Here is a 72,089-nt window from a genome sequence, read left to right on the forward strand (position 1 = left end):
TAAATATATTTCCCTAATTTTACTTTGGTTTAGAAAAATCAATCAACACATATCAGGATGTGACATTTTAATTGATCCTTAATTGACTGCAGGTTTAACCTCTATATGTAGAGATGCTGTCCAAAGCAGGAGTCCAAAACCCCTGACCTTTCACATTGATTTCATGAGCAACAGCTGCACCCTCTCCTAGTTCATGGTGTTAAGTGTTCTTATATTCTGGGGAGAGTGGAGAGAATTGAGAGGCCCCTATATGAGGACGAGAGACTTCATGAAACAGATTTTCTGTGTTTCCCACAGAGGAGACAAGTGCTCTACTAGAAACCCATGCTGCCATGGTGATGAACCAGCCCAAAAGTAAGACTTCAAGGGATCACCTGTAACTAATATGCAACTCTTAACAGATACCTGTCAGTGGTCCTTAAAAAGAGCTAATGGAAATGCTTTCTCCACCATAGGTGGTTTCCCTGAATAGTGTATTTCTGGGAAGGGGGAGCATCCTACTTACCATCTTCCTTGGTTCCTTTGTAGGGATGGAAACTTCCCTAGGGATGGAGGCTTCCTTGGGAGTGCAACCTCCAAGTCAGACATTTTGTCTGCCACAGCCTCCAGAATTCCCACACATCTGCAATAAGAGAAAAAGCCAAATAATTGAGAAAAACTCACAAACTGAACTTGGGGACATTACCACAATAACTCCAGTCCAGAGTTCTACAGATTTATTGGCATTGCCTCCAAATCAAAGCCAGGAACAGACAGAGATTAAGAATTTGTGTGAGATTAACACCATGCTCTCAGAGCCACTGGATGCCTACCAGATTGCCATGGAGAGCCAGGATCCTCTACTACTCCCTTTAGACATCCCTGAAATCCACCAGCTTCTGGCCTCCATTGGTCCTCTGGACCAAGAGGAGAAGCCACATTCTGAAAATACCCATCTAGAAAGGAGTAGCCTGAGTCTTGAGGACCAAGGCACACTTGGAAATGGGACTGAATTTAGCAGTGGTTTTGCACACCTCACTGCACTGGTGGGGGATATTCACCTTCCTGAGCTTTTCAGTTCCTTAAAAGACTTTGAACAACCTGAAAGTCCCACAATAACAAAATCCAATGATACCGGAACCATCATGGAAAAGAAGGGGCAGGAAATCACAAGTGCCTTAAAGGGTCCTAGTGAGCCAATGAGGAAGAACAAACATAAAGCCTCGGAGTGTCCTGATGGAACTCCTCAGGCCAAAATGCAGCCAAGGGATCTGGAATGCACATTAAGAGGAGAAATTTCTCACAAGGATGCAGACAGTAGCAGGGCTCCTATGCACACTGCCGAGCACTCTATCAGCAAAGCTCAGAAAGCTGCATCCAGCAGGAACAGCAAGGCTAAGGGCCATGGGCAGGAAAAGACCAAGAGGACCAGAGAAAACAACTCCAGGAAAGCCCAGGAGAGGAAGCAGCCAGGCAATAAAGTCAAGGCAGAAGAGAAGCCAACTCTGCCCAAACCGAAGGGGAAGAGGAACCAACCTGACCTTTGCCAAGAGGCCTTTAAGAAGCCTCGGAGCTGTCTCGGCATGCACATGCTGGAGTCGGTGCAGGTTTTCCACGCACTGGGGAAGAAGAATGATAAGAAAACTGGGCTCTCTTCCTCCCGGGCCCCGGGAAACTCAGGCCGTAACCAAGACCCCTGTCCATGCCCAGCTATGAAACCATGGCTGGCAGTTAAGGGTCCTGAGAAATCACAAGTCAAAGCCCAGAATCCAGATATTAGTGCTGAAGGAAAGGGTCCCTCTCCATCCATTTATGAGCCTCCACCACCTGGGAAGGTTAAATTAGTACCTTTGCCTTTTCTGACCCTGGAGAAACCTCCACATCGAGCAGTAATCAATCGGAGGCCACAATCTCTGGCCTCACGCAGACCCACTGGGGCTTACCCTGCCCAGCCTGGCCCTGCTAGCTCAGCTCAACCCATGGCAGTCAACCAATCCCAACCAGCTACTGCCAACCCATCTTGGATGCGTCCTGCCAAGCCAGCTCACCCCGTTTTGACTCATGCCATTCATTCAGGTGTGAGTGCTTCTACCCAGCCTAGTGTCCCTCGGTCTGCTGCTTCTGGGCCTGCACCCTACAAAACATCATCTTGCACTTCTCTCCATTGGCAACCAGTTCCCAATGTTGGGACCAAGCCCCAGTCACAACCACCCAAGCCTCAAAACCAATATCTACTCCAAGACTTTGCCTTACAACCAATTCCATGGAGGAAACCCAATGTTTCTGGGCAAGTAGTATCAACTTTCATCACCAAACAGCAGAGGCCAGAGCGGGAAGCCATGAAGAATAAGGCTCAACAAGAGCGTGAGAATGCTGCCAAGTACACTGCTTTGGGGAGAGTGCAGTGTTTCATTGAGAGGGAAAGAGAGATGGAGATTTCTCGCTACTATGGCTACATAATGTAAGAGCTGCTGAGATCAGTGGTGCCACTTAGGGACCAAATAGTTTTCCACATGTATATAGATAGAGAGATACACATTTATTTATTCTCAGATGCTTTCAAAGTTTAATAAAATTATATAAAGAAATGGAATATAATTCACTAATACATAATAAAGAGGCCTTCTGGTACCACTGACAATTGTTAGAAAATAAAGAGGCCTTTGGGTACTACATGGGTACCAAATGGTGTTCTCATAGACACATAGATAGATAGATGAAAATTTATTCATTAGGCACAGTTGAAAAGGTAATATAGTTTAATAAAGAAATCCTATAGTATTGATTAGAGGGTAAGTAATAAAGAGGCTTTATGTTGCCATTTGAATACCAAATAGTTTTCCACATATATATACAGAGAGGTACATAGATACAAAGGTATTCACTTATAGATTTTTAAGACAATATAGTTGAATAAAGAAATGTAGTAGAATTGTTTGAGAGATAAGTAATCAAGATGCTTTCTGGTACTGCTTGGGCATCACATAGTTTTCCACATGTGTAGATACAAATTTTATAAATATGTAGATATAAAGATACAAATGTATTAATTCTAATATATTTTTAAAATTTAGTCAAATTGATTGAAGAAATTCAATAGAATTGGTTAATAGATAATAAAGAAGCCTTGTGTTACCACTTGGCTACCAAACATTTGTCCTCATAGATGTATGAATATGTACTCCTTCCAATATACTTTTAAAACTTAATAAAATTGAATAACGAAATGTAATGGAATTGATGAATAGATAATAAACAGGAGTTTTGAGTTTGAATGACTGTTAAGTGTGGTTTAGTTTGGTAGCGGTGGGGATCACAGCCTGCATGAGAAGAAAGGAACTCAATGTTGGCCAGGATAATAGAAGTAAACGCTAGGAATGGGGGAAAGAGGAAGGCATATGATCTAGCACTAGGAAGGCAAAAAGAAGAGGGATCTATGGGCTTACTGGAAGAATCAGGAATTGGCAAAATGGCTGACCAATAACACAATGTTGGAAACTAGGTTTAAAATGATAAAATGTCTATCAAGTTGAAAATGATAGGAGACGGGTTCAGGTTGACCAGAACAAATGCAGAAATCAAACAAAAAACTCTCATGGAGAATGGCCTATTTTTGGCCTACCTGAAAGATATTTTATAAAAGAAGATTCAGGGCACAGCTCCACCACGTTTGGGTCACTTAAGATCCTAGCTGGGAAAGGTGAATACAAAACACAGGGAATCTACCAGGGGTGTCAGAGGGTTCACAGTTACCCTGAGGGAAGCTGATCACCTGGGACTTGGCCAAGTGAACTGCAGCAGCATGAGGCCCACCCAGAACATGGCCTGGAATAAATCACCATTGACTCAACACCCATGCACCAGGACAGCAGAGATGCACTACTTGAATTAACCTTCACACACAAGGCCAGTATCACTCTGACACTTTACTAATGGTCAAGAAGCAAGGCCTCAATCTGAGGCTTGTGTCCTCAAGTCCTCAGTGTTGGCAAGGGCCCCCTGCAGGCAGCCAACCTGGCTTTCAGAGCATAGTATAGAGATGTTGGGGTAGGGGGTGAAGGAGAGAGATCACACAGGAAAGGGCGATAAATACTGAACTGAGAAGCCTGTCAGGTCCTCTTCCATTGATTCTGGCAAGCGCTGTCTTCAGGGACCATTGCCATGAACCGAACTCACAAGAAAAAAAATCACTCCTTGGCTTCCATCTCCACCCAACACAAGCAGAGTGCGCATGCACAAGGATCAACCTGCCAACAGCTGCAGGACCCAGCAGCCCCAACAGCTTTTACCCATTCCCTCCAAATTGCCAGTCACCATCTTCACCACTCTTCCCACAGGAGACATTGCCTTTTCCCACATTTTGGAAACTTCCAGAGATATTTAACCCCAAAACGTATGTATCACAATTTGTTAAATTATCTGTCCTACAGATTTGAAATGTAACCTTTATGACATATTAAATTCCTATCTGTATTTGCATTCTTCTTTGTAGAATTTGCCTGGCTTTCTTGCTTTTCCTGTTTACCAGGTCTCTGGGATATTTTTTATCATGTATTTAATTAAAAAAAAATCATTATTCTTTCTTTTTAGACATTATCTATTATGTTCATTCATGTGTTCCCTTTTAGATTGGTCTTCTTTTGATTTCTACCATCTCATCTAATTTCCATTTATGTTGTTCTTTTTTATTATGAATCATAAAACTCAACATTTCAACCATTTTTATGTGGATAACTACAGCATTAAGTAGATGCACAATGTTATTCAAGCATTATCCACTATCCAAATCCAAAACTTTTCACCATCCCAAAAAGAAAGCTATATCCATGATGTAATTTTCCATTCCCCTCTCAGGTTCTGTCCTATTTTGCATTGCTTGGCCTTCTGGTTTTTAGCTAGTTTGGAAAGAGTGGGCTACTATCTGATGTGCTTGGGGGGTTCTCTTCTGACTTGTTTTCATTGTCTTGAGACGATGCGATTCTCCTGTTTCTTAGAATACCTTTATTTGGGATTTGGTTTCCTTCTTTTCTTTCTTTCTATGCTCTTTTTATGCAAAATGCATTTTCTTTGTGAAAGTATGGTTGAGGACAGAGTTTCTTATGTGATGGAACAGAAACTTCCACCTCTCCTTCCTCCACCTCTTCTTCTCCCCTCCAGTTCTGTCCCTCCCCATTCTCCCTCTGCTCTCCTTCTCCTCCTCCTTCTTCTTGAAGTAGTAAAAACATATCTGCTTATTTTCTAAAATTTTCTGGCTGTTTCCACCTGGAGGTTTATCCTTTGTGTCTATTGTTCCTCCCAGCGATTTCTCCTCTGGGTGAGGCCATGTCCTGAAAAGGAGCATTGGCTGTTCATTTTTCAAGAGAGTAGAGGGGCTGGACACTGTCAGCCCTTCTGATTTGAATGTGTGACATTTGTACTTATAGCTGCCCCTCAGTATCCACAGAGAACTGCACCCGGGACACCTCACAGACACCAAATTCCACAGAGTTGAAGAGAGACTGCACACATTCAAATGATCTAAATCATCTCTAATTACTTATCATAACTACAATGTAAATGCTATGTAAATAGCTGTTGTACCATACTGATTATACATCCTATAGTACATATTGTAGGAGACCTACTGCACTCACTTTGGGGTTGGCCAGAACCCCTCTCAGTTTCAGCTGCTCTTCTCCTGCTGGCCCACAGTGCTTTGCAGAAATGCCTGCTGGAGCTTTGAAAGCCTCCTGTCTCCCATTTCCTCTGCTGCAAGTGCTGCTGCCAGGCAGGTCTTGTGCCTCCTGCTGGTGGTTGGCCCTATCCTCTTGTTCTGAGGTTCCTAGGGAACACAGTGTTCTCTACTTTTGTGGTAAATGCTACTCCAGGGTTTGGCTTTCTTTCGTCTATTTCCATGGCCTCTAGGCCAAATGTGTCTTTTTCTTCTCTTTGTTTTGGGAGACTCCAAACTGCACTACTGCCTGCTACTTTCTGAAATCTTGATGGATAACATGATTATTTTAAATTGAGAATGTTGCAGGTTTCTGTTCCCTGAAGCAGAGCTTCGTTTCCCCCAAATTAGTTAAGACTCTGAGACAGACTGTGAGTCTCCTGTAACGACTATGGCACCTGGTGTCTTTGCTTGCTATGTTGGTGTTTGAGTAAGAAGCAATCTCAAGGTTCATGGGGGAAGGACATCTGGCCACAGGAAGGGGGAGTAGTCTGCGGGACAGGTGGAGAATGGGGACATGGCCTCTAGTCCAAATGTGTCTTTTTCTTTTCTTTATATCTTCTTTCTGAACACATTTGAGAAGGAATCTCCTATTTGCTCTTCTTCCCCTGTGGGTGAGGGTGGGGTGTCGGGTCTATACACAGTTTCCTTGTCTTCCTTAGCATCATCTTTCCAGTTGTCCAAGCCAGAAACCTTTGACATCCTTTGACTCCTTTTTCTCTCTCCCAACCACACACTTGGAATTTTCCTAAATTTTTCTGCCCTCTCTTCACATGACATCTAGAATACTATCCACTTCTAACTCCATTCCTCCATTTCTGCTGTAACATAATCCCTAACCATTTACTGCCTTTCTCTATCAATGATCGGGGACACACACATTTTCCATAAAAAGACAGATAGATGGTAAATACATAACTGTCTGTGAGCCAGATTGTCTCTGTCTCCATAGCTCCACTCTGCACTTGTAGCATGAATGTGACCATGCAAAATAGAGAGAACACATGAACTTTAGCTTTGTTTGAATAAAACTTTATTCACAAAAACAGGCTGTACTGCTTCAAAGACTCTGGCTCTGCCTGATCCACTGCTATGCTCCCTTTCAATCACTCCACCCCAGAACCCCTGAGCTCACTTGGTTTTCCAAGCCTAAAAAATGCTCCTTACCTCCTTCAAGCCTCTTCTCAAATTGTACCTTTCAATGAGGCATTGTCTGACTACACTCTTTGAAACTGCAATCACCTCTCAGGGTTTCTCCGTTCCTTCCATCTGATTCCCTTCACCAGGGACCACATCTCCTGCAGTGTTGTGAACCTTTCAATACACTGTGTAATTGAATTCTTTGTTGTCTTTATGGTTTAGACTTTCCATCACTCCCTTGCCCTTCAATTCCTGAAATGTAAGACCCTTGAGGGCACAAAATTTTCTCATATGTTGTTCATTTCCATGTGTCCCATGTCTTAAACAGTGTCTCAAAAATAAGAGTTGATCAGTACATGTTTGTTGAATGGCATATACCCAAAGGGCTTAAAATCAGCATACTATACTAATGCCGACACATTCATGTTTGCAGCAGTTCAATTCATAATAGCTAAACGTAGGAAGAACAGAGCCCTTTAACAGATGAATAGATAAAGAAAATGTGGTATCTATATGCAATGGAATATTACTCAATGATAAAGAAGAATGAAATCGTGGCATTTGCCAGTCGATGGATGGAACTGGAGACTGTCATGCTAAGAGAAATAAGCCAGTCCCCCCCAAAACCAAAGACTGAATGTTCTTTCTGGTATGCAGATGCTAACAAAGAATGTTGGGGGATGGGGGAGGGAAGAGTAGAAGTTCACTGGATTAGAGAAAGAGGAATGAAGGGATGGAAGAAGGTGGAAATAGGAAAGGCAGTAGAATGAATGGGATGTAAGTTTTCTATGTTCATGTGTGAATATGTGACCAATGTAACTGCACCCGACAAAAAACCACAAGAATGGGAAGTTAGGGATACATGGGTTGGGCAGCTGAGCACTGGGACCAAGGGCTAAAGCTGAGAGACTTAAAAAATGCAGACCACCAGGACACTGCTTATTTCTCCAGCTCTGACCTGCTGTTCTACCAGGGGTCTAATCAGGCCTGTGTCTGTCTCCCTCCTGAGTAGACCACAGGACTCATCTAAAAGGCCTTCCTACACCAGCTCCTCTCCAGGTGGCCAGACAGAAGTCCCAGAACAGGACTGTCTCCTGGGACATTGACTCAGCACACAAGTTCATTGGTGGCAGGGCTGCCACTGTTGGTGTTACCAGATCAAACTATATAGCATGTGGTAAGATCATTATTGAGAGCAATATAATTTGTACATACTGAAATATGCAGATTTGAATGCTGTTTGCCACTCCTGTTCCCAAGCTTCATAACAATTTGTTTTCATTCACTTAATTCTATTTTGCAGTCTCAGCGTCATCATACACTCTGAAACTAGTCTAAAATGTGGTCTGAAGAACCTATAGAGCCTTGGTATAACATAGCATCACGTTCTCCCTGACCTAAATCCTCAGTTTTTATACTGAGATTATTGTCTCAAGCAAAACCCCATCCCTACATTTTGTACTGATCAGGAAGACTGAGACTTATTTTGGTTCACCCTACCATACTATCTGTCACTGAGGTCCTTCTATACTCTCTTCTCAGTTTTATTAACGATTGGAAACCCTCAAACCTACATATGGTACATAGGTCCTACCCAGAACAGTCACATTTTATTAGTGTCAACTAATTCTCAATTGCTCCAAATATCTCTTATTCCTGTCTCTATTTTCCTCTCCATGTATTAGGTATCTGGAAAAAATACCTAAAATTCTCCAATGATCTCCCGTGAGGCTTAGCATTAGAAGTCGTACTCTTTACCTGGATTGCAGAGTGATTCAGCCACTGTGGCCTCACTGACCTCATCTCCCACTTTCTTTCTTCCTTGCTACTCTCCAGCCACACCATCAGAACATCTGCAGTTCCACTCCAGACCTTTGCCCAGCTGATTACTCTCATGAGGTACTTTTGTAGTGCTCTTCACTTGGCTGGTTCCATCTTATCATTCATGTCACCTCCTCAGAGAGAACTTCCCTGTCCATCCATTCTAAGGAGCTACCCGGTTACCCTGTATCAGTTGGTCTTGTTTCAGTTTTCTTCATAGTCCTTACCCCTCTCTGATATGGTTTGGTTGGTTTATTGTCTTTCTTTGCCCACTAGAATATGATGTTCAGAAAGACAGCAGATTTCTGACTTGCTTCCAGCTCCCTTCTCAGTGCCGACATTGTTTTGTGACCCCAGTGGATATTCAATACATATTCCCAGTTGCTCACATATTACTGAGGTCAATGCTGTCTCCTTGTGCCCAAAATCAATTCCATGGATGGTATAGCCAATTATGGTGATAACCACGATGTGCAAAACTAAACCAACCATTATGTTCCTGGGACCAAGAATTCTTCACAAGGTAGTCTGAGGTAGAAGCATAAGGCCTCAAGATTAGATGCCTTCATTAGCTATCATGGTTGGGAATCTATGCTAGCCAATGGATCTAAATGAAAACGAACACATCCTGTTTTGATAGATTTCATAGATGTTGGCTTAGAGCCATCAGAAGGACAAATAACTTTAAAAGATGAGCATTGTGGCTCAATGTTAGAGTGCTCACTAGCATGCATGAGGCACTGGGTTTGATCCTCAGAACCACACAAAAATAAAATAAAGATACTGTGTCCACTTAAGCTCAAACATAAATATTTTTTTAAAAAATTCAGCAAGATCCTTCGGAGGATTTAGGTGGGTTGCATGCATTGAAACACTACAGCAGTCTATGTGGAACATTGCTAGGGAACAGAGGTTAACAGAAAGCAGAAAGGGAATGTGTATTAAAGACATTGTTCACACTGGTAAGATGTTTGCTGTGAACCCATTGGGAATATAAAAAGACAGAATTTGAAAACTAGATACTTGGGAAGACAAAGATGGGATGAACTGTTCAAATATAGGTAAATACACAAATGCATTGCAATTTTAAAATTGTACATTAGTATTGTAGGTAAATTATCTTCTTTTTCACATGGAATTGGGATTACCTGAAGATGTTGTCCCTTAAGAAGGGAGGTGATTTAGCTTTTGAAGAGGTGGGCATTAAGCCCACAAAATGTGGGCATTCAAGAAAAAGGTGGCCGTAAAACCATAACATGAAGAGTAATCTGTGGTTTGGAGCACCACCTATATTTTTTTTTAAGGACTGATATCTCCTGTCAGCAAGGAAATGTCAGGATTGGAAGACATTTTCTTCCTCATTTGTTTAAAGATCTTTAATATGTGTGTTTCTTAAAATTAGTGAGTAAATGTGTTCCTGATGGATTGGTTGTATTTTATAAATACTCTTTTCCTTATTTTCTGGCTAGTTAGCTATGCACTATATAATTTATATTAAGTAATTCAAAATCTTTGTTTCAGTTAAATGTTGAGAATTTCTAAGAGAGTTAAATGCCATAAGAAATTTTAGGGTCCTTTGGTGTACTGCAGGTCAGGGATTTTATCATTTTCTATTTGGTTTACACATTTACTTTATGTATTTATTTATATTTTATTAGTTGCTCAAGACAATACAATGATCTTGACATATCATACATTTGATTCAAATAGGGTATGAATTCTTATTTTTCCACATGTACAGATTGCAGGATCACATTGGTTATAAATCCATGTGTATACATACAGCAATCCTAGTGTCAGTTGTATTCTTCATGAAGTGAGTAGTAAGCAGACCCTGCAACTTTTTTGTATTTATAATTTTTAAAAGTTTTTTTAAAGACCCTGTCTCAAAATAAGATTTTAAAAGAGGAGCTGGTGACAGCTCATAATCCCTAGTACCAGAAAAAATGGGGGGTGCCTAGTAGGATATCTTCTGGTCATTGAGGCTTGAGGGTTTCCAGTATTGAAGGGGAAAATAGAGCCCAATACCTCCTCTTCCCCACCCTTCTCTCTCTTCCATTCAGGTCCTAATGTAAGCAGCCTGTTCCACCATGAACTCCCTTTCATCTTGTGCTGCCTTGCCAACTGACTATGGACTGAATCATCCAAAGCTGTGAAAAAAAGAAATCCTTTCTCTTTTATAGGGTGATTATCCCAGGTGTTTGTTACAGTAACAGAAAGCTAACAATACACCACATTCCTCCTGGTTTTAGGCCTACTGCTTTTCAATGATGTGGAATTGACAAACCTCCAAAACAGTATGGCCTTTGAAGAAGACGGGGGAAGAAGGAAGAACAGAAATAACATTGATCTTTCCCAATACATCCTGTCCTAGTGACAAGACAATCCCTGGGCAGGAAGCAAACATCACCCAATGATAGGACAATCCCTAAAAAGGGAAAACATTGATCCTCTCCCAAGATATCCTTTCCTGTGGCAGTGCAATAGACCCTCCACTATTGCCCTGTAAAAACACTGCTTAGTTTAAAAAAATTATAATTTTTGCATTGAGGACACTGGAAGGAGGGCTATCCCCAGGCAAGGACACCATTACCCTTGGTGCAGCTACCTCTTCCCATGTCCCATTCATTGAGTTTCTAGAATGAGGAGGCCTGGGCTCCACTGCCTCTACCTCCTCAGGTTGTCCATTTGAGGAGCCCCAGGTTACAGGGTGGGTGAACAGCCATGCGGTTTCATTTCTGATTGACACAGGGGCAAGCCATTCACTTTTGACACAATGGATTGGACCCACTTTTTTTGGCAGACACCCTCATTATAGGACTCTCAGGAACCACTACATATCCACTAAAGACACTCCCATTTTTTGCACAATTCAATGCTTCTCATTATCCATTCTTTATACTTATGCCACATTGCCCTTCTCCCTACTGGGACAGTATCTGGTCCACAAAGTAAAAGCCTCAATCATCATCACCCCTTTAAACTCTATTAATATCTTCTTAATACATTCTGGCCTAGATCTAGTCCCTGAGTTCCCTAAGCGTCTGATTGTTCTTTGCCCATTGGAATCAACCCCACAATATAGGATACTTCTCAACCTATAGCTAAACACCACTCTCCTCTTCATATCCAACTAAAAAATACCACTATGTTCCCTTCCCCAATATCCATTAACTCCCTGACTCTCAGAAGTTTAAAGCACATCAATCATCTCCCATTTATTATAGGTCCATCTCCTCATACCAACCACCTTTCCTCACAACTCCCCCATATTCAGAGTAAAGAAACCCAATGGCAAATTCTGGCAAATACAGAATGTCAGAAAAATCAATGAGGCAAGTGTTCCCACATATCCTGCAGTATCCAGTCCCTATACCCTTATCTCATATCCCAGCCTCCACCACACATTTCTCAGTGCTCCACCTGAAAGCTACCTTGTTCACTATTCCCCTCCATCCTGCCTCATGCTCACTTATGCCTTTAACTGGACTGACCCAGGCACTAATGTGTCTCAGCAGTGCACCTGGGCTGTTCTCTCAAGGGCATACGAGATAGCCCCCGCTAAATTGACCAGGCTTTCCAACAACACCTGTCCACCTTAAATTTATCTCCCAGCCATCTCATACAACATGTAGATGATGTCCTGCTCAGTAGCCCATCCCCCAAATTCTCCAAACATCACCAAAACCCTACTTAATGCCCTGGCCTCCTAGGGTACAAGGTCTCTCAATCTAAGACCCTGCTCTGCTCCCCTCAGCTGCAATAGTTAGGTATCCTACTGACCCCCCAACTCCCATACAATACCCTCAGAATGACTCCAGGCCTTAAAGAACCTTCCCCTACCTTCCACTAAAAGAGATAGGCTTTCCCTCTTAGGACTTTTTCAGTATTTTCCCATCTGGATACCCAAATTCCCTCTCATAGCCAAACTCTTTTATGAAGCCTCAAAAGGGAATCTTTTAGATCTTCTTCCATCTCCCCATTCCTTTTCTTCCACCATTTCTACTCTCCAGAATTCTCTTCTGGAATCACTAAATCTTTACTTACCTATCCCTAATAATCCTTTCTTCCTGTCACTCCACTCAGGCAAAGAAGACAAAGGAGTCCTTGAGACTTCTTGAGCAGAAATCAAGGAATATCCCACGCCCTAGGACATTCTCATCCCAACAATTAGAATTAGTTTATCAAGGTTGGCCCTAGGCCTCAGGGTTTTAGAGACTGTAGCCCTACTGATTGATCCCTGAGGCCAGAAAAATACATTTTTTGACATTTGTATTATGTCAACTTTTTACTATTCTTATCACACACTCTCTTTCAGAACTTCTCAGCTCCTGGTCATTTCTCTCCATTCCCCCAACAGTCCCCCATCCAGAGCCCAACGACTGCATGCACAACTCCTGGATCCCCTGAATAGGTAGCAGCAAGACTGCTATTAATCCCTGCCACTCTTCTCCCAACCAAAATCCCCTCTGCCCCTGTGATTCCTCACTCTTCTCTTGAACCCTTGATTTGAATTATTTTATTTTTTTAATATTTATTTTATAGTTGTAGTTGGACATAATACCTCTATTTCATTTATTTATTTTTATGTGGTGCTGGGGATTGAACCCAAGTCCCGGCCTGTGCAAGGAGAGCACTTTACCACTGAGCCAAAACCCCAACCCCTCCCTTGATTTCTTAATGAACCCCTTTTCACATATAACTGATCAGCCAATCCCTGACTCTCCAGACTGGTTCATAATTGAAAGCTCCCAGACAGAGTCCCTGTTGGATATAGAAAATGACAAACTCCAAAATACTGTGGCATGGGAAGAGGGGGTAAAGAAAAAACCAGCATATTGATGGCATCGATCATTGCCCACTGCATTCTATGCCAGTGACAGAAAAATCCCCATAAAGGAAGCCAGAGCATTGATACTTCCACAAATAAATCTTTTCCCAGTAACACTACAATGAGACTCCGAAGGGAAAGAGTTGAACACTGAATGCTGACCCCACACCCTCCATTCTACTCCAAGTAAAAACATTGTAGAGTAAAAACAAATTTTCAAATTCTCCCAAACCTGTTTCCCAAGTACTCATTAATTAAGTCACCTCTCTGTAACCTACATAAGCATTGATTCCCCATTGGGCCCGTGGCTCATTTTCCACCTTCTGAGAAGTGGGTTCATCGGAGGCAGCACTCTGTTCCTGCATAAAAGCTGTGGTGATCCATGAAGTTTGTATCCAGCCTGGTCCTTTTGTGCTAACAGTCCCCAAACCTTGCAGGCTATGGTATACTTCAAGGAAAGATTACAGCAGATTCTTCTTTTGTCCTCACCCATTTCATTGAGGCTCCTCCCCTCCCCTCAAGCACCACATCTTAACAAGCTGAACTTGCTGCTCTCACTCAAGTTGTATCATGAGCCAAAAACAAATCAGTCAATATTTTTACTGATACCAAATTCACTTATAACATAATTCATTCTAATATCCTAATCTGCAGGGAAAGAGGTTTTCTTCCTCAAGCAGGAATTCTTAATGCTAATTACATAAAAAATTTGTTTGAAGCTGCTCCTCTATTCCACAAGATGGCAGCATTGCACGATGAAGGACATCAGGCTGGCAAGGGATACATTTGCTTAGGAAATAATACAGGGGACTGGCTAGAGAAGCAGGCTATTCTCTCTTACCACCACCCTTAATTATCACAAGTCTCTATGTTCACAAATCTCCACTTTCTCCCTTAAAAAACTAAAGTCCTATTATCTTACCCTGATATGAGCTCCCTCCAATGATTCCTGAATAATTCACTAAACCTGTCCTCTTCAGATTTACAGTATCTCCAACAAGTTCCTCAATCCTGAACCACTTGTCTCAAGGATAACCTCAATCCCAATGTGAGACCACCCTCATTTCTGACACACCAAGCTAGGGAGACCTTCCTGGCTACAACTGGCAACTTGACTTCACCCACATGTCCCCTGTAAGAAAAACAAATAGCTCTTAGACTCTGTAGACACCTTTACTGGATGGGTCATATCCTTTCCAGCCAACAATAAGAAGGCTTTTACTATTGCAACATAATTTCCCAAGAAATAATTCCATGTTTTGATTTACCTTCCAGTCTCATATAGGCCCCCAAGTTACTTTCTTTATTACCCAGGAATTGGCTAAAGTTTAAATATAAAATGACGATAAATGACGATAGTCTGCAGTCCTCAGGAAAGGTTGAAAGGACAAATATGTCCTTAAAGGCAACTTTAACCAAATTATCTAGAGATATCCCTTGGATTTGATTAAGCTCCTCCCTTTGGCCCTTCATGGATCCAGGAACTGCCCCCAAATCCTCTTATGATCAGCCTCTTTGGACTTCTTTATGGGAGACCCCTTGTTCCCCCACCACCATTCAACCTCAACCACCTAGCATTCCCCAGGTGTCCCAAAACCCTCCTACATCACCTCAGGGATGCCCTCTGGATATATGCCCACATTCATCTTCTAACCCCCAATCTTCAGGATCCCCTCCTCCTATTTCCATGTGAGACTTAGTTTACCTCTCCCCTTTCCAACCTATAGTCCCATTATCAAAAAAAAAAAAATGAAAGGGCCATTTTGAGGTGATTCTGACCACACCCACCACAACCAAAATACAATGCCACCCATTCCAAATCCATTTAAGCAATTTCCAATTTGTTTCTCTAACGCCACTTACCATTCTGTTCTCACAGGCCTCACACTACTACACATGATCTACCTCCCAGACATTCCTGAGGAAAACTGCTGATCCTCATACCCAGAATTCTTAGTGTTACTGTCTTAAGTATCCTTTTACAATTAAAAAATATTTTGTCAATTATAGTAGGGTACGATACCTTTATTTTACTTCCTTATTTATATGTGGTACTGAGGATCAAACCCAGCGCCTCGCATTTGCTAGGTGAGTGCTCTACTGCTGAGCCAAAACCCCAGCCTCTACTACCTTTTCTTAATAGCACTCAAGAGTGAAATTAAATTCATCATATTTACTCCCCCTTCATCTTTCTCCTCTTCAAACATTGAAACTCATTTGAGATCCCTGGCTCACCTGCATGCCAGGAAGTTAATGTTAATTACTCATTAAGCAGACCCATATGCTCTTACCATTGGCACAGAAATCATTCACCAAAAGTTTTACAATGGTCTGAAGGTGATACACCTCATCCTTGGAATATTTCTGTGCAGGAAAACAAGTTATAGATTGTGGTTCTCCTGGGGAACTGACTGATGCTGAATCTAGAGCTTTAGGATGAAAATTACCTCATAGGGACAATTTATAGGACAGTTATAGAACTGTTTTACATTCCAACTCCACTAGATATTGGTCTTAGGGAGAATTATTACCTGCCATTAGAATGCATTTTGGACCAATTCAGGACCCGATATGGAAAATAGGTCTGACTGAGGAGATATTTGGGATCTGGAATGCTGATTCTCAATATAATAAGTTGAAAAATGTTATCTATAGAAACATTTCCTTCCATAAGGAATTGTATCTCCCAGTATGTGTATTAAATACCTATGTTTTAGGGTCCAGACCCATTCAAATACAATATGATGCCTCACAAAATCTATATTATGTTAAATGTGTATACAGTGTATGCTGCAACAACATTTCAACTCTATGGCAAAACTATTATTACTCTCAAAAGGCTCCTTGTAAAATTAAAAGGACCATGGCAGGAGGCCCCTTCAGTCATTCAATGCAGAAACTACTGAGGCACTGAAACACCACGCTGAATGGCTCATCTGGTGGCTGAGAGCTGGGACTGTTGTTTTGACTGGCATCATTACCTCTGCCTCTACTGCAGTGGAGACATTACATCAGAAGGTCCAAACACCCATTATCTTCAACAATTCCATAAGATTTTTGCCGAGTCTTGGCAAACTCAAGAGCATAGGGATCCAGATAATTCAAATAAAATTCAACAAATAAAAAATTCTATTCTTTGACTAGGAGAATAAGTACAAGATTTACAATGGGCTCAGAGACTTCAGTGCCATTGTATCATAACCCAATTTTGTGCTATCAGAGATTCATATGATGACACTGAGATTCAGTGGCAAAATATATGTAATCACCAAATGGGACTTGATTCTCTTTATATCAATACTTGTTTGGATTAAAATTACAATCTCCGGTTCTGCCATAGCTAATGCAAAAACATCAAGTTTTGATAAGAAATTTGGGGCAGATTAACTAAACGGATTTCTTCCCTCAACCCTTTGAAATACTTCTCTACTTATATAGCTGGGCTACGAGTTAGAACTATACTGTTAATTTCTCTTGTTGTTCTACACAGTCTGTCAAATAAGTTGGAAATGATTAAACCATGAGGGAAATATGGTTCCAAAGTTAGTCATGCCTGCAATGCTCCAAAGGACCCGAACTCCTGAGATCTTGGAAAGTGCACCCTTAGGTTGACAGGGATACAATGGTCTTGATTAAGGGAAATAGGTTCTCCAATGATAGGACCTGCTAAAATTGTTTTCCTAGCACTAGCAAATCAGTTAATCTTCACCTTTATTATAATAACCTTTCTTCTCCCTATTCTTAATGGTGTACAGAAAAAATTTCATAATGAGGTGACCCACATAGCTCAAGCCCCCTCCAAAACACAGTCTGACTTTTTGAAACCACAAAAGGAGGTTTGTGCCTGAGCCCCAAGTCTACTCCCACATATAGTCCTCTTAAGCCTCAACCACCAGAGAACCCATGTTCTTTTCCAGAACTCTGAAAGCAGGGCTCCTCCACTTCACACCTTCTCAGCAAGAAGCAGCCAGATCTGAAATCATTGCCCCTATTCATTATGCCTTTTCAGAGTCTGGAATCAAGGATATGCAAATGACAATCCCAAATAGTGTGGCCTGGGAAGAGGAATTGAAGACAAAGCACAACATTGATAACATTGATCCTTTCCCAATAATTCCATTCCCAGTGACATAAAAATCCCTGGGAAGGAAGCAAACATCACTCAGTGACAAGACATCCCTGGAAAAGAGCAAGCATTGGACCTGTCTCAATATATCCATTATCAGTGATAGGACAATGCACCCTCCATTCTTGCCCTATGAAAACACTGCCAGTAAAAACAAATTTCTAATTTTTGCAAACTTTTTCCTGAATGCCCACATCCTGTTAAAGTCTTCAATGGTTAAGTTACCTTCCAGTGTGTAACCTATATAAACCCACACCAGCAGCCATTTCTAACCAAAACGTCTGCCCATCTGATGCCTGACTCTACAGCTGAATAAAGGCTTTGCTGAATTCATGAGGTCTGCACCTGTCTCCATCATTTTGTGCTTATACCCTTAACCTACAGTAGCTGTGGATACCCTTGATTTCTCAGAGAACTTATGGAATGATCTGACTTACAGATACTCACTGTATGTTCTCAGTCTCATATTACACTCCAGTATTATAGAAGTAAGCTATCTGAGGTATGCAACTGAGATAAAAAGAAAAAAAAAATACCCTGAAAAAGTTGACAGAGATAGTTCAAGCCATATCTTTATACAGCCAAACATTCCACAATCCCTCTTAGCTAAGCATTATCTCACACACAACCAGCAAAAAAAATTATATTCCATAATTAGCAGTGTAAGAGATGAGAGCAATAGGCCTATAAATGCAATATTTATCTTTATTTCTTAGCAATTTTTTCAGTATATATGTGCTTCTCTTCCTGTGGATTCTTGACATCATGAATCACACTATCTACTCATTGTCTCTAAAGAAGTCCAAAAATTAAATAAAGGTCTACTGACAACTAACAGAATATTTTTTTAAAAATCAACTTACCACATTTCTGGGTGGTGACACACGCCTATAATCTCAGCAGCTTGGGAGACTGAGGCAGGAACATCACAAGTTCAAAGCATACATCAGCAATGGCAAGGTGCTAAGCAACTCAGTGAGACTCTGTCTCTAGTAAAACATAAAATAGGGCTGGTGATGTGGCTCAGTGGTAGTGTTCAATCCCTGGTTGAACTCTAGGTTGAATTCAACTCCTGGTTAAATCCTCCACCACCAAAAAAAAAAAAAAAAAAGCTTACCACCAAGGAAAATGATTAAATCCCACAGTTGTACTCCCCCAAACCAGCTCAGTACTCATATATATATTATTACCAATTCAGTCCTGACTGACTTCATTCCATTACAAGAGAAAGTGGTGAAACTAACACTCTACAGGGGATCAAAAGCAAAAGAAATTTAGATGAAGTTGGGCTGAACAGACACACCTCTCCATTGGGTCCACAGCATAACCATAATGCTTTTTCCACAAGCGTCTCTTTGCATGTCTACACAAATCCATCAGGCCCTAAGCAACATAGTGAGACCCTGTCTCTAAAGAAAAATAAAAGGGGTGCAGCTTGTGGTCCGCTCCTTACGCTCCTGCGCCCGCTCGGGTCCCCTTGGACTTGGGTCTCCTTCAGGAGTTTTGCGACTGCAATGTCTACAGGTTCTTGTAGGTTTCGGAAACTTAAAACTACAAAGCCGAACAAAGGGGCAAAGAACTGGGAGTTTCGAAGCCAGAGCAGAGGTTGAGACGCCAGATCGCGTCCCCTCCCAGACGCTGGGCCGAGAAATGTGAGGGCACCCCAGCCACTCCAAGCACCCACTGAGTCTCTCCCTCTTTTTCCCTAGCCATGGAAGGGATGGAGGATGCAGAGGCTGACTGCTCTGTAGCGTTCGCGGAGGCTCAGAGGTGGGTGGAGGAATCAATTTGGAATTGACCTTATTGACTGAAGAAAATCTTGACAGTCTATCAAAAGCACCAGACACATCGGCTGGTCATAACTTCCCTCTTAAAACATTCTCTCCGGATAGGAGAAGATGGGGGCGAAGGGAGTGCAGCACCCCCGTGTACCGCGTCACTGAGCAGGAAAATGACAAGGTAGAATGGCTAAAAGCTAGCTTGTTAGGAATTTCCAGCAAAATTGGGGTGCTCCGAAACCTAGAGGAAGGATCTCCATCGCATAAGGACCAGCTACTGGGGCTCAAACATGAGAGATTTGTCCGCACGGAGGGTCACACTGCTTATTCAGCAAAGCGCCCTGCGGCCAGAGTCTGCAGCGCTCGCTGGGAAATGATGACGAGATAACAACACAAAGATACAGTGCTACGGATTCTGCAGGCTCCCAACAGCTGTGCAAATACTGTACTCAGAGCTGAATTCTGGGCTTGAGACGGGGAAGGAAGCCATCCAATTCAGTTCTCCACATCGGTCAGACCACAGAGGAAGCCAGCGGCCACCATTTTGGAGAGCTGACATCATCATCTCTGTTTTTGACTGATCGTAGCTCTTTCAGCTATAGAACAGCGGGGGAAACTTAAGGGCCCCTCCCAGCTCTCCTGTGAGCGCAATAGCCAGACCCAGGGAATCAGGAGTGGCGTGGGAGCCTCGGTGGCGCGGGACTCCCAGCTACCGCTCCCACCAGTGCTGACAACTGAGGTCTCTTGGACCGACTCGCCGAGGCGCGGGACTCCGGGCTACCGCTCTCACCAGTGCTGACAACTGAGGTCTCTTGCACCAGATACCGGGGACGTGGCTACCAGAAGGTAAGCAAATTCACTGGGGGTTCTCAGCCCAAGCTCTACAAACTTAGGGTCTGAGGGAGGCAAACACAGAGAGTGTGCCCAGGCGCTAATGAAAACAGGGCTCCCAGGAGCAGCAGACCTGGCGTGTAGCCAGTATTGTGGTGAGCATCACAGGTGAGCAGGGCGTGGCTCGAGGAAACACAAGAGAAGGCCCTAGACACTCAGGATTGGAGACCCGCCCAGTCTGGGAGGAAGAGCTGCTGTACAGGGACTGGTTCCCACCTATTGAGAGGAGAAGCGTGACCCAGTGGGCACAGCTCCACCTACTGGAAGAGAAGGAAATCGAACTCTATGACTGCATTTATTATTACTATTATTATTATTATTGTTGTTATTTTTTTAATTTGGGTTTTTTTTTCTCTTTTCTTAAATTTTCATTTTCTTTTTGTGGTTGCTGTTCTTTAATTTTTTTATGTTTTTAATTTTTTTTAACCTTTTAAATTTTTATTGTTATTATTTTTTTTAATTTTAACTTTCTTTTTTTAATTATCATTATTATCTTTTTAAAAAAATTGTTTCTTCCCCTATTTTCTATTTTTTGTCTTTTCATCTCTTTACAATTTTCTTATTCACCCTTTCTTGAGTTCTACTTGCCTACCCTCATTCTCTTTGGTGACCTCTTCCCTTCCCTTCTAATATCTTTCCTCCCAAGCATCAAATAAATTTACAAGAGTCAACAGTAACTCAGCAATCGAACATAACAATAAGTAATATGAGCAGCATAAAAAAGCAAGGAAGAAAGGGAGTACAAACAATGAAGGACAGCCTAAATATTCAGGAGGACCTAGAGTCACCAGAAAAATGGTCATATAAAGAACTCAAGGAACACCTTAGACAGATGGAATGGAACCTTAAAGAGGATATGAGACAGCAAATTCAAACAGTGAAAGAACACATTGAAAATGAATTACATAAACAGATAAAAGAAGAAGCAAAGCATCTTTATCAGGAGTCAGAGATTATTAAAAAAAATCAAACAATAATTCTAGAAATGAAGGAAACGATAAACCAAATTAGAAACTCAATTGAGAGTATTACTAAGAGAGTGGAGCAAGTAGAAGCCAGAATGTCAGATAATGAAGACAAAATATATCATCTTGAAAAGAGTCTAGCCAACTCAGAAAGCCTGGTAGAAAATCACGAGAAAACATCCAAGAGATATGGGATAACATTAAAAAACCAAACATACGAGTCATCGGGATAGAGGAAGGTACAGAGAATCGAACCAAGGGAATGAATAACCTTCTAAATGAAATAATAACAGAAAACTTTCCAGAAATAAAAAAGGAAACAGATATACAAATTGTAGATGCATACAGAACACCGAGCACACAAAATCACAGTAGACCAACGCCAAGACACATTTTTATGAAGATAGCCAATATACAGAGCAAAGAGAAAATATTAAAAGCTACAAGAAAAAGGAGGCAGATTACATTCAGGTGTAAACCAATAAGGTTAAAAGCTGATTTTTCATCACAGACACTGAAAGCGAGAAGATCCTTGAACAACGTATTTCAAACACTGAAAGACAATGGATGCCAACCAAGAATTTTGTATGCAGCAAAATTAAGCTTCAGGTACGACAACGAAATAAAAATCTTTCATGATAAACAAAAGCTAAAAGAATTTGCAGCCAGAAACCCAGCATTGCAAAGCATCTTGAGCAAAACACTACATGAGAAAAAATGAAAAACAATAACCAAAGCCAACAGTGGGAAGTGCCTCAGTAAAGACTGACCGAGAAGGGAAAGCTAATCATGGAGAAACAAACTAAATTAAAAAAAAAAGAGAGAGAGAGAGACAAATAATCAAACATGGATGGAAGTACAAACCACATAGCAATAGTAACTCTAAACATCAATGGTTCAAACTCTCCAATAAAGCAACATAGACTGGTAACATGGATTAAAAAAATAAATCCAACACTATGCTGCCTCCAGGAGACACATCTGACTGGAAAAGACATACACATCTGAAGGGGAAAGGTTGGGAAAAATATACCACGCACATGGCCCTCGCAAACAGGCAGGGGTGGCCATCCTCATATTGAACAAAATCGACTTCAAGACTAAGTTAATCCAAAGGGATAAGGAAGGGCATTATATACTGTTAAAAGGAACCATTCACCAACAAGACATAACAATTATCAATATTTATTCACCAAATAATGGTGCTGCAACGTTCATTAAACAAATTCTCCTCAAGTTCAAGAATCAAATAGACCACAACACAATAATTATGGGTGACTTCAACACACCTCTCTCACCATTGGACAAGTCCTCCAAGCAAAAGTTGAATAAAGAAACTATAGATCTAAATAACACAATCAATAACCTAGACTTAACTGACATATATAGAATATATCAACCATCATCAAGTGGATATACTTTTTTCTCAGCAGCACATGGATCCTTCTCAAAAATAGACCATATATTATGCCATAGGGCAACCCTTAGTAAATATAAAGGGGTGGAGATAATACCATGCATTTTATCTGATCATAATGGAATGAAACTGGAAATCAATGATAAAAGAAGGATGGGAAAATCCTATATCACATGGAAAATGAACAATATGTTACTGAATGATCAAGGGGTCACAGATGACATAAAGGAGGAAATCAAAAAATTCTTAGAGATAAATGAAAATACAGACACAAATATCGGAATCTATGGGACACAATGAAAGCAGTTTTAAGAGGAAAATTCATCACCTGGAGGTCATTCCTCAAAAAAAGGAAAAACCAACAAATAAATGAGCTCACACTTCATCTCAAAGCCCTAGAAAACAAACAACAAAACAACAGCAAATGTAGCAGAAGGCAAGAAATAATTAAAATCAGAGCGGAAATCAACAAAATTGAAACAAAAGAAACTATTGAAAAAATTGACAAAACTAGAAGTTGGTTCTTCGAAAAAATAAACAAGATTGACAGAACCTTAGCCATGCTAACGAAGAGAAGAAGAGAGAGAACTCAAATTACTAACATACGGGATGAAAAAGGCAAGATCACAACAGATGCTACAGAAATACAGAAGACAATTAGAAATTATTTTGAAAACCTATATTCAATAAAATAGAAGAGAGTGAAGACATCGATAAATTTCTTAAGTCATATGATTTGCCCAGACTGAGTCAGGAGGGTACACACAATTTGAACAGACCAATATCAATGGAAGAAATTGAAGAAGCAATCAAGAGACTACCCACCAAGAAAAGCCCGGGACTGGATGGGTATACAGCAAAGTTTTACAAAACTTTTAAAGAAGAATTAATACCAATACTTTTCAAGTTATTTCAGGAAATAGAAAAAGAGGGAGCTCTCCAAATTCATTCTATGAGGCCAACATCACGTTGATTCCGAAACCAGACAAAGACACCTCAAAGAAAGAAAACTACAGACCAATATCCCTGATGAACCTAGATGCAAAAATCCTCAATAAAATTCTGGCGAATCAGATACAAAGGCACATCAAAAAAATTGTGCACCATGATCAAGTAGGATTCATCCCTGGGATGCAAGGATGGTTCCATATACGGAAATCAATAAATGTTATTCACCACATCAATAGACTTAAAGATAAGAACCATATGATCATCTCGATAGACACAGAAAATGCAGTCGACAAAGTACAGCATCCCTTTATGTTCAAAACATTAGAAAAACTAGGGATAACAGGAACTCTCCTCAACAGTGTAAAAGCTATCTATGCTAAGCCTCAGGCTAGCATCATTCTGAATGGAGAAAAATTGAAGGCATTCCCTCTAAAATCTGGAACAAGACAGGGATGCCCTCTATCACCACTTCTATCCAATATAGTTCTCGAAACACTGGCCAGAGCAATTAGACAGACGAAAGAAATTAAAGGCATAAAAATTGGAAAAGAAGAACTTAAATTATCACTATTTGCAGATGACATGATTTTATACCTAGAAGACCCAAAAGGGTCTACAAAAAACTACTAGAACTAATAAATGAATTCAGCAAAGTAGCAGGATATAAAATCAACACGCATAAATAAAAGGCATTCCTGTATATCAGCAACAAAACTTCTGAAATGGAAATGAGGAAAAACACTCCATTCACAATATCCTCAAAAAAAAATAAAATGCTTGGGAATCAACCTAACAAAAGAGGTGAAAGATTTATACAATGAAAACTACAGAACCCTAAAGAGAAAAGTAGAAGAAGATCTAGAAGATGGAAAAATATGCCCTGTTCATGGATAGGCAGAACTAACATCATCAAAATGGCGATATTACCAAAAGTTCTCTATAGGTTTAATGCAATGCCAGTCAAAATCCCAAAGGCATTGCTTGTAGAAATAGATAAAGCAATCATGAAATTCATATGGAAAAATAAAAGACCCAGAATAGCAAAAGCAATTCTAAGCAGGAAGTGCGAATCAGGCGGTATAGCGATACCGGATTTCAAACTATATTACACAGCAATTGTAACACAAACAGCATGGTACTGGTGCCAAAACAGGCAGGTAGACCAATGGTACAGAATACAGGACACAGAGACCAATCCACAAAGTTACAACTATCTTATATTTGATAAAGGGGCTAAAAACATGCAATGGAGGAAGGATAGCATCTTCAACAAATGGTGTTAGGAAAACTGGAAATCCATATGCAAGAAAATGAAACTTAAACCCCTCCTCTCACTATGCACAAAAGTTAACTCAAAATGGATCAAAGACCTTGATATCAAATCAGAGACTCTGTGTCTGATAGAAGAAAAAGTTGTCTACGATGTACATATAGTGGGGTCGGGCTCCAAATTACTTAATAGGACACCCACAGCACAAGAGTTAATAGCAAGAATCAACAAATGGGACTCACTTAAACTAAAAAGTTTTTTCACAGCAAGAGAAACAGTAAGAGAAGTAAATAGTTAGCCTACATCATGGGAACAAATATTTACTCCTCACACGTCAGATAGAGCCCTAATATCCAGAATATACAAAGAACTCAAAAAATTAGACAATAAGATAACAAATAACCCAATCAATAAATGGGCCAAGGACCTGAACAGACACTTCTCAGAGGAGGACATACAATCAATCAACAAGTACATGAAAAAATGCTCATCATCTCTAGCAGTCAGAGAAATGCAAATCAAAACCACCCTAAGATACCATCTCACTCCAGTAAGATTGGCAGCCATTATGAAGTCAAAAAACAACAAGTGCTGGTGAGGATGTGGGGAAAAGGGTACTCTGGTACATTGCTGGTGGGACTGCAAACTGGTGCTGCCAATTTGGAAAGCAGTATGGAGATTCCTGGGAAAGCTGGTAATGGAGCCACCATCTGACCCAGCCATTGCCCTTCTCGGTCTATTCCCTGAAGACCTTAAAAGAGCATACTACAGAGATACTGCCACATTGATGTTCATAGCAGCACAATTTACAATAGCTAGACTGTGGAACCAACCCAGATGCCCTTCAATGGATGAATGGATTAAAAAAATGTGGCATCTATACACCATGGAGTATTACGCAGCACCAAAAAATGACAAAATCATGGAATTTGCAGGGAAATGGATGGCATTAGAGCATATTATGCTTAGTGAAGCTAGCCAGTCCCTAAAAAACAAATACCAAATGTCTTCTTTGATATAATGAGAGCAACTAAGAATAAAGCAGGGAGGAAGAGCAGGAAGAAAAGATTAACATTAAACAGAGACATGAGGTGGGAGGGAAAGGGAGAGAAAAGGGAAATTGCATGGAAACGGAGGGAGACCCTCATTGTTATACTAAATTACATATAATAGGTTGTAAGTGGAATGGGAAAATAAACAAGGTGAGAAATGCATTACAGTAGAAGGGGTAGAGAGAGAAGATGGGAGGGGAGGGGAGGGGGGATAGTAGAGGATAGGAAAGGTAGCAGACTACAACAGTTACTAGTATGGTATTATGTGAAAATGTGGATGTGTAACCCATGTGATTCTGCAATCTGTACTTGGGGTAAAAAAGGGAGTTCATTACTCACTTGAAGCTAATGTATGCTAATGTATGAAATATGATATGTCAAGAGCTTTGTAGGGTTTTGAACAACCAATAAAAATAAATAAATAAAAGTAAAGAGATGAGGAAAGATGTACAATGATAACATAGGTCAAAAGAAAGCAAGACCAACTATATAAATTTCTGAGAGAGCTCACTCAAAAGCAAGGATATCTACTAGGAATACAGAAGGACATTACATGATGACAAGGAGATCAATACGCCAAGACATAACAATCCTTAATGTGAATGCACCTCACAATAGAACATTTGAATGCATCTGGCAAAAACTGACATAACTAAATGAGACTAGATGAATCCATTATTAAAGCCAGGAACTAAAACACTGCTCTGTCAAAAACAGATAGATCTGTGGAAGAAAAATCAGCAAGGGTATAGTTGACCTGAATGGCATCATCAATCAACTAAACACATTTGATCTAAGTTTCCATCTTAGGAAAAGAGAAAAATAAGAGAATATTAAATTCGAAGTAAATAGAAGAAAAGAAATATTGAAAATTAAAGCAAAAACCAATGAAATTAAAAACAAAAGATCAATAGCAAAAAAACCCACAAGACCAAAACCCTATAAAATCAGTAAGCTCCTCCTAAGAAAAAAAAGAGAAAACACAAACTCTTAATATTATAAATTTGGAAAGGTGTCTCCACAGATCCCATGGATTTCAAAAGGCAATAAAAGGATATTATGAACAAATGTATGCCAAAAAAATTGCCCATAAATTTGATAACCCAGATGAAATGGACACATTTCTTTAAAGGCACAATCTGCCAAAACTAACATAAAAAGAATTAGACTATTTAAATAGACCTATTAAAGAAATTGAATCAATATTAATAACCTTCCAAAATAGAATAACCTAGATTGGTTCAGTGATAAATTCTACCAAAAATATAAGGAAAAAGTTATACTAATTCTCTACCATCTCTTTCAGAAGAAAGAAGCAGAGGAAATAATTTCTAACTCATTCTTATGAAGCCAGAAGTCCCCTAATACCAATACCAGGCAAAGGCATAATATAAAAACTGCACAACAATATATCTCCTAAACACAGATGCAAAGATGCTCAAAACACAGTTAATAAATCAGATCCAACAATGTGTTAAGAGCACTTATATCCCATAACTGGTATTGACTCAATGTTTGTATCCTCTAAGGTGTATATGTTGAAATCCTCCCCCTGCCAAAATTAAAATTGTTATAAGGTCATATTTCCAAAAGCAAGCTATAGATTCATTGAAATCCTTTTCAAAATACACAGGATATTTTTCACATAACTAGAAAAAACAATCCTAAATTCATATGGAAGAACAAAAGACCCAGACTAGCCAAAGCCATCCTGAGCAAAAAGAGCATTGCTGGAGGCATATACTTCGATTTCAAATTATACCGCAGAGCCATAATAACAAGAACAGCATGGTATGGGCATAAAAACGGATGCATAGTCCAATAGAACAGAATATAAGACACAGAGACAAACCCACATAGTTATTGACTCAGGTGCCAGAAACATACACTGGAAAAAATGACAGCCTATTTAATCAATGATGCTGAGAAAACTTGATAACCGTTGATAGACGAATGGAACTCACTCCTTATCTCTCACCCTCTGTAAAATTCAGAATGGATGGAAGACTTACTTAAAAATTTGCAACTGTTAAAAGAAAAAGAAGGGAAAACACCTCAACATATAAGGTACAGGTAGACTTCCTGAATAAGACCCCTATAGCTCAGGAAATCAGAGCAAGAATCAATAAATGGTACAGCATTGAATTTAAAAACTTATGTGCAAAAAAGGAAATAATTAACAGGTCAATATACAGAATGGAAGAAAATCTTTCCCAACTACTGTTCTGTAGAAGATTCATATCCAGAATATATAAAGAACTCAAAAAAGTCAATATTAAAAAGCAGATAACCCAATCAATCAATTGGCAAACTAACTCAACACACTTCTCAAATGAAGTAGAAATGGCCAAGAAATATATATGTATATGTGTGTGTGTGTGTGTGTGTGTGTGTGTGTGTGTATATATATATATATATATAAAACTTAACATCTTTAGCAATTAGGGAAATGCAAATCAAGACTACGTTGAGATTTCATCTCACTTCATCTCACTCCAGTTAAAATGGCAATCACCAAGAATACAAATAACAGTAAATGAAGTGATACACTGTTGGTGGAAATATAAATTAGTAAAGCCACTATGGAAATAAATATGGACTATCCTCAGAAAGCTGAAAATAGAAGTGCTATGTGAACCAACTATACCATTCTTTGGTATTTATCTAAAAGAATTCAAGTCATCATATTTAGGAATACGTGCATGTCCATCTTTATCAGAGCACAATTCACAATACCCACGCTATGGAATCAGTCTAGTGTGTGTCAACAGAAGAATGGGTTAAAAAAATGTGATATATAGAGTCTTGTTCACCTGTAGTGAATAATGAAATCATGTCATTTTCAGAAAATGATGGAACTGGAGACCATGATTTTGAGTGAAATAAATTAGACTTAGAAAGAAAAAAAAAAGCTACAAGAGAAAGGAGGCAGATTACATTCAGGGGTAAACCAATAAGGTTAACAACGGATTTCTCATCACAGATGCTGAAAGCGAGAAGATCCTGGAATGACATATTGCAAACACTGAAAGACAATGGATGCCAACCAAGAATTCTGTATCCAGCAAAATTAAGCTTCAGGTATGATGACGAAATAAAAATCTTTCATGATAAACAAAAGCTAAAAGAATTTGCAGCCAGAAAACCAGCATTGCAAAGCATCTTGAGAAAAACACTACACGAGGAAGAAATGAAAAACAACAAGCAAAACCATCATTGGGAAGAGCTTTGGTAACGAAAGAGGACAGCGGGGAAAGCTAATCATGGAGAAACAAACTAAATTAAAAAAAAAGAGATAAATAATTAAACATGGCTGGCAGTACAAACCATATATCAATAGTAACTCTAAACATTAATGGCTTAACCTCACCAATAAAGCGACATAGGCTGGTAACATGGATTAAAAAAACAAACCTAACAATATGTTGCCTCCAGGAGATGCATTTGATTGGAAAAGACATACACAGGCTGAAGGTGAAAGGGTGGGAAAAATATACCACGCACATGGTCCTCGGAAGCAAGCAGGGGTGGCTATCCTCATATCGAATAAAATCAAATTCAAGACTAAGTGAATCAAAAAGGATAAGGAAGGACATTATATACTGTTAAAAGGAACCATTCACCAACAAGACACAACAATTATCAATATTTATGCACCAAATAATGGTGCTGCAATGTTCATAAAACAAATTCTCCTCAAGTTCAAGAATCAAATAGACCACAACACAATAATTATGGGTGACTTCAACACACCTCTCTCACCATTGGACAAGTCCTCCAAACAAAAGTTGAATAAAGAGACTATAGAGCTCAATATCACAATCAATGACCTAGACTTAACTGACATATATAGAATATATCAACCATCATCAAGTGGATATACTTTTTTCTCAGCAGCACATGGATCCTTCTCAAAAATAGACCATATATTATGCCACAGGGCAACACTCAGTAAATATAAAGGGGTGGAGATAATACCATGTATTTTATCTGATCATAATGGAATGAAACTGGAAATCAATGATAAAAGAAGGAAAGAAAAATCCTACGTCACATGGAAAATGAACAATATGTTACTGAATGATCAAGGGGTCACAGAAGACATAAAGGAGGAAATCAAAAAATTCTTAGAGATAAATGAAAATACAGGTATAACATATAGGAATCTATGGGACACAATGAGAGCAGTTTGAAGAGGGAAATTCATCACCTGGAGGTCATTCCTCAAAAAGAGGAAAAACCAACAAATAAATGAGCTCACACTTCATCTCAAAGCCCTAGAAAACAAACAACAGAACAACAGCAAATGTAGCAGAAGGCAAGAAATAATTAAAATCAGAGCGGAAATCAACGAAATTGAAACAAAAGAAACTATTGAAAAAATTGACAAAAATAAAAGTTGGTTCTTCGAAAAAATAAATAAGATCGACAGACCCTTAGACATGCTAATGAAGAGAAGAAGAGAGAGAACTCAAATTACTAACATACGGGATGAAAAGGGCAAGATCACAACAGATGCTACAGAAATACAGAAGACAATTAGAAATTATTTTGAAAACCTATATTCCAATAAAATAGGAGAGAGTGAAGACATCGATAAGTTTCTTAAATCCTATGATTTGCCCAGACTGAGTCAGGAGGATACACACAATTTGAACAGACCAATATCAATGGATGAGATTGAAGAAGCATTCAAAAGACTACCAACCAAGAAAAGCCCAGGACCGGATGGGTATACAGCGGAGTTTTACAAAACCTTTAAAGAAGAATTAATACCAATACTTTTCAAGTTATTTCAGGAAATAGAAAAAGAGGGAGCTTTGCCAAATTCATTCTATGAGGCCAACATCACCCTGATTCTGAAACCAGACAAAGACACCTCAAAGAAAGAAAACTACAGACCAATATCTCTGATGAACCTAGATGCAAAAATCTTCAGTAAAATTCTGGTGAATCAGAATCAAAGGCACATCAAGAAAATTGTGCACCATGATCAAGTAGGATTCATCCCTGGGATGCAAGCATGGTTCCTCATACGGAAATCAATAAATGTTATTCACCACATCAATAGACTTAAAGATAAGAACCATATGATCATCTCGATAGACACAGAAAAAGCAGTTGGCAAAGTACAGCATCTCTTTATGTTCAAAACATTAGAAAAAGTAGGGATAACAGGAACTCTCCTCGACATTGTAAAAGCTATCTATGCTAAGCCTCGGGCTAGCATAATTCTGAATGGAGAAAAAATGAAGGCATTCCCTCTAAAATCAGGAACAAGACAGGGATGCCCTCTATCACCACTTCTATCCAATATAGTTCTCGAAACACTGGCCAGAGCAATTAGACAGACAAAAGAAATTAAAGGCATAAAAATAGGAAAAGAAGAACTTAAATTATCACTGTTTGCGGATGACATGATTCTATACCTAGGAGACCCAAAAGGGTCTACAAAAAAACTAATAGAACTAATAAAGGAATTCAGAAAAAGGGGCAGGATATAAAAAACACGCATAAATCAAAGGCATTTCTGTATATCAGCGACAAAACTTCTGAATCGGAAATGAGGAAATACACTCCATTCACAATATCCTGAAAAAAAATAAAATACTTGGGAATCAACCTAACAAAAGAGGTGAAAGACTTATACAATGAAAACTACAGAACCCTAAGGAGAGAAATAGAAGAAGATCTTAGAAGATGGAAAAATATGCCCTGTTCATGGATAGGCAGAACTAACATCATCAAAATGGCAATATTACCAAAAGTTCTCTATTGATTTAATGCAATGCCAATCAAAATCCCAACGGCATTTCTTGTAGAAATAGATAAAGCAATCATGAAATTCATATGGAAAAATAAAAGACCCAGAATAGCAAAAGCAATTCTAAGCAGGAAGTGTGAATCAGGCGGTATAGCGATACCAGATTTCAAACTATATTACACAGCAATTGTAACACAAACAGCATGGTACTAGTACCAAAACAGGCGGGTGGAACAATGGTACAGAATACAGGACACAGAGACTAATCCACAAAGCTACAACTATCTTATATTTAATAAAGGAGCTAAAAGCATGCAATGGAGGAAGGATAGCATCTTCAACAAATGGTGTTGGGAAAACTGGAAATCCATATGCAACAAAATGAAACTGAATCCCCTCCTCTCGCCATACACAAAAGTTAATTCAAAGTGGATCAAGGAATTAGATATCAAATCAGAGACTCTGCGTCTGATAGAAGAAAAAGTTGGCTCCGATCTACATATAGTGGGGTCAGGCTCCAAATTCCTTAATAGGACACCCATAGCACAAGAGTTAATAACAAGAATCAACAAATGGGACTTACTTAAACTGAAAAGTTTTTTCTCAGCAAGAGAAACAATAAGAGAGGTAAATATGGAGCCTACATCATGGAAACAAATTTTTACTTCTCACACTTCAGATAGGGCTCTAATATCCAGAGTATACAAAGAACTCAAAAAATTAGACAATAACATAACAAATAACCCAATCAATAAATGGACCAAGGACCTGAACAGACACTTCTCAGAGGAGGACATACAATCAATCAACAAGTACATGAAAAAATGCTCACCATCTTTAGCAGTCAGAGAAATGCAAATCAAAACCACCCTAAGATACCATCTCACTCCAGTAAGATTGGCAGCCATTATGAAGTCAAAAAACAACAAGTGCTGGCGAGAATGTGGGGAAAAGGGTATTCTGGTACATTGCTGGTGGGACTGCAAACTGGTGCTGCCAATTTGGAAAGCAGTATGGAGATTCCTGGGAAACCTGGGAATGGAGCCACCATCTGACCCAGCCATTGCCCTTCTCGGTCTATTCCCTGAAGACCTTAAAAGAGCATACTACAGAGATACTGTCACATCGATGTTCATAGCAGCACAATTCACAATTGCTAGACTGTGGAACCAACCCAGATGCCCTTCAATAAATGAATGGGTATAAAAAATGTGGCATTTTTACACCATGGAGTATTACGCAGCAGTAAAAAATGACAAAATCATGGAATTTGCAGGGAAATGGATGGCATTGGAGCAGATTATGCTTAGTGAAGCTACCCAATCCTAAAAACAAATACCAAATGTCTTCTTTGATATAATGAGAGCAACTAAGAACAGAGCATGGAGAAAGAGCATGAAGAAAAGATTAACATTAATCAGGGTTGAGAGGTGGGAGGGAAAGGGAGAGAGAAGGGAAATTGCATGGAAATGGAAGGAGACCCTCAGGGGTATACAAAACTACATACAAGAGGAAGTGACGGGAAAGGGAAAAAAATATACAAGGGGGAGAAATGAATTACAGTAGAGGGGGTAGAGAGAGAAGAGGGGGGGTGGGGGGATAGTAGATGATAGGAAAGGCAGCAGAATACAACAGACACTAATATGGCAATATGTAAATCAATGGATGTATAACTGATGTGATTCTGCAATCTGTAAACGGGGTAAAAAAGGGAGTTCATATCCCACTTGAATCAAAGTGTGAAATATGATATATCAAGAACTAGGTAATGTTTTGAACAACCAACAATAAACAAATAAAAATAAAAAAATAAAAATAATAAAAATAAAAGGGGCTGATGATGTGATGTAATGGGAAAGTGTCCCAGGTTTAAATTCCAAGGACCCGCCCCCCAGCAAAAAAAAAACCAAATTAATTGCCTCTTTTATTAACACAAAATGAGACCTCAATGAGTTGACACGTTTCTAACAAAAAGTTAAAATTTAAAAGTCCATGTTAACCTCTCTTTTCTTGATGTTATCCATACTTTTTTATATTCTCTTAATGTTCTAACTATTCTCCTGGCTTTCCACCCAAGCATGCAAGACAAAGAATGTGAGAAGCCCAAGATTCTATAGTGGCTGTTTGCATGGGGGAGGAAGTCACAGTAACTGCCACACAGGATCCTCTTACATAAGAAGAGAGAAAGGATCCTCAGTGCCTCCCACATATGAAAGAGGCTGATGGCAGAAAGTCTACATGACCCAGGAGCTGTCCTCAGGAAATTATAAGTTAAAGGAGTACAACAAAATTCCAGAGAGGGAAACTTTACCTCAGCTAGGTCTTCCACCTCTCTAGAGTTGCTGCTATTCTTCAGAAAAGAATCAACTCACAGAGAAGAAGACCCCTGCTTCTGGAAGTCAAAACAAAGTAATATCAATGTGTATAAGAATGCAGACTCAAGGCTTGTCCATGAACAAATGTCTACAATAAAGAGGGGTGGGGGAAGGAGAGTAGAAGAGAGTTACCAGTCTAACCTGGCCCAGCCCAGGCCAAAGAAAGTAGGGATCAATAGAAACTAAAGAGGATCTTGTGCCACATCATTCCAGAAAGAATGCACTCAAGGAACTTCCCCCTAGGGCTGGGATTGTGGCTCAGTGGTAAAATGTTAGCCTAGCATATGTGAGGCACAGGGCTTGACCCATGCATAAAATAAAAGTATTGGGTCCATCTACAGCTAAAAAAACCCAAACAAACTAACAAAAAAAAAACCCATTTTAACCCCTTTCTGAATCCTTGAATACTGCAGTAACTTCACTAATCCAATCTAATTCTGTGTTCCAGAACCACTATACTTGCTCAACCTAAGTGTCTCTTTCTTCCATCTCCAGGGATATTAACTGCATATGTTAATAGAGCAATGTATCACTATTGCCTCTTACACTGTGAAACATCATTTATAACATATTCATAACATTTTAATGAACATTTAACACGAACACGGAGATGATATCCCTAACACAAGAGCCTGGGGGAGGGGAGTCATGGGGTGAGCCCATTATGTCCCTCTTGCAGGGCTGCACCTACCAGAACTGAGTCATTTAGCTTCTATTATAACTTTCCTGTCACTTTCTCCACCCAATCAACTCTCTTGTCATTTTCCCCACCCAATCCCACCTTCTCCTTGGGAGTCTGACCACCCTATTGGCTATTTCATACCTTTAAATGGACAGTTCTGTGACATCATTCTCCCACCAAACCTACTGCCACCTGCTAGAATCTTAGGCTTGCTATGCAGTTGTAAACAAATTTGGATCATCGCAAGTGACCAGTGACCAGTAACCAGTCATTAGAGTGGCCAGTAAACAGTGACCAGTGAACTCCATACTGGGAAACATGTATTCTCTACCCTCAGCCAACCACACATCCTCTTGGTGTTCTCCTTATCCTTTGTATCTGCAATTGATGTGACCTCTTCTCTGACCATGTCAGGTAAGGAAAGAAACATTTAAAAATTTTTCATTAGACTTTTACCTTCCTCAATTTACCAATGGAGTCAAAAGAGCTTAGAATAATAGGGGAAAGGATGGAACTAGAAATCTGGACACCTAATTTCATTTGGAATTTACATGTACTGTGTATAGAACTGGACTATCTTACTCTCTCACAAAATCTGTTTCTTGATTTGCTACATGAGGATAACAGATTGCCATGTTCTGGCCCCTTACTTTTCTTGCATCTTGAGGGGCATGTTTATAGAGAATGAAATCAGATTTCATGGTTGTGTTGTTTCAACTGAAAGAGACAAATCCTAGGCAGGGTGGAAACCAAGGGATTTCCTCTGTAACAGTTTCCCTTCACCAAGATTTCCACTTCAGTATTTCAAATTTAGTACTGTTCATCAAAGGGACATTCACATATTTGGGAGTTTTCTGTTTAAACTAGGTGAAAAGAGAAATAGGGAGAGAAGAGCAGGAGGACAGGGCTGTAAGGAGGCAGATGTTCTTGGGAAAGCAAGTTTGTGACTGTTTAAGCACAAGGCAACAGGAATTCAGTGGAGGAAAAAAATATAAAAATAAGGGAGAAGAAAATGTTAGAATAGTAGAGATGAAGAGAATGATGTTCTCAAGAAAAAAGAGTTTGGTTGGGATGGATGTGGAAGAAAAGCAAAGATTTGATTTAAACCAACAGACAGCATAGAGTGAATCTTCCCAGAGGCTGGTTTAGAGAATGTTTAGATTAACGGACCTGCAAGGAAACTAAGACTTGAATTGGGGTATCACTAGGGTAAGCAGGTTATCACAAAAGTCACACTTGGCTGTTACAGTTTTTCCTATGACCTCTTTGAAAACCGACAATGTTGACAGTTTAAACATGAACATATTAGAAGTATGTTTTAGAAATGACTCTTCCTCCAAACATGCCAAGGAAAGTGGTTCTAGACAGAGCTGGAGAAATGGCATTTTCCATGTCCTATTTTGTTGTGATTTTTAAACTACAGGGATTTCTAAAAAATGTCTTGTCCAAACCTGCATCAGAAGGACACATTCCTTTGTGTGATATAAGCTGTCAAGGTGAAGCTCTTTTCCATCTTTACAACAGTTTTTTTTCTAAAACAGACAATATACAAATAGTCATTGATGATTTCGAAATCTAAGAAGCAAAAGAAAGAACTATATGAGAATAAAAATTCAAGCTCACATCTCTAATTCCAAGTTTATTTAAATAATTATCTGAAGACTTTTTGTTTTGTCTACATTTCAAATAATTGTTTGGGGCTGGGGTGTAGGGTAGCTCAAACATTTTTGTTTTAATGTTGTTTTAATATAAAGGGAGAAGGAAATGTCAGAATAAAAGACAAAAATTGTTTTAAATTTGTTATTTTATTATACTGTGATGGTTTTCTCAGACTTTAGGGACAAGATTTTCTGCTAAATGTGATAATAAACTAGGCTTCTATGATTTTGTTAAAGCATTTTTCCACTTTTTTTTATAACCAAAAGGATTATCAGAAAATGTGTTTATATTAATTGAAATATCTACCTAGTGGGATTAATGTATTTTATTTGGTGTGGGTAATCCTTAGAGAAAGAGAAACAAGAACAGTAATGAAATTACTTTACACTTATTGATTTTCTCTCTAGTATGTAGAAAATTTCTTTCGGAAATTCCTTCTGTCCTCCTTCCCTTCTTCTTTCCCTCACTCCCTCCATTTCTCTCTCCTTCCCTCCCCGACTTGCTCCTTATTCCTTCCTTTCTTCCTCTCATTCATTCTTTCTTCCTTTCTTCTCTTCTTTCCAGTTCTGAGGATTGAACACAGGGTCTCATGCATGGTAGGCAAGCATGATACACAAGCTATATCTCCAGGACATTTTATTTGTTTTCTCAGATAAGATCTTGCTGAATGGCCCAGAGTGGCTTTGAATTCCTGCAATCCCACTGCCTCAGGTTCCCGAGTGTTGGGACCAGAGACCCACCATACCATGCCGAGATTCATAGTGGGTTTTGGCTTCGGTTTTCGCTTTTCCACATGGCTACCCATCTGTTCACTTTACTTAAATTTGTGTTCACTTTACTTCAAATTTGTGTTCACTTTACTTAAAATTACACACATTTTTAGTATAGTTTCTCTGTCTATATGTACTGCTTGAGAATGCATTCAAACTCACCTTCAATCATGAGCTTTGTTTTGATTAACAGTATTCACTAAAATCAAAGAGAAATATTCACTTTCATAATATTGTATGCATGATAACAGAACTCATTTCTTAGCAAATTTGATATACACTCACTTTTGCTACATATCCATATGTTCATTACTATCTAGCCATTTCTTTTAGTTCTGAGCTGCTTTTCACTTTTGCTTCTATCTTTCCAGAACATACTGTAACTCCCTCCAAATGAAACTTTTTGTAATATCTATTTATTAGTTGTAGTTCAACACAATACCTTTATTTTATTTTTTTACATGGTGCTGAGGATTGAACCCAGGGCCTCGCATGTGCTAAGCGCGCGCCCAAATGCTGAGAAATAACCTCAGCCCCCACATGAATCTTATGTAATATGACTTTTATTCATGGATGAATTATCACTGTTGGTATTGTGATAACCACACTAAAGATGAGTAACCTGAAGCTCAGAAAGTTTCCATTTCTTTCAAGAAGCATTTCTTGAGAAACTGAATTTCAGGTAGTCATTTTCATGTAGGATGAGCAGTTAGGCTGAAAGAGGGCAAAGAATGACGCTTAAATTATCATTTGGATGGTAAAACTGAACTCCAGGAAATATCATGTGACCTGGACAAACAAAAGGAGATACTAAACATCACTGTGGTGATATCAGTAGATTTTCTATGAACAGGGAAAAACAAATTTCTGTTTCTCCAGATTTCTGGTCTTTGGAACAAGAGTCCTGGCCAGGAAGTAAGTTTCCATAATCTGTTGCTGATTGTGAACAAGTCGATCTCACTTCACTGACCCTTGGTGTACTCATTTGCTAACTGGTAATGTTGGAGTTTTCTCTGAGTTCGAAAATGCTTCAGTTCTAGGGCAAATTCAGGAGTCAATACTAGTGCAGGCTCAAAGGAACCATAGGAGAGGAAAAGGATGCTTTTGGGGAACAACGTGTGAAGCAGACCACTTGGGAATTCTGTGCCCAATTTGAGAGAAAAGGCAGGTTATCAGAAGAGTACTTGCAGCCATCCTAAATGGAGGGATTTGGGGTCTCTCAATGATTATTAGAATGAGGGCCCTCCTGATTACTACAACATTAAGATGACATTATTCCTCGAATATTGTAAGAATCTGCCTGTCTCATCAATATTTTCACCACCTCTTCTTCCTACAGAAAATTTCCAAAATTCTTCTTTACATAGAAATGGTGATTCTCTGCAGCTCTCTCTTCCTGTGGTGACCAATGCAGCGTCCGTGACAGGAGGGGTCTGCAACTTCTCCAGAGCCTCTGCTCCAGCTGAAACTTCAGCATGGTTACTGCCCTCAACCTGTGGCACCTCCTTTCAGCCACTCATGGGCAGTGCCTACCTTTATCAACATGCTAGCACAGCCATGGTGTCTAAGGTTACTGGCCAGAACCTGATTCCCATGGCACCTGCCCCCTATCCAAGTATTTCTGAGTGGTATATCCCAGGAAGTGCTGAAAAGAGCTCATCTTCACTTGGGGACTTTAATCTGACTGTCACTGACCAGAACACAGCAGATTCTTCCCTATCAATGACATCCCAGTATGATAAAACTTCCGAAGCCCATGTCGTGATCCCTGGATATCCACTACTATCTGGTAGGCTCGTCCAGGTGACACTATCTCAGATTCCAAATCAAGGACATTGCCTCTCACTACCCCACCAAGAAGGAAGCCAGGTCTACTACTATGATCAAAACTCTCTGGGGACTCTGCTCTCTGGAGAACATTGGCCCTGCCTGCAATCCTATGGCTCTGTGCCATATGCAGGAAGAGGTGCCACTGCCCCTCAACCAGAAATGGTGACAGTGCTGAAGGAAGTTCAGCGCACAAATATCCTACCCTCAGTCCCTACACCTGTGACCTACTACTCTGTGTCCACTCAAAGTATAGAAAAAACAAATTTTCAAGGTGAGTACAAACACCAAAAAGGGGAAGGAATAAGATTACCACTCGAAACGAGGGTCCAGTTTTCAGCTGGTAACTGTGGGTCCACACATCCCTAGAATTCAGGTGCTGAGATTCTAATCACAATCTTGTTCAGCAGTCCCCATTTTCAGACTCTGTAAGAGAAGCATGCAGGACAGCATAATGGCCATCCTTGCATTTAAGAGACCTCTAGGAGCACACGGAAGGAAGCGGCTGTTCACTATTTTTGCACTCAGTCCAGCTACACAACCACACTATAAATATATTTCCCTAATTTTACTTTGGTTTAGAAAAATCAATCAACACATATCAGGATGTGACAGTTTAATTGATCCTTAATTGACTGCAGGTTTAACCTCTATATGTAGAGATGCTGTCCAAAGCAGGAGTCCAAAATCCCTGACCTTTCACATTGATTTCATGAGCAACAGCTGCACCCTCTCCTAGTTCATGGTGTTAAGTGTTCTTACATTCTGGGGAGAGTGGAGAGAATTGAGAGGCCCCTATATGAGGACGAGAGACTTCATGAAACAGATTTTCTGTGTTTCCCACAGAGGAGACAAGTGCTCTACCAGAAACCCATGCTGCCATGGTGATGAACCAGCCCAAAAGTAAGACTTCATGGGATCACCTGTAACTGATATGCAACTCTTAACAGATACCTGTCATTGGTCCTTAAAGAGCTAATAGAAATGCTTTCTCCACCATAGGTGTTTTCCCTGAATAGTGTATTTCTGGGAAGGGGGAGCATCCTACTTACCATCTTCCTTGGTTCCTTTGTAGGGATGGAAATGTCCCTAGGGATGAAGGCTTCCTTGGGAGTGCAACCTTCAAGTCAGACATTTTGTCTGCCACAGCCTCCAGAATTCCCACACATCTGCAATAAGAGAAAAAGCCAAATAATTGAGAAAAACTCACAAACTGAACTTGGGGACATTACCACAATAACTCCAGTCCAGAGTTCTACAGATTTATTGGCATTCCCTCCAAATCAAAGCCAGGAACAGACAGAGATTAAGAATTTGTGTGAGATTAATACCATGCTCTCAGAGCCACTGGATGCCTACCAGATTGCCATGGAGTGCCAGGATCCTCCACTACTCCCTTTAGACATCCCTGAAATCCACCAGCTTCTGGCCTCCATTGGTCCTCTGGACCAAGAGGAGAAGCCACATTCTGAAAATACCCATCTAGAAAGGAGTAGCCTGAGTCTTGAGGACCAAGGCACACTTGGAAATGGGACTGAATTTAGCAGTGGTTTTGCAGACCTCATTGCACTGGTGGGGGATATTCACCTTCCTGAGCTTTTCAGTTCCTTAAAAGACTTTGAACAACCTGAAAGCCCCACAATAACAAAATCCAATGATACCAGAACCATCATGGAAAAGCAGGGGCAGGAAATCACAAGTGCCTTAAAGGGTCCTAGTGAGCCAATGAGGAAGAACAAACATAAAGCCTCAGAGTGTCCTGATGGAACTCCTCAGGCCAAAATGCAGCCAAGGGATCTGGAATGCACATTAGGAGGAGAAATTTCTCACAGGGATGCAGACAGTAGCAGGGCTCCTATGCACACTGCCGAGCACTCTATCAGAAAAGCTCAGAAAGCTGCATCCAGCAGGAACAGCAAGGCTAAGGGCCATGGGCAGGAAAAGACCAAGAGGACCAGAGAAAACAACTCCAGGAAAGCCCAGGAGAGGAAGCAGCCAGGCAATAAAGTCAAGGCAGAAGAGAAGCCAACTCTGCCCAAACCGAAGGGGAAGAGGAACCAACCTGACCTTTGCCACGAGGCCTTTAAGAAGCCTCGGAGCTGTCTCGGCATGCACATGCTGGAGTCGGTGCAGGTTTTCCACGCATTGGGGAAGAAGAATGATAAGAAAACTGGGCTGTCTTCCTCCCGGGCCCCGGGAAACTCAGGCCGTAACCAAGACCCCCGTCCATGCCCAGCTATGAAACCATGGCTGGCAGTTAAGGGTCCTGAGAAATCACAAGTCAAAGCCCAGCATCCAGATATTAGTGCTGAAGGAAAGGGTCCCTCTCCATCCATTTATGAGCCTCCACCACCTGGGAAGGTTAAATTGGTACCTTTGCCTTTTCTGACCCTGGAGAAACCTCCACCTCGACCAGTAATCAATCGGAGGCCACAATCTCTGGCCTCACGCAGACCCACTGGGGCTTACCCTGCCCAGCCTGGCCCTGCTAGCTCAGCTCAACCCATAGCAGTCAAGAAATCCCAACCAGCTACTGCCAATCCATCTTGGATGCGTCCGGCCAAGCCAGCTCACCCCGTTTTGACTCATGCCATTCATTCAGGTGTGAGTGCTTCTACCCAGCCTAGTGTCCCTCGGTCTGCTGCTTCTGGGCCTGCACCCTACAAAACATCATCTTGCACTTCTCTCCATTGGCAACCAGTTCCCAATGTTGGGACCAAGCCCCAGTCACAACCACCCAAGCCTCAAAACCAATATCTACTCCAAGACTTTGCCTTACAACCAATTCCATGGAGGAAACCCAATGTTTCTGGGCAAGTAGTATCAACTTCCATCACCAAACAGCAGAGGCCAGAGCGGGAAGCCATGAAGAATAAGGCTCAACAAGAGCGTGAGAATGCTGCCAAGTACACTGCTTTGGGGAGAGTGCAGTGTTTCATTGAGAGGGAAAGAGAGATGGAGATTTCTCGCTACTATGGCTACATAATGTAAGAGCTGCTGAGATCAGTGGTGCCACTTAGGGACCAAATAGTTTTCCACATGTATATAGATAGAGAGATACACATTTATTTATTCTCAGATGCTTTCAAAGTTTAATAAAATTATATAAAGAAATGGAATATAATTCACTAATACATAATAAAGAGGCCTTCTGGTACCACTGACAATTGTTAGAAAATAAAGAGGCCTTTGGGTACTACATGGGTACCAAATGGTGTTCTCATATACACATAGATAGATAGATGAAAATTTATTCATTAGGCACAGTTGAAAAGGTAACATAGTTTAATAAAGAAATCCTATAGTATTGATTAGAGGGTAAGTAATAAAGAGGCTTTATGTTGCCATTTGAATACCAAAAAGTTTTCCACATATATATACAGAGAGGTACATAGATACAAAGGTATTCACTGATAGATTTTTAAGACAATATAGTTGAATAAAGAAATGTAGTAGAATTGTTTGAGAGATAAGTAACCAAGATGCTTTCTGGTACTGCTTGGGCATCACATAGTTTTCCACATGTGTAGATACAAATTTTATAAATATGTAGATATAAAGATACAAATGTATTAATTCTAATATATTTTTAAAATTTAGTCAAATTGATTGAAGAAATTCAATAGAATTGGTTAATAGATAATAAAGAAGCCTTGTGTTACCACTTGGCTATCAAACATTTGTCCTCATAGATGTATGAATATGTACTCCTTCCAATATACTTTTAAAACTTAATAAAATTGAATAACGAAATGTAATGGAATTGATGAATAGATAATAAACAGGAGTTTTGAGTTTGAATGGCTGTTAAGTGTGGTTTAGTTTGGTAGCGGTGGGGATCACAGCCTGCATGAGAAGAAAGGAACTCAATGTTGGCCAGGATAAGAGAAGTAAAGGCTAGGAATGGGGGAAAGAGGAAGGCATATGATCTAGCACTAGGAAGGCAAAAAGAAGAGAGATGTATGGGCTTACTGGAAGAGTCAGGAATTGGCAAAATGGCTGACCAATAACACAATGTTGGAAACTAGGGTTAAAATGATAAAATGTCTATCAAGTTGAAAATGATAGGAGACGGGTTCAGGTTGACCAGAACAAATGCAGAAATCAAACAAAAAACTCTCATGGAGAATGGCCTATTTTTTGGCCTACCTGAAAGATATTTTACAAAAGAAGATTCAGGGCACAGCTCCACCACGTTTGGGTCACTTAAGATCCTAGCTGGGAAAGGTGAATACAAAACACAGGGAATCTACCAGGGGTGTCAGAGGGTTCACAGTTACCCTGAGGGAAGCTGATCACCTGGGACTTGGCCAAGTGAACTGCAGCAGCATGAGGCCCACCCAGAACATGGCCTGGAATAAATCACCATTGACTCAACACCCATGCACCAGGACAGCAGAGATGCACTACTTGAATTAACCTTCACACACAAGGATAGTATCACTCTGACACTTTACTAATGGTCGAGAAGCAAGGCCTCAATCTGAGTCTTGTGTCCTCAAGTCCTCAGTGTTGGCAAGGGCCCCCTGCAGGCAGCCAACCTGGCTTTCAGAGCACAGTATAGAGATGTTGGGGTAGGGGGTGAAGGAGAGAGATCACACAGGAAAGGGCGATAAATACTGAACTGAGAAGCCTGTCAGGTCCTCTTCCATTGATTCTGGCAAGCGCTGTCTTCAGGGACCATTGCCATGAACCGAACTCACAAGAAAAAAAATCACTCCTTGGCTTCCATCTCCACCCAACACAAGCAGAGTGCGCATGCACAAGGATCAACCTGCCAACATCTGCAGGACCCAGCAGCCCCAACAGCTTTTACCCATTCCCTCCAAATTGCCAGTCACCATCTTCACCACTCTTCCCACAGGAGACATTGCCTTTTCCCACATTTTGGAAACTTCCAGAGATATTTAACCCCAAAACGTATGTATCACAATTTGTTGAATTATCTGTCCTACAGATTTGAAATGTAACCTTTATGACATATTAAATTCCTATGTGTATTTGCATCCTTCTTTGTAGAATTTGCCTGGCTTTCTTGCTTTTCCTGTTTACCAGGTCTCTGGGATATTTTTTATCATGCATTTCATTTTTTTAAAAAAATATCATTATTCTTTCATTTTAGACATTATCTATTATGTTCATTCATGTGTTCCCTTTTAGATTGGTCTTCTTTTGATTTCTACCATCTCATCTAATTTCCATTTATGTTGTTCTTTTTTATTATGAATCATAAAACTCAACATTTCAACCATTTTTATGTGGATAACTACAGCATTAAGTAGATGCACAATGTTATTCAAGCATTACCCACTATCCAAATCCAAAACTTTTCACCATCCCAAACAGAAAGCTATATCCATGATATAATTTTCCATTCCCCTCTCAGGTTCTGTCCTATTTTGCATTGCTTGGCCTTCTGGTTTTTAGCTAGTTTTGAAAGAGTGGGCTACTATCTGATGTGCTTGGGGGGTTCTCTTCTGACTTGTTTTCATCGTCTTGAGACGATGCGATTCTCCTGTTTCTTAGAATACCTTTATTTGGGATTTGGTTTCCTTCTTTTCTTTCTATGCACTTTTTATGCAAAATGCATTTTCTTTGTGAAAGTATGGTTGATGACAGAGTTTCTTATGTGATGGAACAGAAACTTCCACCTCTTCTTCCTCCACCTCTTCTTCTCCCCTCCAGTTCTGTCCCTCCCCATTCTCCCTCTGCTCTCCTTCTCCTCCTCCTCCTTCTTGAAGTAGTAAAAACATATCTGCTTATTTTCTAAAATTTTCTGGCTGTTTCCACCTGGAGGTTTATCCTTTGTGTCTATTGTTCCTCCCAGCGATTTCTCCTCTGGGTGAGGCCATGTCCTGAAAAGGAGCATTGGCTGTTCATTTTTCAAGAGAGTAGAGGGGCTGGACACTGTCAGCCCTTCTGATTTGAATGTGCGACATTTGTACTTATAGCTGCCCCTCAGTATCCATAGAGAACTGCACCCGGGACACCTCACAGACACCAAATTCCACAGAGTTGAAGAGAGACTGCACACATTCAAATGATCTAAATCATCTCTAATTACTTATCATAACTACAATGTAAATGTTATGTAAATAGCTGTTGTACCATACTGATTATACATCCTATAGTACATATTGTAGGAGACCTACTGCACTCACTTTGGGGTTGGCCAGAACCCCTCTCAGTTTCAGCTGCTCTTCTCCTGCTGGCCCACAGGGCTTTGCAGAAATGCCTGATGGAGCTCTGAAAGCCTCCTGTCTCCCATTTGCTCTGCTGCAAGTGCTGCTGCCAGGCAGGTCTGGTGCCTCCTGCTGGTGGTTGGCCCTATCCTCTTGTTCTGAGGTTCCTAGGGAACACTGTGTTCTCTACTTTTGTGGTAAATGCTACTCCAGGGTTTGGCTTTCTTTCGTCTATTTCCATGGCCTCTAGGCCAAATGTGTCTTTTTCTTCTCTTTGTTTTGGGAGACTCCAAACTGCACTACTGCCTGCTACTTTCTGAAATCTTGATGGATAACATAATTATTTTAAATTGAGAACGTTGCAGGTTTCTGTTCCCTGAAGCAGAGCTTCGTTTCCCCCAAACTAGTTAAGACTCTGAGACAGACAGTGAGTCTCCTGTAACAACCATGGCACCTGGTGTCTCTGCTTGCTATGTTGGTGTTTGAGTGAGAAGCAATCTCAAGGTTCATGGGGGAAGGACATCTGGCCACAGGAAGGGGGAGTAGTATGCGGGACAGGTGGAGAATGGGGACATGGCCTCTAGTCCAAATGTGTCTTTTTCTTTTCTTTGTATCTTCTTTCTGAACACATTTGAGAAGGAATCTCCTATTTGCTCTTCTTCTCCTGTGGGTTTGGGTGGGGTGTCGGGTCTATACACAGTTTCCTTGTCTTCCTTAGCATCATCTTTCCAGTTGTCCAAGCCAGAAACCTTTGACATCCTTTGACTCCCTTTTCTCTCTCCCAACCACACAATTGGAATTTTCCTAAATTTTATCTGCCCTCTCTTCACATGACATCTAGAATACTATCCACTTCTAACTCCATTCCTCCATTTCTGCTGTAACATAATCCCTAACCATTTACTGCCTTTCTCTATCAATGATCGGGGACACACACATTTTCCATAAAAAGACAGATAGATGGTAAATACATAACTGTCTGTGAGCCAGATTGTCTCTGTCTCCATAGCTCCACTCTGCACTTGTAGCATGAATGTGGCCATGCAAAATAGAGAGAACACATGAACTTTAGCTTTGTTTGAATAAAACTTTATTCACAAAAACAGGCTGTACTGCTTCAAAGACTCTGGCTCTGCCTGATCCACTGCTATGCTCCCTTTCAATCACTCCACCCCAGAACCCCTGAGCCCACTTGCTGTTCCAAGCCTAAAAAATGCTCCTTACCTCCTTCAAGCCTCTTCTCAAATTGTACCTTTCAACGAGGCATTGTCTGACTACACTCTTTGAAACTGCAATCACCTCTCAGGGTTTCTCCCTTCCTTCCATCTGATTCCCTTCACCAGGCACCACATCTCCTGCAGTGTTGTGAACCTTTCAATACACTGTGTAATTGAATTCTTTGTTGTCTTTATGGTTTAGACTTCCCATCACTCCCTTGCCCGTCAATTCCTAAAATGTAAGACCCTTGAGGGCACAAAATTTTCTCATATGTTGTTCATTTCCATGTGTCCCATATCTTCAACAGTGTCTCAAAAATAAGAGTAGATCAGTACATGTTTGTTGAATGGCATATACCCAAAGGGCTTAAAATCAGCATACTATACTAATGCTGACACATTCATGTTTACAGCAGTTCAATTCATAATAGCTAAACGATGGGACCAACAGAGCCCTTTAACAGATGAATGGATAAAGAAAATGTGGTATCTATATGCAATGGAATATTACTCAGTGATAAAGAAGAATGAAATTGTGGCATTTGCCAGTCGTTGGATGGAACTGGAGACTGTCATGCTAAGAGAAATAAGCCAGTCCCCCCAAAACCAAAGACCGAATGTTCTTTCTGGTATGCAGATGCTAACAAAGAATGTTGGGGGAGGGGGAGGGAAGAGTAGAAGTTCACTGGATTAGAGAAAGAGGAATGAAGGGATGGAAGAACTTGGGAATAGGAAAGGCAGTAGAATGAATGGGTCATAAGTTTTCTATGTTCATGTGTAAATATGTGACCAATGTAACTGCACCCAACAAACAACCACAAGAATGGGAAGTTAGGGATACATGGGTTGGGCAGCTGAGCACTGGGACCAAGGGCTAAAGCTGAGAGACTTAAAAAATGCAGACCACCAGGGCACTGCTTATTTCTCCAGCTCTGACCTGCTGTACTACCAGGGGTCTAATCAGGCCTGTGTCTGTCTCCCTCCTGAGTAGACCACAGGACTCATCTAAAAGGCCTTCCTACACCAGCTCCTCTCCAGGTGGCCAGACAGAAGTTCCAGAACAGGACTGTCTCCTGTGACATTGACTCAGCACACAAGTTCATTGTGGCAGGGCTGCCACTGTTGGTGTGACCAGATCAAACTTTATAGCATGTGGTAAGATCATTATTGAGAGCAATATAATTTGTACATACTGAAATATGCAGATTTGAATGCTGTTTGCCACTCCTGTTCCCAAGCTTCATAACAATTTGTTTTCATTCACTTAATTCTATTTTGCAGTCTCAGCGCCATCATACACTCTAAAACTAGTCTAAAATGTGGTCTGAAGAACCTATAGAGCCTTGGTATAACATAGCATCACGTTCTCCCTGACCTAAATCCTCAGTTTTTATACTGAGATTATTGTCTCAAGCATAACCCCATCCCTACATTTTGAAGTGATCAGGATGACTGAGACTCATTTTGGTTCACCCTACCATACTATCTGTCACTGAGGTTCTTCTATACTCTCTTCTCTGTTTTATTAACGACTGGAAACCCTCAAACCTCCATATGGTACATAGGTCCTACCCAGAACAGTCACATTTTATTAGTGTCAACTAATTCTCAATTGCTCCAAATATCCCTTATTCCTGTCTCTATTTTCCTCTCCATGTATTAGGTATCTGGAAAAAATACCTAAAATCCTCCAATGATCTCCTGTGAGGCTTAGCATTAGAAGTCACACTCTTTACCTGGATTGCAGAGGGATTCAGCCACTGTGGCCTCACTGACCTCATCTCCCACTTTCTTTCTTCCTTGCTACTCTCCAGCCACACCATCAGAACATCTGCAGTTCCACTCCAGACCTTTGCCCAGCTGATTACTCTCATGAGGTGCTTTTGTAGTGCTCTTCACTTGGCTGGTCCCATCTTATCATTCATGTCACCTCCTCAGAGAGAACTTCCCTGTCCATCCATTCTAAGGAGCTACCCAGTTACCTTGTATCAGTTGGTCTTGTTTCAGTTTTCTTGATAGTCCTGACCCCTCTCTGATATGGTTTGGTTGGTTTATTGTCTTTCTTTGCCCACTAGAATATGATGTCCAGAAAGACAGGAGATTTCTGACTTGCTTCCCGCTCCCTTCTCAGTGCCGACATTGTTTTGTGACCCCAGTGGACATTCAATACATATTCCCGGTTGCTCACATATTACTGAGGTCAATGCTGTCTCCTTGTGCCCAAAATCAATTCCATGGATGGTCTAGCCAATTATGGTGATAACCACGATGTGCAAAACTAAACCAACCATTATGTTCCTGGGACCAAGAATTCTTCACAAGGTAGTCTGAGGTAGAAGCATAAAGCCTCAAGATTAGATGCCTTCATTAGCTATCATGGTTGGGAATCTATGCTAGCCAATGGATCTACAGTGAAAACGAACACATCCTGTTTTGATAGATTTCATAGATGTTGACTTAGAGCCATCAGAAGGACAAATAACTTTAAAAGATGAGCAAAGGGGCTGAGGTTGTGGCTCAATGGTAGAGTGCTCACTAGCATGCATGAGGCACTGGGTTTGATCCTCAGAACCACACAAAAATAAAATAAAGATACTGTGTCCACTTAAGCTCAAACATAAATATTTTTTAAAAATTCAGCAAGATCCTTCGGAGGATTTAGGTGGGTTGCATGCATTGAAACACTACAGCAGTCTATGTGGAACATTGCTAGGGAACAGAGGTTAACAGAAAGCAGAAACGGAATGTGTATTCAAGACATTGTTCACACTGGTAAGATGTTTGCTGTGAACCCATTGGGAATATAAAAAGACAGAATTTGAAAACTAGATACTTGGGAAGACAAAGATGGGATGAACTGTTCAAATATAGGTAAATACACAAATGCATTGCAATTTTAAAATTGTACGTTAGTATTGTAGGTAAATTATCTTCTTTTTCACATGGAATTGGGATTACCTGAAGATGTTGTCCCTTAAGAAGGAAGGTGATTTAGCCTTTGAAGAGGTGGGCATTAAGACCCCAAAATGTGGGCATTCAAGAAAAAGGTGGCCGTAAAACCATATATGTAAAACCATAACATAAAGAGTAATCTGTGGTTTGGAGCACCACCTATATTTTTTTTTAAGGACTGATATCTCCTGTCAGCAAGGAAATGTCAGGATTGGAAGCCATTTTCTTCCTCATGCGTTTAAAGAACTTTAATATGTGTGTTTGTTAAAATTAGTGAGTAAATGTGTTCCTGATGGATTGGTTGTATTTTATGAATACTCTTTTCCTTATTTTCTGGCTAGTTAGCTATGCACTATATAATTTATATTAAGTAATTCAAAATCTTTGTTTCAGTTAAATGTTGCATCTCAAGGTTGAGAATTTCTAAAAGAGTTAAATGCCATAAGAAACTTTAGGGTCCTTTGGTGTACTTCAGGTCAGGGATTTTATCATTTTCCATTTGGTTTACACATTTACTTTATGTATTTTTTTATATTTTATTAGTTGCTCAAGACAATAGAATGATCTTGACATATCATACATTTGATTCAAATAGGGTATGAATTCTTATTTTTCCACATGTACAGATTGCAGGATCACATTGGTTATAAATCCATGTGATTACATACAGCAATCCTAGTGTCAGTTGTATTCTTCATGAAGTGAGTAGTAAGCAGACCCTGCAACTTTTTTGTATTTATAATTTTTAAAAGTTTTTTTAAAGACCCTGTCTCAAAATAAGATTTTAAAAGAGGAGCTGGTGACAGCTCATAATCCCTAGTACCAGAAAAAATGGGGGGTGCCTAGTAGGATATCTTCTGGTCATTGAGGCTTGAGGGTTTCCAGTATTGAAGGGGAAAATAGAGCCCAATACCTCCTCTTCCCCACCCTTCTCTCTCTTCCATTCAGGTCCTAATGTAAGCAGCCTGTTCCACCATGAACTCCCTTTCATCTTGTGCTGCCTTGCCAACTGACTATGGACTGAATCATCCAAAGCTGTGAAACAAAAGAAATCCTTTCTCTTTTATAGGGTGATTATCCCAGGTGTTTGTTACAGTAACAGAAAGCTAACAATACACCACATTCCTCCTGGTTTTAGGCCTACTGCTTTTCAATGATGTGGAATTGACAAACCTCCAAAACAGTATGGCCTTTGAAGAAGATGGGGGAAGAAGGAAGAACAGAAATAACATTGATCTTTCCCAATACATCCTTTCCTAGTGACAAGACAATCCCTGGGCAGGAAGCAAACATCACCCAATGATAGGACAATCCCTAAAAAGGGAAAACATTGATCCTCTCCCAAGATATCCTTTCCCGTGTCAGTGCAATAGACCCTCCACTATTGCCCTGTAAAAACACTGCTTTGTTTAAAAAAATTATAATTTTTGCATTGAGGACACTGGAAGGCGAGCTATCCCCAGGCAAGTACACCATTACACTTGGTGCAGCTACCTCTTCCCATGTCCCATTCATTGAGTTTCTAGAATGAGGAGGCCTGGGCTCCACTGCCTCTACCTCCTCAGGTTGTCCATTTGAGGAGCCCCAGGTTACAGGGTGGGTGAACAGCCATGCTGTTTCATTTATGATTGACACAGCGGCAAGCCGTTCACTTTTGACACAATGGATTGGACCCACTTTTTTGGCAGACACCCTCATTATAGGACTCTCAGGAACCACTACATATCCACAAAAGACACTCCCATTTTTTGCACAATTCAATCCTTCTCATTATCCATTCTTTATACTTATGCCACATTGCCCTTCTCCCTACTGGGACAGTATCTGGTCCACAAAGTAAAAGCCCCAATCATCATGCCCACTTTAAACTCCACTACCATCTTCTTAATACATTCTGGCCTAGATCTAGATTCTGAGTCCCCTAAGCGTCTGATTGTTCTTTGCCCATTGGAATCAACCCCACAATATAGGATACTTCTCAACCTATAGCTAAACACCACTCTCCTCTTCATATCCAACTAAAAAATACCACTATGTTCCCTTCACCAATATCCATTAACTCCCTGACTCTCAGAAGTTTAAAGCACATCAATCATCTCCCATTTATTATAGGTCCATCTCCTCATACCAACCACCTTTCCTCACAACTCCCCCATATTCAGAGTAAAGAAACCCAATGGCAAATTCTGGCAAATACAGAATGTCAGAAAAATCAATGAGGCAAGTGTTCCCACATATCCTGCAGTATCCAGTCCCTATACCCTTATCTCATATCCCAGCCTCCACCACACATTTCTCAGTGCTCCACCTGAAAGCTACCTTGTTCACTATTCCCCTCCATCCTGCCTCATGCTCACTTATGCCTTTAACTGGACTGACCCAGGCACTAATGTGTCTCAGCAGCTCACCTGGGCTGTTCTCTCACAGGGCATACGGGATAGCCCCCGCTAAATTGGTCAGGCTCTCCAACAACACCTGTCCACCTTAAATTTATCTCCCAGGCATCTCATACAACATGTAGATGATCTCCTGCTCAGTAGCCCATCCCCTAAAATTCTCCAAACATCACCAAAACCCTACTTAATGCCCTGGCCTCCTAGGGTACAAGGTCTCTCAATCTAAGACCCTGCTCTGCTCCCCTCAGCTGCAATAGTTAGGTATCCTACTGACCCCCCAACTCCCATACAATACCCTCAGAATGACTCCAGGCCTTAAAGAACCTTCCCCTACCTTCCACTAAAAGAGATAGGCTTTCCCTCTTAGGACTTTTTCAGTATTTTCCCATCTGGATACCCAAATTCCCTCTCAGAGCCAAACTCTTTTATGAAGCCTCAAAAGGGAATCTTTTAGATCTTCTTCCATCTCCCCATTCCTTTTCTTCCACCATTTCTACTCTCCAGAATTCTCTTCTGGAATCATTAAATCTTTACTTACCTATCCCTAATAAGCCTTTCTTCCTGTCACTCCACTCAGGCAAAGAAGACAAAGGAGTCCTTGAGACTTCTCTAGCAGAAATCAGGGAATATCCCCCGCCCCAGGACATTCTCATCCAAACAATTAGAATTAGTTTATCAAGGTTGGCCCTAGGCCTCAAGGTTTTAGAGACTGTAGCCCTACTGATTGATCCCTGAGGCCAGAAAAAAAACATTTTTTGACATTTGTATTATGTCAACTTTTTACTATTCTTATCACACACTCTCTTTCAGAACTTCTCAGCTCCTGGTCATTTCTCTTCATTCCCCCAACATTCCCCCAACCAGAGTCCAATGACTGCATGCACAACTCCTGGATCCCCTAACTAGGTAGCAGCAAGACTCCCTATTAATCCCTGCCACTCTTCTCCCAACCAAAATCCACTCTGCCCCTTTGATTCCTCACTCTTCTCCTGAATCCTTGATTTGAATTATTTTATTTTTTTAATATTTATTTTATAGTTGTAGTTGGACATAATACCTCCATTTCATTTATTTATTTTTATGTGGTGCTGGGGATTGAACCCAAGGCCCGGCCTGTGCAAGGAGAGCACTTTACCACTGAGCCAAAACCCCAACCCCTCCCTTGATTTCTTAATGAACCCCTTTTCACATATAACTGATCAGCCAATCCCTGACTCTCCAGACTGGTTCATAATTGAAAGCTCCCAGACAGAGTCCCTGTTGGATATAGAAAATGACAAACTCCAAAATACTGTGGCATGGGAAGAGGGGGTAAAGAAAAAGCCAGCATATTGATGGCATCGATCATTGCCCACTGCATTCTATGCCAGTGACAGAAAAATCCCTATAAAGGAAGCCAGAGCATTGATACTTCCACAAATAAATCTTTTCCCAGTAACACTACAATGAGACTCCAAAGGGAAAGAGTTGAACACTGAATGCTGACCCCAGACCCTGCATTCTACTCCAAGTAAAAACATTGTATAGTAAAAACAAATTTTCAAATTCTCCCAAACCTGTTTCCCGAGTACTCATTAATTAAGTCACCTCTCTGTAACCTACATAAGCATTGATTCCCCATTGGGCCCGTGGCTCATTTTCCACCTTCTGAGAAGTGGGATCATCGGAGGCAGCACTCTGTTCCTGCATAAAAGCTGTGCTGATCCATGAAATTTGTATCCAGCCTGGTCCTTTTGTGCTAACAGTCCCCAAACCTTGCAGGCTATGCTATACTTCAAGGAAAGATTACAGCAGATTCTTCTTTTGTCCTCACCCATTTCATTGAGGCTCCTCCCCTCCCCTCAGGCACCACATCTTAACAAGCTGAACTTGCTGCTCTCACTCAAGTTGTATCATGAGCCAAAAACAAATCAGTCAATATTTTTACTGATACCAAATTCACTTATTACATAATTCATTCTAATATGCTAATCTGCAGGGAAAGAGGTTTTCTTCCTCAAGCAGGAATTCTTAATGCTAATTACATAAAAAATTTGCTTGAAGCTGCTCCTCTATTCCACAAGATGGCAGCGTTGCACGGTGAAGGACATCAGGCTGGCAAGGGATACATTTCCTTAGGAAATAATACAGGGGACTGGCTGGAGAAGCAGGCTATTCTCTCTTACCACCAACCTTAATTATCACAAGCCTCTATGTTCACAAATCTCCACTTTCTCCCTGAAGAAACTAAAGTCCTATTATCTTACCCTGATATGAGCTCCCTCCAATGATTCCTTAATAATTCACTAAACCTGTCCTCTTCAGATTTACAGTATCTCCATCAAGTTCCTCAATCCTGAACCACTTGTCTCAAGGATAACCCCAACCCCAATGTGAGACCACCATCATTTCTGACACACCAAGCTAGGGAGACCTTCCTGGCACCAACTGGCACCTTGACTTCACCCACATGTCTCCTGTAAGAAAAACAAATAGCTCTTAGACTCCATAGACACCTTTACTGGATGGGTCATAGCCTTTCCAGCCAACAATAAGAAGGCTTTTACCATTGCAACATAATTTCCCAAGAAATAATTCCATGTTTTGATTTACCTTCCAGTCTCATATAGGCCCCCACGTTACTTTCTTTATTACCCAAGAATTGGCTAAAGTTCAAATATAAAATGAAATTTCCACATTCCCTATCATCTGCAGTCCTCAGGAAAGGTTGAAAGTACAAATATGTCCTTAAAGGCAACCTTAACCAAATTATCTAGAGATTTCCTTGGATTTGATTAAGCTCCTCCCTTCGGCCCTTCATGGATCCAGGGACTGCCCCCAAATCCTCTTATGATCAGCCTCTTTGGACTTCTTTATGGGAGACCCCTTGTTCCCCCACCACCATTCAACCTCAACCACCTAGCATTCCTCAGGTGTCCCAAAACCCTCCTACCTCACCTCAGGGATGCCCTCTGGAAATATGCCCACACTCATCTTCCAACCCCCAATCTTCAGGATCCCCTCCTCCTATTTCCATGGGGGACTTAGTTTATCTCTCCCCTTTCCAACCTATAGTCCCCTTATCAAAAAAAAAAAAAAAAAAAAAAAAAAGAAAGGGCCATTTTGAGGTGATTCTGACCACACTCACCACAACCAAAATACAATGCCACCCATTCCAAATCCATTTAAGCAATTTCCAATTTGTTCCTCTAATGCCACTTACCATTCTGTTCTCACAGGCCTCACACTACTACACATGATCTACCTCCCAGACATTCCTGAGGAAAAGCACTGATCCTCATACCCAGAATTCTTAGTGTTACTGTCTTAAGTATCCTTTTACAATTAAAAAATATTTTGTCAGTTATAGTTGGGCACGATACCTTTATTTTACTTGGTTATTTATATGTGGTACTGAGGATCAAACCCAGCACCTCGAATTTGCTAGGTGAGTGCTCTACTGCTGAGCCAAAACCCCAGCCTCTACTACCTTTTCTTAAAAGCACTCAAGAGTGAAATTAAATTCATCATATTTACTCCCCCTTCATCTTTCTCCTCTTCAAGCATTAAACCTCATTTGAGATCCCTGGCTTCAAGGAACATTCATTGTCCTGACCCCCACCCAAATTTATTTCCTCTCTTTGTGTTTTCCGCATATCATCTTTAACTTCACAAACTGCCACACCAGACCAGAAACAGCAGAGACAAGAAGTGGCTGATGTACTCAGTGAGAATCCTCTCTCTACAGGCAAAAATGTTAATGTCTTGTGCCTAGAAGACACACCTCAGACCATGGGGTTAGGTTAAGAAAACAAGAGAGACAACAAGGGTGGGGGCCAATTGAGGAAAACAGGTCAGTTCATTATTCCTATTAGCATGTTCCTCATGCTGGTCATCACAATATGCACAACTGCGAGCATGGCCAGAGACACAGGCTTATAGGGCCCACATTCTACAGCCTGTCACTGCTCACCCAGTAACATGGTTTGATCCTCCCCCTTCAATCTGTCTTAATTCCAAGCCTCTTGCCTGGTCCTTTCTTGACTACCAGGTCCTCCCAACAATTTTGGTTCAATTATTCAGGACTGCACTCCTCACCCCCTCTTTCCATTTCTCTCAAAAATTGGGCCTCAAAACTTGGCTTACATATGTCCCAAAATAACAGGATCAAGAGGCCAGGCTTATTTTCCTCACTGGCAGAGGCTCACCTGCATTCCAGGAAGTTAATGTTAATTACTCATGAAGCAGACCCATATGCTCTTACCATTGGCACAGAAATCATTCACCGAAAGTTTTACAATGGTCTGAAGGTGATACACCTCATCCTTGGAATATTTCTGTGCAGGAAAACAAGTTATAGACTGTGGTTCTCCTGGGAAACTGACTGATGCTGAATCTAGAGCTTTAGGATGAAAATTACTTTATAGGGACAATTCATAGGACAGTTATAGAACTGTTTTACATTCCAACTCCACTAGATATTGGTCTTAGGGAGAATTATTACCTGCCATTAGAATGCATTTTGGACCAATTAAGGACCCGATACGGAAAATAGGTCTGACTGAGGAGACATTTGGGATCTGGAATGCTGATTCTCAATATAATAAGTTGAAAAATGTTATCTATAGAAACATTTCCTTCCATAAGGAATTGTATCTCCCAGTATGTGTATTAAATCCCTATTTTTAGAGTCCACACCCATTCAAATACAATATGATGCCTCACAAAATCTATATTATGTTAAATGTGTATAAAGTGCATGCTACAACAACATTTCAACTCTATGGCAAAATTCAGCACAAACTATAATTACTCTCAAAAGGCTCCTTGTAAAATTAAAAGGACCATGGCAGGAGGCCCCTTCAGTCATTCAATGCAGAAACTACTGAGGCACTGAAACACCACGCTAAATGGCTCATCTGGTGGCTGAGAGCTGGGACTGTTGTTTTGACTGGCGTCATTACCTCTGCCTCCACTGCAGTGGAGACATTGCATCAGAAGGTCCAAACACCCATTACCTTCAACATTTCCATAAGAAATTTACCGAGTCTTGGCAAACTCAACAACATAGGGATCCAGATAATTCAAATAAAATTCAACAAATAAAAAATTCTATTATTTGACTAGGAGAATAAGTACAAGATTTACAATGGGCTCAGAGACTTCAGTGCCATTGTAACATCACCCAATTTTCTGCTATTAGAGATTCATAGGATGACACAGATTCAGTGGCAAAATATATGTAATCACCTAATGGGACTGGATCCTCTTCATATCAATACTTGTTTGGATTAAAATTACAATCTCCAGTTCTGCCATAGCTAATGCAAAAACACCAAGTTTTGATAAGAAATTTGGGGCAGATTAACTAAACGGATTTCTTCCCTCAACCCTTTGAAGTACTTCTCTACACATATAGCCGGGTATGAGTTAGAACTATACTGTTAATTTCCCTTGTTGTTCTACACAGTCTGTCAAATAAGTTGGAAATGATTAAAGCATCAGGGAAATATGGTTCCAAAGTTAGTCATGCTTGCAATGCTCCAAAGGACCCGAACTCCTGAGATCTTGGAAAGTGCACCCTTAGGTTGAAAGGGATACAATGGTCTTGATTAAGAGAAATAGGTTCTCCAATGATAGGACCTGCTAAAATTGTTTTCCTAGCACTAGCAAATCAGTTAATCTTTACCTTTATTATAATAACCTTTCTTCTCCCTATTCTTAAAGGTGTACAAAAAAAAATCATAATGAGGTGACCCACCTAGCTCAAGCCCCCTCCAGAACACAGTCCCATTTTTTGAAACCACAAAAGGAGGATTGTTGTTTCTTGTTGTTTAACAAGAGAGGTAAATAGGGAGCCTACATCCTGGGAACAAATCTTTACTCCTCACACTTCAGATAGAGCCCTAATATCCAGAGTATACAAAGAACTCAAAAAATTAGACAACAAGATAACAAATAACCCAATCAACAAATGGGCCAAAGACATGAACAGACACTTCTCAGAGGAAGACATACAATCAATCAACAAGTACATGAAAAAATGCTCACCATCCCTAGCAGTCAGAGAAATGCAAATCAAAACCACCCTAAGATACCATCTCACTCCAGTAAGATTGGCAGCCATTAGGAAGTCAAACAACAACAAGTGCTGGCGAGGATGTGGGGAAAAGGGTACACTTGTTCATTGTTGGTGGGACTGCAAATTGGTGCAGCCAATCTGGAAAGCAGTATGGAGATTTCTTGGAAAGTTGGGAATGGAACCACCATTTGACCCAACTATTCCCCTTCTCGGTCTATTCCCTAAAGACCTAAATAGAGCATGCTACAGGGACACTGCCACATCGATGTTCATAGCAGCACAGTTCACAATAGCAAGACTGTGGAACCAACCTAGATGCCCTTCAATAGACGAATGGATAAAAAAAATGTGGCATTTATACACAATGGAATATTACTCTGCATTAAGAAATGACAAAATCATAGAATTTGGAGGGAAATGGATGGCATTAGAGCAGATTATGCTGAGTGAAGCCAGCCAATCCCTAAAAAACAAATGCCAAATGTCTTCTTTGATATAAGGAGAGTAACTAAGAACAGAGTAGGGACGAAGAGCATGAGAAGAAGATTAACATTAAACAGGGACGAGAGGTGGGAGGGAAAGGGAGGGAGAAGGGAAATTGCATGGAAACGGAAGGAGACCCTCAGGGTTATACAAAATTACATACAAGAGGTAACGAGGGGAAAGGGAAAAATAATACAAGGGGGAGATATGAACTTCAGTAGAGTGGGTAGAGAGAGAAGAGGGGAGGGGAGGGGAGGGGAGGGGGGTAGTAACGGATAGGAAAGGCAGCAGAATACAACAGACCCTAGTATGGCAATATATAAATCAATGGAAGTGTAACTGATGTGATTCTGCAATTTGTAAACGGAGTAAAAATGGGAGTTCATAACCCACTTGAATCAAAGTGTGAAATATGATATATCAAGAACTATGTAATGTTTTGAACAACCAACAATAAAAAAAAATATAAAAAAAAAAAAAAAAAAAAAAAAAAAAAAAAAAAAAAAAAAAAAAAAAAAAAAAAAAAAAAAAAAAAAAGGAGGATTGTGCCTGAGCCCCAAGTCTACTCCCACATATACTCCTCTTAAGCCTCAACCACCAGAGAACCCATGTTCTTTTCCAGAACTCTGAAAGCAGGGCTCCTCCACTTCACACCTTCTCAGCAAGAAGCAGCCAGATCTGAAATCATTGCCCCTATACATTATGCCTTTTCAGAGTCTGGAATCAAGGATATGCAAATGACAACCCCCAAATAGTGTGGCCTGGGAACAGGAAGGGAGGAAAAACAGAACATTGATAACATTGATCCTTTCCCAATAATTCCATTCCCAGTGACATAAAAATCCCTGGGAAGGAAGCAAACATCACTCAGTGACAGGACATCCCTGGAAAAGGGCAAGCATTGGACCTGTCTCAATATATCCATTATCAGTGATAGGACAATGCACCCTCCATTCTTGCCCTATGAAAACACTGCCAGTAAAAACAAATTTCTAATTTTCGCAACCTTTTTCCTGAATGCCCACATCCTGTTAAAGTCTTCAATGGGTAAGTTACCTCCCAGTGTGTAACCTATATAAACCCACACCAGCAGCCATTTCTAACCAAAAAGTCTGCCCATCTGATGCCTGACTCCACAGCTGAATAAAGGCTTTGTTGAATTCATGAGGTCTGCACCTGTCTCCATCATTTTGTGCTTATACCCTTAACCTATAGTAGCTGTGGATACCCTTGATTTCTCAGAGAACTTATGAAATGATCTGACTTGCAGATACTCACTGTATGTTCTCAGTCTCATATTACTCTCCAGTATTATAGAAGTAAGATATCTGAGATATGCAAATGAGATGAAAAGAAAAAAATACCCTGAAAAAGTTGACATAGATAGTTCAAGCCATATCTTTATACAGCCAAACATTCCACAATCCCTCTTAGCTAAGCATTATCTCACACACAACCAGCAAAAAAAAAAATTATATTCCATAATTATCAGTGTAAGAGATGAGAACAATAGGCCTATAAATGCAATATTTATCTTTATTTCTGAGCAATTTTTTCGGTGTATATGTGCTTGTCTAACTGTGGGTTCTTGACATCATGAATCACACTATCTACTCATTGTCTCTAAAGAAGTCCAAAAATTAAATAAAGGTCTATTGGCAACTAACAGAATATTTTTTTTTAAAAAACAACTTACCACATTTCTGGGTGGGGTGACACACGCCTATAATCTCAGCACCTTGGGAGTCTGAGGCAGGAAGATCGCAAGTTCAAAGCATACATCAGCAATGGCAAGGTGCTAAGCAACTCAGTGAGACTCTGTCTCTACTAAAACATAAAATAGGGCTGGTGATGTGGATCAGTGGTAGAGTTCAATCCCTGGTTGAACTCTAGGTTGAATTCAACTCCTGGTTAAATCCCCCACCACCAAAAAAAAAAAAAAAAAAAAAAAAGCGTACCACCAAGGAAAATGATTAAATCCCACAGTTGTACTCCCCCAAACCAGCTCAGTACTCATATATATATTATTACCAATTCAGTCCTGACTGACATTATCCCATTATGGGAGAAAGTAGTGAAAGTAACACTCTCCAGGGGATCAAAAGCAAAAGAAATTTAGATGAAGTTGGGCTGAACAGACACACCTCTTCATTGGGTCCACAGCATAACCACAATGCTTTTTCCACAAGCGTCTCTTTGCATGTCTACACAAATCCATCAGGCCCTAAGGAACATAGTGAGACCCTGACTCTAAAGAAAAATAAAAGGGGTGCAGCTTGTGGTCTGCTCCTTATGCTCCTGCGCCTGCTCGGGTCCCCTTGGACTTGGGTCTCTTTCAGGAGTTTTGCGACTGCAACGTCTACAGGTTCTTGTAGGTTTCGAAATCTTAAAACGATAAAGCCAAACAAAGGGCAAAGAACTGGGAGTTTCGCAGCCGGAGCAGAGGCTGGGACGCCAGTTCGCATCCCCTCCCAGACGCTGGGCCGAGAAATGTGAGGGCACCCCAGCCACTCCAAGCACCCACTGAGTCTTTTCCTCTTTTGCCCTAGCCATGGAAGGGATGGAGGATGCAGAGGCCGACTGCTATGTAGCGTTCGCGGAGGCTCAGAGATGGGTGGAGGAATCAATTTGGAATTGACCTTATTGACTGAAGAAAATCTTGACAGTCTATCAAAAGCACCAGACACATCGACTGGTCATAACTTCCCTCTTAAAATATTCTCTTCTGGATAGGAGAAGATGGCGGCGAAGAGAGTGCAGCACCCCAGTGTACCGCGTCACTGAGCAGGAAAATGACAAGGTAGAATGGCTAAAAGCTAGCTTGTTAGGAATTTCCAGCAAAATTGGGGTGCTCCGAAACCTAGAGGAAGGATCTCCATCGCATAAGGTCCAGCTACTGGGGCTCAAACGCGAGAGATTTGTCCGCACGGAGGGTCACGCTGCTTATTCAGCAAAGCGCCCTGCGGCCAGAGTCTGCAGTGCTCGCTGGGAAACGACGATGAGATAACAACACAAAGATACAGCGCTATGGATTCTGCAGGCTCCCTCCAGCTGTGCAAATACTGTACTCAGAGCTGAATTCTGGGCTTGAGAAGGGAAGGAAGCTGTCCAATTCGGTTCTCCACATTGGTCAGACCACAGAGGATTCCAGCGGCCACCATCTTGGAGAGCTGACGTCATCATCTCTGTTTTTGACTGATCGCAGCTCTTTCAGCTATAGAACAGTGGGGAAAACTTAAGGGCCCCTCCCAGCTCTCCTGTGAGCGCGATAGCCAGACCCAGGGAATCAGGAGTGGCGTGGGAGCCGCGGCGGTGCGGGACTCCCACCTAGCACTCCCACCAGTGCTGACAACTGAGGTCTCTTGCATTGACTCGCCGCGGCATGGGACTCCCGACTACCGCTCTCACCAGTGCTGACAACTGAGGTCTCTTGCACCAGATACCGGGGGCGTGGCTACCAGAAGGTAAGCAAATTTACTGGGGGTTCTCAGCCCAAGCTCTACAAACTTAGGGTCTAAGGGAGGCAAACACGGAGAGTGTGCCCAGGTGCTAATGAAAACAGGGCTCCCAGGAGCAGCAGACCTGGTGTGTAGACAGTATTGTGGTGAGCGTCACAGGTGAGTGGGGCCTGGCTCGAGGAAACACAAGAGAAGGCCCTAGACACTCAGGATTGGAGACCCGCCCAGTCTGGGAGGAAGAGCTGCTGCACAGTGACTGGTTCCCACCTATTGAGAGGAGAAGCTTGACCCAGTGGGCACAGCTCCACCTACTGGAAGAGAAGGAAATTGAACTCTATGACTGCATTTATTATTACTATTATTATTGTTGTTATTTTTTTTAATTTGGGTGTTCTTCTCTATTCTTTCATTTTCATTTTTTTTTGTGGTTGCTGTTCTTTAATTTTTTTATGTTTTTAATTTTTTTAACCTTTTAAAATTTTTATTATTTTTTTAAATTTTAACTTTCATTTTTTAATTATCATTATTATCTTTTAAAAAATAATTCTTTCTTCCCCTATTTTCTATTTTTTTGGTCTTTTCATCTTTTTACAATTTTCTTATTCCCCCTTTCATGAGTTCTACTTGCCTACCCTCATTCTCTTTAGTGACCTCTTCCCTTCCCTTCTAATATCTTTCCTCCCAAGCATCAAATAAATTTATAAGAGTCAACAGTAACTCAGCAATCGAACAGAACAATAGGTAATATGAGCAGCATAAAAAAGCAAGGAAGAAAGGGAGTACAAACAATGAAAGACAACCTAAATATTCAGGAGAACCTAGAGTCACCAGAAAAATGGTCATATAAAGAACTCAAGGAACACCTTAGACAGATGGAATGGAACCTTAAAGAGGATACGAGACAGCAAATTCAAACAGTGAAAGAACACATTGAAAATGAATTACATAAACAGATAAAAGAAAAAGTAAAGCATCTTTATCAGGAGATAGAGATTATTAAAAAAATCAAACAATAATACTATAAATGAAGGAAACGATAAACCAAATTAGAAACCCAATTGAGAGTATTACTAACAGAGTGGAGCAAGTAGAAGCCAGAATGTCAGATAATAAAGACAAAATATATCATCATGAAAAGAGTCTAGCCAACTCAGAAAGACTGGTACAAAATCACGAGAAAAATATCCAAGAGATATGGGATAACATTAAAAAACCAAACATACGAGTCATCGGGATAGAAGAAGGTACAGAGAATCGAACCAAGGGAATGAATAACCTTCTGAATGAAATAATACCAGAAAACTTTCCGGAAATAAAAAAGGAAACGGATATACAAATTGTAGATGCATACAGAACACCGAGCACACAAAATCACAGTAGACCAACGCCAAGACACATTGTTATGAAGATAGCCAATATACAGAGCAAACAGAAAATATTAAAAGCTACAAGAGAAAGGAGGCAGATTACATTCAGGGGTAAACCAATAAGGTTAACAACGAATTTCTCATCATAGACACTTAAAGTGAGAAGATCCTGGAATAACATATTGCAAACACTGAAAGACAATGGATGCCAACCAAGAATTCTGTATCCAGCAAAATTAAGCTTCAGGTATGATAACGAATTAAAAATCTTTCATGATAAACAAAAGCTAAAAGAATTTGCAGCCAGAAAACCAGCATTGCAAACCATGTTGAGCAAAACACTACACGAGGAAGAAATGAAAAACAACAACCAAAACCATCAGGGGGAAGAGCCTCGGTAACGACAGAGGACAGCGGGGAAAGCTAATCATGGAGAAACAAACTATATTAAAAAAAAAGATAAATAATTAAACATGGCTGGCAGTACAAACCATATATCAATAGTAACTCTAAATGTTAATGGCTTAACCTCACCAATAAAGCGACATAGGCTGGTAACATGGATTAAAAAAACAAACCCAACAATATGTTGCCTCCAGGAGACACATCATTTGGAAAAGACATACACAGTCTGAAGGGGAAAGGTTAGGGAAAAATATACCACGCACACGGTCCTCGCAAGCAAGCAGGGGTGACCATCCTCATATCGAACAAATCGACTTCAAGACTAAGTTAATCCAAAGGGATAAGGAAGGGCATTATATACTGTTAAAAGGAACCATTCACCAACAAGACATAACAATTATCAATATTTATGCACTAAATAATGGTGCTTCGACGTTCATAAAACTAATTCTCCTCACGTTCAAGAATCAAAGAGACCACAACACAATAATTATGGGTGACTTCAACACACCTCTCTCACCATTGGACAGATCCTCCAAACAAAAGATGAATAAAGAAACTATAGATCTAAATAACACAATCAATAACCTAGACTTAACTGACATATATAGAATATATCAACCATCATCCAGTGGATATAATTTTTTCTCAGCAGCACATGGATCCTTCTCAAAAACAGACCATATATTAGGCCATAGGGGAACCATCACTAAATATAAAGGGGTGGAGATAATACCATGCATTTTATCTGATCATAATGGAATGAAACTGGTAATCAATGATAAAAGAAGGATGGGAAAATCCTATATCACATGGAAAATAAACAATATGTTACTGAATGATCAAGGGGTCACAGAAGACATAAAGGAGGAAATCAAAAAATTCTTACAGATAAATGAAAATACAGACACAACTTATCGGAATCTATGGGACACAATGAAAGCAGTTTTAAGAGGGAAATTTATCGCCTGGAGGTCATTCCTCAAAAAAAAAGAAAAACCAACAAATAAATGAGCTCACACTTCATCTCAAAGCCCTAGAAAAGGAAGAACAAAACAACAGCAAATGCAGCAGAAGGCAAGAAATAATTAAAATCACAGCGGAAATCAACGAAATTCAAACAAAAGAAACTATTGAAAAAATCAACAAAACTAAAAGTTGGTTCTTCAAAAAAATAAACAATATTGACAGACCCTTAGCCATGCTAACGAAGAGAAGAAGAGAGAGAACTCAAATTACTAACATACGGGATGAAAAAGGCAATATCACAACAGATGCTACAGAAATAAAGGAGACAATTAGAAATTATTTTGAAAACCTATATTCCAATATAATAGAAGATAGTGAAGACATCGATAAATTTCTTAAGACATATGATTTGCCCAGACTGAGTCAGGAGGATGCACACAATTTTAACAGACCAATATCAATATATGAAATTGAAGAAGCAATCAAAAGACTACCCACCAAGAAAAGCGCGGGACCGGATGGGTATAAGGCGGAGTTTTACAAAACTTTTAAAGAAGAATTAATACCAATACTTTTCAAGTTATTTCAAGAAATAGAAAAAGAGGGAACTCTTCCAAATTCATTCTATGAGGCCAACATCACGTTGATTCCGAAACCAGACAAAGACACCTCAAAGAAAGAAAACTACAGACCAATATCCCTGATGAACCTAGATGCAAAAATCCTCAATAAAATTCTGGCGAATCGGACACAAAGGCACATCAAAAAAATTGTGCACCATGATCAAGTAGGATTCATCCCTGGGATGCAAGCATGGTTCAATATACGGAAATCAATAAATGTTATTCACCACATCAATAGACTTAAAGATAAGAATCATATGATCATCTCGATAGATGCAGAAAAAGCAGTCGACAAAGTACAGCATCCCTTTATGTTCAAAACATTAGAAAAACTCGGGATAACAGGAAATTACCTTGACATTGTAAAAGCTATCTATGCTAAGCCTCAGGCTAGCATCATTCTGAATGGAGAAAAATTGAAGGCATTCCCTCTAAAATCTGGAACAAGACAGGAATGCCCTCTATCAACACTTCTATTCAAGATAGTTCTCGAAACACTGGCCAGAGCAATTAGACAGACGAAAGAAATTAAAGGCACAAAAATTGGAAAAGAAGAACTTAAATTATCACTATTTGCGGATGACATGATTTTATACCTAGAAGACCCAAAAGGGTCTACAAAAAAACTACAAGAACTAATAAATGAATTCAGCAAAGTGGCAGGATATAAAATCAACACGCATAAATCAAAGGCATTCCTGTATATCAGCAACAAAACTTCTGAAATGGAAATGAGGAAAACCACTCCATTCACAATATCCTCAAAAAAAATAAAATACTTGGGAATCAACCTAACAAAAGAGGTGAAAGATTTATACAATGAAAACTACAGAACCCTAAAGAGAAAAGTAGAAGAAGATCTTAGAAGATGGAAAAATATACCCTGTTCATGGATAGGCAGAACTAACATCATCAAAATGGCGATATTACCAAAAGTTCTCTATAGGTTTAATGCAATGCCAATCAAAATCCCAAAGGCATTGCTTGTAGAAATAGATAAAGCAATCATGAAATTCATATGGAAAAATAAAAGACCCAGAATAGCAAAAGCAATTCTAAGCAGGAAGTGCGAATCAGGTGCTATAGTGATACCAGATTTCAAACTATATTACAGAGCAATAGTAACAAAGACAGCACGGTACTGGTACCAAAACAGGCGGGTGGACCAATGGTACAGAATAGAGGACACAGAGACCAATCCACAAAGTTACAACTATCTTATATTTGATAAAGGGGCTAAAAACATGCAATGGAGGAAGGAGAGCATCTTCAACAAACGGTGTTGGGAAAACTGGAAATCCATATGCAACAAAATGAAACTGAAACCCCTCCTCTCACCATGCACAAAAGTTAACTCAAAATGGATCAAAGACCTTGATATCAAATCAGAGACTCTGCGTCTGATAGAAAAAAAAGTTGGCTACGATCTATATATAGTGGGGTCGGGCTCCAAATTCCTAAATAGGACACCCATAGCACAAGAGTTAATAGCAAGAATCAACAAATGGGACTCACTTAAACTAAAAAGTTTTTTCACAGGAAGAGAAACAATAAGAGAAGTAAATAGGGAGCCTACATCATGGGAACAAATATTTACTCCTCACACGTCAGATAGAGCCCTAATATCCAGAATATACAAAGAACTCAAAAAATTAGACAATAAGATAACAAATAACCCAATCAACAAATGGGCCAAGGACCTGAACAGAAACTTCTCAGAGGAGGACATACAATCAATCAACAAGTACATGAAAAAATGCTCATCATCTCTAGCAGTCAGAGAAATGCAAATCAAAACCACCCTAAGGTACCATCTCACTCCAGTAAGATTGGCAGCCATTATGAAATCAAACAACAACAAGTGCTGGCGAGGATGTGGGGAAAAGGGTTCTCTTGTACATTGCTGGTGGGGCTGCAAATTGGTGCGGCCAATTTGGAAAGCAGTATGGAGATTCCAGGGAAAGCTGGGAATGGAACCACCATTTGACCCAGCTATTGCCCTTCTCGGACTATTCCCTGAAGACCTTAAAAGAGCGTATAACAGAAATACTGCCACATCGATGGATGTTCATAGCAGCACAATTTACAATAGCTAGACTGTGGAACCAACCCAGATGCCCATCAATGGATGAATGGATTAAAAAAATGTGGCATCTATACACCATGGAGTATTACACAGCACTAAAAAATGACAAAATCTTGGAATTTGCAGGGAAATGGATGGCGCTAGAGCAGATTATGCTTAGTGAAGCTAGCCAATCCCTAAAAAACAAATACTAAATGTCTTCTTTGATATAATGAGAGCAACTAAGAATAAAGCAGGGAGGAAGAGCAGGAAGAAAAGATTATCATTAAACAGAGACATGAGGTGGTAGGGAAAGGAAGAGAAAAGGGGAATTGCATGGAAACAGAGGGAGACCCTCATTGTTATACTAAATTACATATAAGAGGTTGTAAGTGGAATGGGAAAATAAACAAGGTGAGAAATGAATTACAGTAGAAGGGGTAGAGAGAGAAGATGGGAGGGGAGGGGAGGGGGGATAGTAGAGGATAGGAAAGGTAGCAGAATACAACAGTTACTAGTATGGTATTATGTAAAAATGTGGATGTGTAACCCATGTGATTCTGCAATCTGTACTTGGTGTAAAAAAGGGAGTTCATAACTCACTTGAAGCTAATGTATGCTAATGTATGAAATATGATATGTCAAGAGCTTTGTAGGGTTTTGAACAACCAATAAAAAATAAATAAATAAAAGTAAAGAGATGAGGAAAAATGTACAATGATAACATAGGTCAAAAGAAAGCAAGACCAGCTATATAAATTTCTGAGAGAGCTCACTCAAAAGCAAGGATATCTACTAGGAATACAGAAGGACATTACATGATGACAAGGAGATCAATACGCCAAGACATAACAATCCTTAATGTGAATGCACCTCACAATAGAACATTCGAATGCATCTGGCAAAAACTGACATAACTAAAAGAGACTAGATGAATCCATTATTAAAGCCAGGAACTAAAACACTGCTCTGTCAAAAACAGATAGATCTGTGGAAGAAAAATCAGCAAGGGTATAGTTGACCTGAATGGCATCATCAATCAACTAAACACATTTGATCTAAGTTTCCATCTTAGGAAAAGAGAAAAATAAGAGAATATTGAATTCAACGTAAATAGAAGAAAAAAATATTGAAAATTAAAGCAAAAACCAATGAAATTAAAAACAAAAGATCAATAGCAAAAAAAACCCACAAGACCAAAACCCTATAAAATCAGTAAGCTCCTCCTAAGAAAAAAAAGAGAAAACACAAACTCTTAATATTATAAATTTGAAAAGGTGTCTCCACAGATCCCATGGATTTCAAAAGGTAATAAAAGGATATTATGAACAAATTATGCCAAAAAAATTGCCCATAAATTTGATAACCCAGATGAAATGGACACATTTCTTTAAACGCACAATCTGCCAAAAGTAACATAAAAAGAATTAGACTATTTAAATAGACCTATTAAAGAAATTGAATCAATATTAATAACCTTCCAAAATAAAATAACCTAGATTGGTTCACTGATAAATTCTACCAAAAAATATAAGGAAAAAGTTACACTAATTCTCTACCATCTCTTTCAGAAGAATGAAGCAGAGGAAATAATTTCTAACTAATTCTTATGAAGCCAGAAGTCCCCTAATACCAAGACCAGGCAAAGGCATAATATAAAAACTGCACAACAATATATCTCCTGAACACAGATGCAAAGATCCTCAAAACACAGTTAATAAATCAGATCCAACAAATGTGTTAAGAGCACTTATATCCCATAACTGGTATTGACTCAATGTTTGTATCCTCTAAAGTGTATATGTTGAAATCCTCCCCCTGCCAAAATTAAAATTGTTATAAGGTCATATTTCCAAAAGCAAGCTATAGATTCATTGAAATCCTTTTCAAAATACATAGGATATTTTTCACATAACTAGAAAAAACAATCCTAAATTCATATAAAAGAACAAAAGACCCAGAATAGCCAAAGCCATCCTGAGCAATAAGAACATTGCTGGAGGCATATACTTCAATTTCAAATTATACCGCAGAGCCATAATAACAAGAACAGCATGGTATGGGCATAAAAACAGATGCATAGTCCAATAGAACAGAATAGAAGACCCAGAGACAAACCCACATAGTTATTAACTCAGGTGCCAGAAACATACACTGGAAAAAATGACAGCCTCTTTAATAAATGATGCTGAGAAAACTTGATAACCGTTGATAGATGAATGGAACTCACTCCTTCTCTCTCACCCTCTGTAAAACTCAGAATGGATGGAAGACTTACTTAGAAATTTGCAACTGTTAAAAGAAAAAGGAGGGAAAACACCTCAACATATAGGTACAGGTAGACTTCCTGAATAAGACCCCTATAGCTCAGGAAATCAGAGCCAGAATCAATAAATGGTACAGCATTGAATTTAAAAACTTATGTGCAAAAAAGGAAATAACTAACAGGGTCAAGAGACAATATACAGAATGGAAGAAAATCTTTGCCAACTACTGTTCTGGCAGAAGATTCATATCCAGAATATATAAAGAACTCAAAAAAGTCAATATTAAAAAGCAGATAACCCAATCAATCAATCGGCAAACTAACTCAACACACTTCTCAAATGAAGTAGAAATGGCCAACAGATATATACATATATATATGTGTGTGTGTGTGTGTGTGTGTGTGTGTGTGTGTGTGTATAAAGCTTAACATCTTTAGCAATTAGGGAAATGCAAATCAAGACTACGTTGAGATTTTATCTCACTTCATCTCACTCGAGTTAAAATGGCAATCACCAAGAATACAAATAACAGTAAATGAAGTGATACACTCTTGGTGGGAATATAAATTAGTAAAGCCACTATGGAAATAAATATGGACTATCCTCAGAAAGCTAAAAATAGAAGTGCTATGTGAACCAACTGTACCATTTTTGGTATTTATCTAAAAGAATTCAAGTCATCATATTTAGGAATACGTGCATGTCCATGCTTATCACAGCACAATTCACAATACCCACGCTATGGAATCAGTCTAGTGTGTGTCAACAGAAGAATGGGTTAAAAAAAATGTGATATATAGAGTCTTGTTCACCTGCAGTGAATAATGAAATCATGTCATTTTCAGAAAATGATGGAACTGGAGACCATGATTTTGAGTGAAATAAATTAGAGTTAGAAAGAAAAAAAAAAGCTACAGAGAAAGGAGGCAGATTACATTCAGGGGTAAACCAATAAGGATAACAACGGATTTCTCATCACAGACGCTGAAAGCGAGAAGATCCTGGAATAATATATTGCAAACACTGAAAGACAATGGATGCCAACCAAGAATTCTGTATCCAGCAAAATTAAGCTTCAGGTACGATAACGAAATAAAAATCTTTCATGATAAACAAAAGCTAAAAGAATTTGCAGTCAGAAAACCAGCATTGCAAAGTGTCTTCAGCAAAACACTACACAAGGAAGAAATGAAAAACAACAACCAAAATTATCAGTGGGAAGAGCCTCGGTAACAACAGAGGACAGCGGGGAAAGCTAATCATGGAGAAACAAACTAAATTAAAAAAAAAAGATAAATAATTAAACATGGCTGGCAGTACAAACCATATATCAATAGTAACTCTAAACGTTAATGGCTTAACCTCACCAATAAAGCCACATAGGCTGGTAACATGGATTAAAAAAACAAACCCAACAATATGTTGCCTCCAGGAGACACATCTGATTGGAAAAGACATACACAGGCTGAAGGTGAAAGGGTGGGAAAAATATACCACGCACACGGTCCTCGGAAGCAAGCAGGGGTAACCATCCTCATATCGAATAAAATCAACTTCAAGACTAAGTTAATCAAAAGGGATAAGGAAGGACATTATATACTGTTAAAAGAAACGATTCACCAACAAGACATAACAATTATCAATATTTATGCACCAAATAATGGTGCTGCAACGTTCATAAAACAAATTCTCCTCAAGTTCAAGAATCAAATAGACCACAACACAATAATTATGGGTGACTTCAACACACCTCTCTCACCATTGGACAAATCCTCCAAACAAAAGTTGAATAAAGAGACTATAGAGCTCAATATCTCAATCAATGACCTAGACTTAACTGACATATATAGAATATATCAACCATCATCAAGTGGATATACTTTTTTCTCAGCAGCACATAGATCCTTCTCAAAAATAGACCATATATTATGCCACAGGGCAACAATCAGTAAATATAAAGGGGTGGAGATAATACCATGTATTTTATCTGATCATAATGGAATGAAACTGGAAATCAATGATAAAAGAAGGAAGGAAAAATCCTACATCACATGGAAAATGAACAATATGTTACTGAATGATCAAGGGGTCACAGAAGACATAAAAAAGGAAATAAAAAAATTCTTAGAGATAAATGAAAATACAGATACAACATATAGGAATCTATGGGAAACAATGAGAGCAGTTTTAAGAGGGAAATTCATCTCCTGGAAGTCACTCCTCAAAAAAAGGAAAAACCAACAAATAAATGAGCTCACACTTCATCTCAAAGCCCTAGAAAAGGAAGAGCAAAACAACAGCAAATGTAGCAGAAGGCAAGAAATAATTAAAATCAGAGCGGAAATCAACAAAATTGAAACAAAAGAAACTATTGAACAAATTGACAAAACTAAAAATTGGTTCTACGAAAAAATAAATAAGATCAACAGACCCTTAGCCATGCTAACGAAGAGAAGAAGAGAGAGAACTCAAATTACTAACATACGGGATGAAAAAGGCAAGATCACAACAGATGCTACAGAAATACAGAAGACAATTAGAAATTATTTTGAAAACCTATATTCCAAAAAAATAGCAGAGAGTGAAGACATCGATAAATTTCTTAAATCCTATGATTTGCCCAGACTGAGTCAGGA

This window comes from Callospermophilus lateralis, chromosome 14 (genome assembly GCF_048772815.1).
Source record: "Callospermophilus lateralis isolate mCalLat2 chromosome 14, mCalLat2.hap1, whole genome shotgun sequence".
NCBI classification, from domain to species: Eukaryota; Metazoa; Chordata; class Mammalia; order Rodentia; family Sciuridae; genus Callospermophilus; species Callospermophilus lateralis.